The following is a 66,904-nucleotide window of genomic DNA, read 5'->3' as shown; positions in this document are numbered from 1 at the left end:
AGACTTTGTCTGGAATATCTTGTTCATTGGCCTACATTGGCTCATGTTTAGAAGTGTCATTTGTTTTTATTATACATATTTGTGGGGCCCTCTCTCCTAAACTTTCCCACGTTACAGTGAAGCAACAACATGTACAAAATACAATCAACTACAGTAAATGTTAGAATACAGATACAAAATATTCATATATTATATAATATGAACATACATCTATCTCTCTCTCTCTAAATAACACATAGTCATCATTCATACACATACATACAGACACATTGCTACTCCACCTTTTCTCTTGCCTCCTTCCCTCACAGCCTGTCAAGCCTTAATTATTAAATTCATGATTACAGTTTCAAGTTTGAGCTGGTTGCTTTGTTGTTTCTTAGTAAAGGGTTGAATGGTTCTCATCTGCCAGGAGATTTGCTGCTGTCTATGAGCTTTCTCAGGATTCTCCAGGTGGTGCACTGTTTTGGATTGATCCGTCCTTTGCCTCGAAAATGATTCAAGGAAAATCATGAAACAATTGGCCACTTGTAATATTAGTATTAGTCTTTATTTCTAAGGCTCACTCATGGGTATAAATGCTGGCATGAGGGAAGACGATGTTCAATGACTTTCATCACAGAAACCAGCAATTTTGGTACTACTTGTTACAGGTATTAGAGCTACAATCCACGTATGTTTTTCCACTTACTAGAATCAGCATCAAATCCTAGTGAAAACTTTTGTTTATGTGGTAACTCAAAACATATATATGGTGTTTGAGGGTGTTGCAGTTTTCTGACTTCTGCGATTCAATGCTTCTTAACTAAGTATTAAATTCATCACATTAAAAGCATCTTTTGTTGTTAGTTTTAATTGCCACGGATTTGGTATCACTTGTCCATCCATGGTGGTACATCAAAAGTTTCAAGAATAACAAAAAGAAAACAAGTTGACTTGCACATGTCCTTGACATGAAAACTCCGTGAGGCTATGTGATGCAGTGATATTTGAAATTTCTTGATTTCATTTTGAGTGCCGATTTATTTTAACTTCAAGGATATAAAGTTTGGTGGTTGTATTTAGAATAGCTCAAAAAAGCTTAGCTTTATAAGAAACAAGCATAAGTGGGAACTTTTCAGAGGCCAGTACCTAGTAGTAGGAGATGAAGATCACTGTTATAGGCCTTATGGCTAGTGCTGCTGCTGTCATCATACAATCAGAGACCCACATATTAGTTGGTTTCACTATTGCCTACATCTACTGTTCATGTTACACGCTTCTTAGGTGTCCCAGCAATGTTTAATTGCACGTTCGAAGATTTCAATGAATAGATTCTCTAGGTCCCGTCTCTTTCCACTTTTGGTCACTAAAGTGAAAGCCCCTATTTTGACAAATTATCTTACAGAACAAACTAGAATCTTTTCTATACATATTGCCTGCATCTATTCACCAAAAAGGGCAATGACAGAATCTTGCAGGATAATAATGTCAGCATATCATGACTGATTGATCATGTGGAATTTTCATTTCAATTCATTGCCATAGAACTGATTGATTATGGTGTGAGGTATGGTTACCTACCATTTTGGGTTTCAACTAGAACTAAATTCTGAGTTTCCAGTTTCTGTTGTTTATATATATAAAATCAAATTCTCCAATCCTTGGCCTAGCTGAATTTCCTGATCTTCAAATTTTAGCTCGAGAGATCATAATGATAACTTCATTGATTAACATAAAAACAGTCAAGGAACAACACAAGTTTTATTCATTACTTCTCTCAAGAATTTGCACAGTAAAAATAAATTTTCTAGTTTTTTACTCGATTCATTGACCTTGCACATACAAGGTGTTGAAAATATTTTTTTTTCAGGTATGGGAACCAAAATTGAATATTCCATAAATCTTCTAGCAACCTTAGTAGACAGCAACAACCTATCTGTTGGTGGAGTGCATGTCTGGGAGCATTATCAGAGCAACCATCAAAGGACTGGAATCTATAAATTACGAGATCCCATGGATAGGATGCTTGACAGAAACAATAAAGAATCCATCAAAAAGACAATGCAGAAGCATGAGGACATCTTCAAACACCAGGTATTCTAAAGTGTGGTATATGATTGAACTTTTCATCTTAACAAATATGGAATATGGAATTTAGGTTGCCATTCAATCAGTGCAACAAATGTTTGGCTACATGAAAACCAGAGTCATGGGGTCAATCAAGGGTCTTATTAAGTTTTTTGGGTGTAAATTCATGAGCATTCAAGATTAAAGGAGAGGCTGTCCATTTATGTAGCCTTTCTTTATCTTTGGAACCACTGTACTGCATATTACATGTAAAATGCAAATCAATCATAATACTTTCACTCTGTATAATGAAGTCCTTCATTCTGTGACATCGTATCCATGGCCCTATTTTTATCACTCAATCAACTTGATTAATCAACAATTCTAAGTAGCCATCATATGTGAAATATTAGTGACAACCCTGTTGAAAGGACATGATGATCAGCTATTATTTTAATCTTTTACTAGTTAGCAATCACAAAGATTGGGAATTTGCAGGTAAGAGAACTACACCGGGTATACAGTGTGCAAAAGATGCTGATGGATGAGCTCAAAAATGAAATTAGACCACATAAATTTTGGAACCCCATAAATGATATAGATGTAAGCTATCCACATTCCACTGAGCAGCAACATCAAACAACACAGATTTCATACGGCTCTGATTTCCATGTAAAAAATTTGAGAGAGGATCTAGGCTCCAGAGAAAGGAGTGGAAGCTTCTCTGGAGACATCATCAAAATGCAAAGAGGTTTTGATCTTGAAAGGCCTGCTGAGGGAGACACTTTCACTGTAGCGCGTGGCTTTTATGAAGGTGAGGCGGGGCCTAGTTCCCGCACAGCATTTCAGAGTTGTAAAATAAGCACTAGTGGTGGCTTTGATGAAGAAATGGAAGTGGATTTGACACTAAGTATAGGAGGTAGCCAAGTTAAGAACTCTCATATACCTCAATTATCATGTTCAAACTCAACCAATGAGAAATCAGATAGAGTAGTAGAATGCAATGACCCCACCACCCCAATGACCAGCTCCACTGTGACATTTACTCAGGAAAGAAAGGGGCCACATTGGCTTTCTCAAAGTCTAAAGCTTAAATAGCAGCATGACTTGTTTGTTTGTATCCTTTCAACTCTTACATGGACCACCGAATTTATATGGTTCATGCATTCAGATTCCTATATTAGTTTCTACTTTATTCCAATAAACAATTAACTTCTACACCCACTTCTGAGTTCCCTTTCTGTATATAGTAACTAATTCGCAATACTTCTAAAATTGTTTTCATTCCCTACATTTTTTTTCTAACTAAATAATGCTATTGTAAATTTTGAGTGTATTTCAGCATACAGGAATCTAAAAGACTAATGAACTCAACAAAAAAAATTTCAGTATTTTGTAAATGATACGCACCGTCACCAAGTAGGCTAAGAGATCACATGGCAAAGTCTCGTAATAAATGGCTATCATTGCTCTCCCGATTGTGTCTCTTGCAAACAAAACAGTCACAATATGCAGGTGGATTTTGTCTCCTCACAAGTTGTTTCTTTATGATATAGAGTGATTCTTAATGTCGATGTCATTTTCCCACTCTTAATAGCGGTTTCAGTTAATTTATTTATAAGCAAAACATATTGATACTGCGTATAAACGGTACCTGAAGATATGTGTGTATATATGCATAACAACTAGCTGGTGAATCTTTTCGTTAGAAATTCAAGAGTAAGTTATTTCGACTTGGAACTGCTCAAGATCCTGAGAAGAAAAATAAATAAAGAAGGGTCTCAAATCTTTTATTTTTGAAAAGAGATTTAGTACTTAAATATGGATAAATCTATTATAAAAGATTTTTTTTATATACAAAAATTTGAATTTAAGACTTTACTTTTTTTTATAATTATTAATTTAAAGAAGACATAAAATGTCTTCTCAAATTTATTGATACCATAATAAACGCTTTTTAAAAAATTATAATATTTTATAGTTAATAAATATTATATTTCACATTAGATAAATTTTTGGTTGGAGAGGCAACACAAATCTAGATTCTCTTCAGTTCACGCAGGAATTAAACGTTCAGTCATTTTTTTGCTTAAGCAAAAAAATTTGCTTAAGCAAAAATGAGTTATTTCCGCTTAAAATCATGACAAAATGGCTTAAGCCAATTTTTATAAAATAAATAGCTTAAGCGAAAATAATAGGTTTAAGCGAAAAATGGACAAAGAGTTTTAATTTTTACTCAATTTTTTCTTCTCTTTTTTTCTAAACATAATATTTCCTCCTCAACAATATTCTGGTATGTTACCGGTTATTACTTGCAACAGAACCGGTATACTTGCAGTGTTTGAAGGAAAATAAAAGTAATAAAAGTGTTGGTTTATTTTTCTTCAAACACGACAAGTATACCGACTCTGTTGCAAGTAATAAAAGTAATAACCGGTAGAGTACCGGAATATTGTTAAGGAGGAAATGTTATGTTTAGGAGAAAGGAGAAGAGAAAATTGAGTGAAAATTAAAACTCTCTATCTATTTTTCGCTTAAGCCATTTGTTTTATGCAAATTGGCTTCAGCCATTTTATCATAATTTTAAGCAAAAATAACCAATTTTCGCTTAAGCAAAAAAATAACTGGACGTTCAGTTCCCGCGTGAATTGGAGAGAACACATTTGCATTGGATCCAATTTGTTTATGTTTGGCCCACACAAAGCTACAAAAGTGGGATAAAAAAAACAGAAAAGCCTATGTTGAGGCTCAAAACTGCAATTGTTAGACCAAAAAAAGGCTTAAACAGGCCCAAGCATGCATCCTTCATTTGATAGCAAGAGAAATTTTTTATTATTAAAAATAAGACCGGTGATGCAGGTTAACATCTTCCTCTTCTTCTCCGGGAGTGACGTCATCTCCGCCGGAATGCCATGGTTGGAGAAACCAGTACCAAAGGACAAAATTTCCAAATTTCAGAAGATGGAATTGCATTGCACAAGACACAACACATACAAGTGAAAAAACAAAATCCTCTTTTTCGTTGGTAGCCAAACTGAGCTCAAACCTCACCTATGGCTTCTCTTGTGTGCAACGGGCGTCTCGCCCTTAGCACCCCAACCTTGTCGTGAACCCAAACAGAAACTCCTCCTTCCCCCGAACCCGGCAACGAAGAGACAAAAACTGTCACGGTCCGTAACGGTTCGCACCGACGTCACCGCAACCGATCAGAGACACCGCAGCACTCGTCGCCATCTCCTCCTCGAACCACACCTTCCTCCCAAGAGCTCTCACTTCGTTCTTCTCTCGCAACTACTGTCTCCCAAGATCAAAGACAGGAGCTTCGTTCCCTTTTGCTCTATCCACAAGCGACCTTTGGGGTTCCATCCTCTACCGTTCTTGGTAAGTTTTTCCTGAATTGTCTTCTGGAGATAACTCTATTCTCTCTTTTCCTGATTTCCTTCTTCTAACAATATTCTGAACTCTATAATGCATGCAAGATAACACTTATTCCCCTATCGATTTTCAAGACATTTGCTATTACTTTGCTCCCACGAAGAAACCTTCACTCGAAATTGGGAGGGGAAGAGAGACGAAGGAAGGGGAATGGAATTTATCCACTTTTTATTACCTCCAAATTTTATCTAAAAATTATTAAATATTAATTATTCATTTAAAATGAAATTAAATAAATGATTTTACACTTCACTTATTAAAATACATTATTTTACTAATTCCCTTATTTGTCAAAGTTTATAAGAGGATACAAGAATTATCACTCTTTAACGGGAGATTATTCCTGTTCATGAAGCGAACAAGTAAAGATTGTTTCTATGTTAAATTTTTTTTTTAATTCTGTAAATTGAAATTATACGTACAATATGCAAGAAATTTATTGGTTACTTCATTAATTAAAACCAAAACAAATCACATAGAAAGCATAAAACTGATGTGATTTTTTATTTTTTATTTTTTCATTTCTATTTCTAAATCATTAATGATAAAAGGGCTGCATATTAATTTATTATTTTATTTTATTTACGAGCGTTAGTGCCTCTTAAAATAACCATATAAATTATTCAATAATCATTGGTCACACAGGAAAAGCAAATTTTAATTTAAGATAGAATTTGCTTACAATGTTAAAAAGTTTACATTTTAATATTGTCATTTGAAATGACTCTTATAGAAGCATCTTAATTAAAGTATTTTATTTTGGTTTTAAAAGATCAGTCTCGCAGCTATATTTGAAAAGTACCAGATCAAATATAAAAGAAAAGATAATAATAGGGATCAAATCAGTATTACTTGAACCAACGAATTGAACTCAGAACTTCACCAATTATTAATACAATAATGAATTATCAAGTATACACAACTCACTTTAACCCCCCATAAAGAAATGATGATACTTTCCTAGTTTGGCCTGGTGCAATCAAATCTAATTTCACCTTGATTTCCAGTTTTAACACCAACCCTTCCTAACTTAGTAATAGCATCAACAAAAGCATTTTGAAAAGCTCCTTCATTTGATGCAAATAAGTTGACTACGGCTTTTGACCTTGCATCTGTGAATAACACCTGATCAGAAGTGAAGAGACCCATTCCTTTCTGCAAATTTTTGAAGTATTGGTTGTCAAACTTTTGAGGCGTGACAGGGTCCATGTTTATAGCAATTCTAGGATCAACTTTTATAGGGCACATTTGTCTAAGCTGGAAAGCATATTGTAAATTTAGTGTTGGGTCAATTCTACTTCTGGGGTTGAAGCTGTAAATTCGTTTTGAGAAGCGGTTGCAGTGGGAGAACCCAATTGTGTGTGCACCTAAAACATTATAAATAAATACATTGGATTATATTCTTTTATTCTAAAACAATAATATTATTGGGGAAAACAAAACGTCTTATTTTTATAGTGAAATTACCTGATAATGCAATCATATCTGTTTGGGAAAGGCCATTAGAGCTAAACATGGAATTGAGCTGATCCAAATTGAACTCAGGGTGAGGAAGATGGCGTTGAACACTAGCAATAGTAGATACTCTTCCATCACGCCTTCCCAATTCAACATTATAAAATGGTCCCCCTGCCTACAATATTATGCAGTTATAGGATTATTACTTGGTATGCTATACCAAACAATATAATATAATCAAAGTTTAGTATAGTGAAAGATGTTCACATGCATGTGTATATATGCAATAATTCTTGATGTGCATTTTTGGGATTGACTCAAACAAACAAATAAAATTCTTGGTCAATAATTTCAAAAAGAAAATAAGTCAAAGAAGTACATATAATAAATGAAATCATACCAAATTTATGACATCCCTAGTAGCGAGAGCTAGAATATCAGCACAAGAGACTTTGTTTCTGCACCCTGGATCCCCATCAACAGCTGCCTTGGCTTTAACCACAGTGTCAAAGCCATCCCCAGCAAGTGAAATGTCATCAGGATGATCCTTCTCTGCCTTATTATTTGGAGATGCAATCAAAATCGAAGCATCACAACCCTATGTGCACAAAAACGAAAAAAGAATTTTGTCATCATCGTACACACAAAATAATCAACAACCCAAAATAAAAATTAATAATCTTTTTAAAATCCTAGTATTTACATTATAGTCTAAATATGCACAAATTTCATTAGGATCTAGTAGGATAATGTAGACTAATTGCATACACCATTTCACCTATATATATATAGTTTCTGTTGGTTTCTAAATGCAAACATTTGTACACATAATTATATAATTTTTTTTAAAAAAGATTCAAAATATATAGATATGAAAACTCGAACTGTAGAAGAAAAGCATGAAAATGATGAAGAAGGCCTACACACCCGCACAAAGCAATCATGGAAGAAGAGTCGAAGAGTGGCAGGAGCAGTCACAAAGGTTTGTTGGAACTTGTGTGTGACGGCAGAGCGAACCAATTGCTCCACATTGGGGCATATATGTTGGTAAAAGCCACGAGTGAGTTGAGCATAGCTTGTAGTAGTAGAAGCCATGAGAAGAAGCAAGGAAAATAAGACAAATTTAGGAGCTTCCATCACTAAATGTTCTCTTTTGCTACTTCGAATTGGTTCCAACATCTATCTATCCACTTATATACATAGTTAACATGACCCCACTTGAGCTTTGAGCAACAAAAACTTATGTAATTGAAATCTAATTAATAAAAAAAAGGGGTAAATGGGATAATAATTGGAGAATGATTGATCATGAGTTATTATTGATGAGAGTAATAACAATGGTGTACGCGTTACCTGGACAGTCTGGCCATTGATATTAGACTAATAGACTATTAGTAAATGTCATGTTGCCATCAGATAGAGGATAAGGGAAGCCACATTGACTACAAGAAACCTTTAAAAATTGAAGATGTGGTAGATTAATTAATTATAAGCTGTGTTCACCAATTTAAGGGTTGATAGTGCCAGAGTTTGCGGTTATATATTAATAATAATAATAATAACGGGAATGGTCGGTTAAGCATGTTCTTGAGGACGAAAGAAATTTAGTTTATGAACTGACGAGAAAAAGGTTATATAATATATATATATATATATATATATATATATTATGTCAAATAATGCAATTTTAAATAAATTAGTAAAATATTTATGTTTAATACTACTGTTATTCTAAATTACTATATAAAAAATTTGTTAGGAAAATTATATATTTGTATAATATTTATGTGCAGTACTTTAAGTACTTTTAATATTATTTTTAATTAAAAATAGAATTTTATTATATCAATTGATACTCTATATATATAAACCCCTAAGTTTTGCAATGAAGTCATGCTCTGCATAAAGTGTTATATTTCAAATGTAAATGTTAAATATGAATATAGTACTTAAATGTCTAGCTTGGCAGTTCATTGATCTTTATGAGAGAGTCAAACAAATTGCATTGCATGTTACCTTTGCCAATGCACCAACTCACGTCTCCTAACTACTCCCCTGCGCTGTTACATTTGCCAATCCCTTCTCCTTTCAAAGTTATAATAGTAATATGATTTATTGGTTTAGAACTAGCTAGCCAAAATCTATTAAAGTTTCTTATTAAAAAAACGGAAAGAAAATATACACTCACAACATTGATATTAAAGTTAATTTTTAAAAAGAGAATATCTGCATCAACAGAAGAAACCAAACTTCTGGTAATAGTTAATAGTGTACATGTGTTTGTTGCATTCTGATGTCAGATCAAATATTCTTATACAGCATTGGTAGTTTGTTTTTCCATACAAATCATTTTTCTATAAATTTAATATCATAGCATAAACCATTTTTGTATATGTTTATATGAAATATTTATTATAGTTTTTTTTACCAAAAAAGTAAAATATAAGATACAGTGACTCTGATAATTGTTTTTTCCTTTTCATTCCTTTCATTGCATAATATGTATACGAAATCAAATGCTGTGGAACATGCCTCCTATGTTTGATAATTGATTGCAAGATTCAAATAATTAGTTGCAATTTGTTATTAGTTATTTTTATTAATTGCGCTGTACTTTTCTATTTCATGGGGATTTATTCTATATATAGTTTTTTTCTTCTTTCTTTCTTCCACGCTATCATCATACTGCTGTACATACGTGTTTCGTAAGAGTAAGAGAAACAACTAAATTTGAGTTGATTTTCTTGATCAACGCTTGAATCTCTCTTTAAAAAACCACCAGCAGGTATAATAAAAGAAGTAGCACACCATTTCTTGTTGTCTACGTCAAGTTTGCCAAGTTCTAAGAGGCACCTTAATTTTGACCAATTTCGAAATGACTTTAAGACCTTAATTTGTTTTCTCAAGGAGGATCTTAACTTATAGTTTCTATAAATTTTTAATATTCAGTTAGTAATATTACTAACAAGTACCTTAACCTTTAAAAATAAAATTATTGTGTTTAAAAGTAACAAATTTTTATTAAAAATAACATTTTATTATATTAAAATTATAATATTTTTAATACAATTTACTATTATTAATTATTTAAGCTTGATACTAAGTTGAAGTTAACATTCTTTATTATTAAATTATACTTTGAGTTTGATTATGATTAGAGAGTAGTACGGAAACTACTTTTTCAATCAAAGACATCTAGAAAATTAGGGAAAATCTATGTTTGATGTGTAGTTTAATATATATAACTAATGAAATTTTATTTTGTTTTAAAGAATTCTAAACAGTAAATTGATTGATTATAAATTTATAATTAATTAAATATAATATTTCAATCAATAATAATGTTACTAATCCACTTAATCTATCTTCCAAAACAGCTCATCTTGAATAGAATAAAAAAATTTCACCATAGTTACAGGCATTAGTTAATATTGCACATAGTAATATAATCATTTGAAAATAAAATAAAATATTGATATAATTTAATATTTTTAGTCGGATAATAATTTTTTCATGCTTCTTTCAACACCTTTAATATTGAAAATAAATTAAGACCATTAACATCAAAATACTTACCAAAACTTAAATTTTTTAAAAGAATAATATATTCACACACTCATTCAAAGTTTTAATTTTTTATAATGCCAATACAAAATTTTAGAAAGGAAGATAAAAGGGAATATAATTAGAATATTTGATAGTTAAGTACAAATTTAGTTTAATTTATTTTAGAAAAAAAATTATTTTCCTTCTTCTAAGGATAACTTTAAAAACAGTTATTTTCTATAAAGTAAACTGAAACAAACATGAATTAGAAAATATTTTTGTTAAATAGTTTATAAAAATATACTGAAAAATTATAACGATAAGATAATAATTTAAATGTAAAATTGAAAGTTAGATAGTAATTATTATGTTGATCTAATTTTTTTAAAAGTGACATAAAAATACAGTGAAAAAATATACCTTAAATATTTCAATTAAAAGTAAATCCACAAATTTGTCCTTGTACAAATTGATGCGTTAATTATTTAAATTATTATATTAAATTATTTGGCAGATTCGTAGGTTTAATTACACTTCAAGGCAACAAATATGCCAATGATATTGGCCGAAGAAGCGATTCGGTAACATATCGAAGTCGGTCACCACGACTCGCCCATAACTCTTACAACTATGATCTTCATATTTGACACTTGGTTGGTTTCATTTACATGAAATTCAGGGTGTGCTGCAACAATGCATATGGACAGAAAGACAAATCAACAATATATTCGACTTTGAGATTCAGCTGTTCTAAAACGAGTAACGAGCAAATTATAATTATTAATTCAGTTTTTAACGTATGAAGTTTTAATAAATGTATTAAATCTTATATTTTATACTTTTTAATAAAAACTATTATATATAATTTTTTTATAATATATCGTTTAGCACATTATAAAAAACAGATATTCATTAACAGAATAATTATTGAAATTGCCATAATAATTTTATAATTCTAATTATATTTATAATTTCATTTTTTTAATGAATATGCTCTTATTTTAAATGTGTTAAATCTTAAGCGTTGCTTGTAATCGATTCAACTGAGATTATTACATGATCACCATAAAAGGAAACTCATTAAGAAGAATAACATGAGTACATGACAATTAAATATAAAATGGGCTAGAACCACAGACTAACTTGAATATTTCGCTAAAATATATGGATTGGTTTAACAAATTCAAGCAAATATTCTTAACTTAATTTGGTGCAGCTTAACTCGAGTTAACTCGTGTTGGATCAACTCAATTTGGTCACACTTAATATGGGTCAAAAGTAATCCCACTGGTCTGGGCCATTCAACCCAAAATGAACTTCACAAAAACAAAACAAAACCCAAAATGAATTACCGTTACAATTGTAGGCTGAAATTTCGACTTCCCATAACAACTGTCGGCTATTCTACTTGTACGTTTGTTATGATCGAACTAATCACCCCGTTACAGGAAAATAATATTTAAAAAAACTACATACAGGAGTTCGTAAGATTTAAATGGAACATGAAGAGGAAAATATCCTCAGAGACCCTTTCCTTTCATCGTTCATCACTGGCAACAAGCTACCTGCGGATATATATTTCCTAAATGATTAGTGAAACATCTAACTGCATCAACACAGACAAGAACTAAAGATAGACTAATTTAAAGCTGATCAATCAGATTCAAGCACCCGAATCAAACTTGGTCTAATATAAAGGCCAAAATTTGATACACTATAAAGTCAGGAGTTATGACATCATGCTGGAACTAATTAATTCCAAACTTGAATGAAAATACACGAGATGTAGAATTCTGTTTCTTAATCCTTCTTTGTAGTTTCATGGTTTACACAGCACAGTGCTTTCCTTTCTATTTTCTGATATATTCAGAATCTCAAGGTGGAAGTAGAAAAAAGTAACACAACGATTATGTAATTCATTTTGTACGATAATGTTAAAAGAAATGTTGAAAGAAATATATCAATGGGCAGTATTACCTGTACAGGACATAGAACACAATCATGATCTTTCAGCTTCCTTGAAGAACTCTCTGGGGATCAAGCTGCCCACTACAATAACTAGAAGGTACAGTTGAAAGTTCTAGTCTTCCCTTCCATTCTTCGCCAGGTTTCAAAGTGATAGGCTTTTCAATAGCTGCAGCCTCTACACAAAGCATATGCTTATACTCATCGTCACCGAAATCAGACATAGCCTTTGCTTTCTTATCCCAAGGATTCCACACCACTGCATAGATAAATAATCAATGATAAAACAAAAAACGAAAAGGTTAGACAAATGGTTAGTGCAAATGATTCCTGATGTCCAATCCAGAAGCAATGCCGAAGTTAAATATACCAATTACTGAGGAAGATTTCCTAAATGAGGAATGGGAAGTTACAATTGGAAGAAAAAGGTTTCTGCAATACTATACTTAGATATCAGGAAGAATTCAGACATGAAAATAAAACAGATAAACACTTTAAGCTAGGCTCTACTGAGAAACTTGACTTTTAATTCTTTCATTCCATTTACAGAGAAAAAAATTATATTGCTTAAAGTAATAGAGTCCATAGGTACACTTTATCAATATCACAAAATGAGTACACAAGATGAGCCTGATAAAAGTCACCTGCATCAGGAAGACCATCTTTCCGCAATACAAATGTTCTCTTTTTCTCATGATCAAGAATTGCAATCTTTGTAGGAGTGCTGAGATATATCTTGTCAACCTATCATACAAAGAAAAAGTAAACTGTCGGTTTCAACTCATCAAAGCAAATGAAACACCAGTACTTCAGGACTGGTTACATACATGTGCCTAGATGTGTCAAGTATTACTAGAAGTTGGGCCCGACAATACAAACTAGGTAGATGCTTTTCTTTCTTTTTTTCTTGGATTTTTGGTGTAAATATGTTTTAGATATTGGTTAAGTGCAGCAGTCAAAACCCCCAGACCAATATGAAATGGATAGTAAGTGACAGTTGCCACCCGTTACATGAAAGGTCAGAAAGAGAAAAAGTGAGGCTTTTGTTGGGTGTGTGGGAAGCAACTTTTTAATTGTGTGTGTAAATAAAGAATAGTAAACAGCACCCCAGGCAGTCAGACACTGCCTCTCTTCAACCATACATGATAGAAAAGAGAAGCAGTCAAGTGGCAAAGGTTCTTTAGACATTGGTGCTTATGGTTCATTTCTCACTTGAATTAAAACCATCAACAAAAGGAAAAATATATATATTCAAGATCAATAAATTGGTCCAACTCTAATTAACCAAGCTTATTACTTTCTTTTTCTTTAATTAAAAGGTGCCTTGTTTTAACCTTCGGTTTAAAATTAAACTATTTATATGTACAACTGCACACAAGTATAGAAGCGTGTATTTGTTCATAGCAATTAATTCAATTTACCTTAAATAACCCAAAAGCTACATTTATCAGAAATTGGCATATTTCATTACTTATAGCATATCTATTGTAATACCCACATCTGTGGTTTTTAAAGCAGACTAGAAAAGGGTAAATCAATCTTACTTCTGTTTCGAATGTTAAAGCATCCCCCTGTTCAGTAAAGCGTTCCTTTTTTTGTCAAGATAATCCAGTGTCTCTAATCCCTCTACCCGCACTTCACTGAATACAAGCAAACAAACTAGTTGAATTCAATTCAAAACGGCAGCCTATAATTACACCCCTAAAAAATACATAAATCAGAACTGAGTGTGTCAAAATAAAGGCCAATTAAAAATAGAGTTAAATTAGTACATAAAATGAAGAACACAAAAGATATTGGGATCTATACAACAAAAAAGAGTTCATCAGTTTAAAAAAACTTGAATATTGCTCAACATTTATATCGATAAAGTGATGGGATTTGCATCCCGTTCAATTCAAGAAACTATGGTTGCAAATTATGTCTGTATCAACACGCAATTATTTTGTATAATCACTCTGCATCTTCACATAGCAAAGCCAATCCATGGCTGATTTTATAAGTCCAAAATCCAACACATCCAAAATAATTTGCGAAGCTTAACAAGAAATAGATTTCATATTTTAAGGAAAACAAGCTTTTAAGTTATACCCACATGATAGGACTGGACAATTCTATTCACTTGTTCAGTGTGTAGATCGTAAACATGTTCTCAACTAAATCCAGAAGTTACGAGCAAAATTTGTCAACAAAGTCAATTTATAAACAAAGGCATGCAGAATAATACAAAATTTCATATTGAAATGTGAGATAAACATGTTTGGACTTCCAAGCACTTACCTTATATCTGACACACAGAAATATGTATGATAAGCAAATGTGAATGAAAATGGCTTCCCATCAGTGTTTGTGTTCCTGATCCTAGATGTCAACATCAGATCTCCCCCAGGTCCAAGAGCTACCCTTAGACGAAATTCAAAACTATATGCAAAAAGATTGACATACGAAATGAGAAAGAAATATTCGCTGTGTTTGGCAGAGATAGCTTATTAACTTTGTCATACGTTTGTAGAGCTGTTTCTTAAATACAAAATAAAAGCTAATTTCTTAAAAGCTATTTAAAGTATTATTTAGCTTTCAAGAACTACTTATCAATATTCCTATTACATTTTTACTTTTTATTTTATTTTTAAAGGCAATTCACACTTTACACAATTAGAACTCTAGTACGTTTATTTTATAGCCATTTCTCTCTTCTATGTAAATTATTTTATATAAAAAATCACTCATTATATTAACATTTATTATTCTTGTTATTTTTTACTTAATTAATTTTTTATTCATTAGATAATAAATATTCGAGAAAAAACCTATTCACCACATCCTCATTATTACTCAAGAACTATTCATTTCAAGGTATGAACAAAAGTATGTATTTATTTTCATGTAGATATTTCATGATGTGATAATTTTTTTATTAATGATTAAGAGTATATTTTGTTAAATAAAATTAAATTAAGTAAAAAAATAATATTTTTAAAATTAAGAAATAAATTATTTAAATTGATTCATGTAATAATTATTGATATAACATGTTAAAATTAATAATTTAAAAAAATTAAATTATTGTTTGAATCAATAATATCATTCTTATTAATAAAATATGTCAAAATAAATTATATTTAATTTAATATAATATTATATAATTTTTTTAAGTTATTTAATATAAATAAGACAGTTCTTTTTTTAAATAATTTAATTTCATAAAGTACTCGTATAGTTATAAACATTCTAAGTTAGACGTTAGAAGTTTTCACTTTTCAACTGATTTTACCAAACACGGTCTTTATATTTACATTTCAACTTATGAAATAACAAGTAGTAATAAAAACACAAAGTAAAAAATATTAGTTATGAGAATGTTTTCTAAATATAGGCTAAAAATGCGGAATGTTACTAACTATACCTGTGAGGCCAAATCTTCATGTTGTCTTCTGAGGGTTTAAAAATCAAATCAACATAGGCTTTATTTAAAGTATTGGTTGGAAAAGGAGGAGGGTAATCGTCAATGGTCCATAGCTGGTTTCTTGCAAATCCATGCTGATCAAGAGTACCAAGGCTTCCAAACTGCAATGAGAAAGTTTCCTTGAACAAATAATCTGGGATCTGATTGTAGTAACAGTGCAAATTTTGGCGGGGGCTTACTAATTGCAATGATATTCCGAATACACTACGATTTTAAATTACATGATTTCGGGCCGTAAATCTCTTAAGGCACAAGGATACATAATCTCCTTGTTTTGGTATCACTTTTAATTATGGCACCGATTTCAGTAGTCCAAACCATATCTGATTTTGCTGTTGGGGGTTTTAAGCCGGTTGTGTGGTTGTGCTATCTATGTCTTGGCTTTTCTTTCATCTGTTTCAGTTATTAGGACTGTTAATGTTTCTTATTAGAGACCAGTTATTTAGCTTGTGACTTAATCGGGGACGTCCTGGCAAAGTACACAAATATCAAAAAAAGACAACTGGGATATTATGACTTATGGCTACAAATTGCTCTCTTCTTAGTAGTGCAATGTCATCAAATTAGGTTTCTCTCCTTTGCCATCTCCAATTCTATCATGTTTTGGTTAATTTTCCACTTCCACACTACCCTGACCTATTTTCCTTGGAAAACAGCATTTAAAAATCAATCCTATCACAAGCAAATCATTCAGAATCCCTGCTTGAATTTCTCGGAAAACATCAAACCCAAAAGCCCACCCTACTCTGCCGGGCCAAATTACCGTCATTAACCACTCCCTTACCCCCAGTTTTTCTATCCTTGATTTGACAACGTAACCCCAATCTATGAATTATAATTATTGAACGTACAGCTTAAGTTTATGAATCCACGAGCCATCAAATCTTTCCCATCATATGCTTTACCGGTATTCTTCTCCAATTTATACCTTTTTTTCTTTCCAAAGCAGTATTATTATGAAAGCTATTGTGGAAAACAAATAATATCGTGAGAAGTACATACTTGAGGAAAACATATTGGGATTCCTCCACGAATTGCCTTTGGAGGCTTAAATGTAGCCTGCACAAGTGCATAATATTAATAAAACAAGATGGATCAGAGTTAATAAACCTCATTGCTGGAGTTCAAATTTTCAAAATTATAATCACATTGATAGAGCATTCATATAATTTCAAAAACTCCAGTTACCCAAGAGAAAAAAGCTGTCCTTTGAGTGGAAAAAACTTACTGCTATTGAGCGAAGATTAATACAAGGGACTAACACATTTTATATTCGAAATTTTAAGCAAAATAGAAAGTAGAGACACTTGAACTTCCAAGTTAATATTGGGACACAAAACCTTTGGGTACATCCTCTAAAATACATAACCAAGAATGAATAGAACAGAAACAAGCATTAAATTAACAAATATTTGAAATCTCAAAATATATGACTCTTCAAAAATCATTTATAAGAATACTCGACATATTTAGATTAAGAAATAAACTCGAGTCAAACCATTTTCTTTCTAGAAATTTAATCATTTAGTGCCACTAGTTATTTGGCCTGAGTGATTATAAATTTATAATTATAATAAGAACCGGATAGTGTTCTCACAAGGAACAGAAAATCCCTACTGCAATGGAGAAAGGGGAGGGAGAGTAAATTGTAATGTCCTTTAGAAAACAAAACAAAGAATGTTGCTTAAGCTGGATAAGTTTAAGCCAATGATTATTGGTACAATTTACTTCCAGGAGAATACAACAAGACTTACATGTCCGTGTTCTATAAACCAGACAGAAGGGGTTGCAAATCCTTTCAGTTTGTAAAAACATTGACAACATTGATAAGATTATTTACCTATCTAGGATACCAGTTAAAGAAATATTTATCCTGATGTTGGCACTCACTTCATAAGAATCTAAAGGATCCGCATTCCACAATACAGGTCAATATATTTGGTTTTGACGACTATCAGAACATTAAATTTCTAGATAAACGTTGGTTCCTGTTGACTAAGCAACATTTCACAAAGCAATAATATTACAATCAACTTTTCTACATATATTTGGAAACAAATGAGACAAACATGCAGTTCACAAAGACAATAGAATGCCACCATCGAAGCCAAAGGATAACTTAAAAAGATACCGCTAGAAAATTTGTTTAGCCATCCAATTGATAAGCTTATCATGTTACCGCCTCTGTCATTCTCATTGAGCAGCTTAGATCAAACGAAGACCAGAAGTTCAGATCTTTGCAAAGATTAATCAAATTATGTGCGTCATATTTGCAGTAAAAAATAAAAGCATGTATTAAATAATATTGTAGTCATCAAATAATGCCTGGCAGTAGACCATTTCGGATTAATATTATACAAGCAAATTAAGATGCAGAACTTCAGAAGAATATTTAAGTTGTTCAGTTAAATCATGCACTTCACCTATGAAAATTTTCAGAGCGAACTAATATTTTGAACCTCATTGAGATCTAAAGTTTATCAGATATTTTTCCCGATCTTGACATGCAATGGAGGAAAATCAGTTTACTTAATTAACACGCCTGAGAACAAACTATGTTATATCCTGTACCTTACTACTGAGAAAAAGCAATTCCTCGGCATGCTCATTCTTCCAAGAAGTCACGTGACCGCCGTACAAGTACACCTGAAATGAAACGTAATCAGAGTCAACAATACCAGAACAAGCACAAGTCATTTGCAGTTTCAAAGCCGATGCAAAAGCAGCACGAACACCAAAAGCACATGCTCCTCTCGAAGATTTTATTTCACAGAAAAATAGCCTAAAAGCTAAATCAAATTGCTTCAGAACAGTCCTTACGATCAAAATTTTCTAGTTGATGACAAATCTCGATCCAAAACCAGCACTCTCCACCCGATAATGGCGACTAAACGCGACATGCCAAAACTAAAAATGACACAAATAATCCAAGCTAGACCGCAAAATAGAGAAACGGATCAAGCAGTATCTGCTCGAAATCAGAGGAAAACAAATAGATGCAGGTCAAGAATAAGGAAAAGGACCTCTGCGGAGCTACTACGAGCGTCGCGAAGAAGAACTTTGTCGAGACCATTGGTTCCCTTGCACAACTCGTAGCTACTTGAAGAAGAAGCTGATGAAAAAATCTTTTCGCTACTCATAGCTACTCGCTATTGCAAGCTCTTCCTCTGTTTCACCACCGCTACCACACATATATATATATATATATATAGTCACTCAGTCGCGATTTTCCAATTCTTTCTCAGACAACGGCGAGTGCGTCTCCTCAACTGCAATCTCTTCTCTCTCTTCCAAAATCCCTTCTTATTTTGATACTGTTATTGTTGAGTAAGGGAGCAATTCTAACAGTGACAGATTCATATCATATCATATTCAATATTTATTTGTATTAATCCAACAGTATATTCCGTAGTTTTCTTATTTGACAATTTGTAGACACTATTATAAGAAAGAGCAATGATAGAGGGAGGGAATATATAATACGGAGATATCCCAATGACGTAACAGGTGTTGAGGTGCATGTGTATCAAACATTTTTCTACGTCATTATCTTTGTAATGAGATACTATCGTAACCACTTACGGCACCCCCAATCTATAGTCAACCTGACTCTTTTCGGACTTGTAGGCGACTCTTTTCGGACTTGTAGGCTTGCGTATGCGCAAAAGGGTACACCTTTTGTAATTATGCGTTTCTATCCATTTTCACACCTGTATCTGGAGTTTGGCCATTAAATCTTTTACATTTATTTTTTATTTTTGTTATCTCTTTTTTGTTATATATATTATACTATTTTTCATATCTCATTTTCTTTTTATTTTTATCTTTTTTTTAGTCTTTAAAACCCGATTCGATGGATGTGAAAACACATGAAAGTTTTATTATTTAATTAGGTTTTTAGTTTTTCAAAAATTGTGATGTTTCTAATTTTTAATTTATTTTTTAAAAACCAAGTCATTTATAGGAAATTTTTTAATTAATCCTTTTTTTTTTAGTTTAATCTCTGTAAATATTGTAAATTTTTTATTTGATCCTCTTAAAATGAGAGATTAAATAAAAAAATCTGTAATATTAAAGGAACCAAATAAAATAAATAAATAAAAGACAACATTTTGTAAAAAATAATTTATGGGAAATTCGTCTTAAAAAACTAAATATAAGAGACTGTATAATAAGCCTATTTTTTTAGAAACTAAAAGCTTTATTAAGCCTTTTTTTTTTAATTTCTAGAGTAATTCAACTTCAAAAAATGGTTATATACATTTACAAAATACGTACATTTAATGAGAGCTAAAAAGCGGAGGGCAAGATGAGTAATATGATAAGACAAAAAAATTGAGGTATAAAATAGAAAAAGGATACAAGTATTACGTATGGAAATAAAATTTAATTAAAATGTGTTAACGGTATAAATACTTTTTACATTATTTTCTAATTATAACATTATGTCAATGAGAATAAAATTTTTTATAATAATTAATTTAAAAGTCATAATTATCATATATAATAGCTTCATCAAAACTCTTCTTTGTAGATCCTTACAACAAAGGTAGCAAAAAGAAGCAAGTGGACAAGAAAAAGATTTTTTCTTCGCTTCTACTGCCCATATGCTTGAACGTTCATATACGAGCAAGAAAAATGTTGACATAAACAAGAAGAATTTGCAAGAAAGTAAGAAAAAAAATAAATAAAAGAATCACACTTTTATTTCCAAAATAAATAACGAGCTGAGTGGCTTTTACACTGCTGTACAATACTCAATTATCAATACAAACTATTGCTTCCGCAAAACAATTTTGAATGAAAAAATGATAACTAGAAACACAAAACCCTATAAGATTATGACCAAGCAGCTCTCAACAAAGAACCTAAACACGAACCACTTCAAAGAAAAATCTTTACTTTCTTCATCATGAAAAGCTTATTGGGAGCAGAAGCAGCTATGTTAAAAAAAACACCGATGCTTGTCCCTTTCACTTTCATATGTTCAATTTCTACTGCAAAACAGATAGCAAGCTCCCTGAGCTATAAAACAAGATAATAATGTCAAGGAAAAAATGAGTAAGCCATATTCCTTCTACCTGCAACTTGAAATGCACGGAGCAGACAGAAGGCGTACTTTCAGACTTAGAACAACTGAACGGCCATTTTGAGTTTGTTCTGTTTCCATTTTGGCAACTTGTAAAATTCATTCTTATCCATCCCTAATTTCTCTTGGAACTCTGCAGAGGACAGATAAACCTGTATACATGAAGCTCAAAAGAGTTAGAACTAAAATGAAATAAAGGTTGATTATAGGATGCAATTTGCAATGAAGGACAGACAACAAAAAAATGAGAAGACAAGATGATCTATATAGACATTTTCATCATACCTCTCGTCTAGTCACGTCAATATCTGCTACAGGATCTGTAGAAGCTGTGTTAATGCGTTCATATGGGTAAATTGGGAGACCTTCATCATCTTCAGCTTCACCCTCTTTTACATCTTCATGTATAGTAAGAGATTCTATTCTGCTGCTCATAGAATCTTCCTTGACATTTGTCTCGGGGTTTGATTTCTGGGTAGCTGAACTCGCATCATAACAATGACAAAAGGCATTCTGCATTAGAGCATATTCTAATACTAACATCAAATCTCAGTGCACTCATCTACTGCATACCTCTTAGTGACCTAGGAATCAAATTTTCTCGTGCTGAATGTAGTTCAAAACTTGAACTAAGACGAGCTATGGCTGAAGATTTAGGTGCCAGTTTTGATGTATCTGGTGTCATTGATTTTGGGTACAGTTTTCTAATCATTGGAGGTGGAGTTGAAAGGTTCCTAACACCTGGGTTCTCAAAATTTGCTGCCAGTGCATTAAAGGCTGGAGATCTGCCCCTCACACGAACACGATCAGGACTGACGGACATGCTGCGGGAACGCTGGGATTTATCTGGCACACCACCAACCCTTCCCCCATAAGATACCGATGCTCTTCGTTTATGTTTCTGATGAAGTATCAGATATTCAATAACCAAGCAGATAATGCAAATACAAACAAAATATTAACGGCAAGACCCAGTACTTAAGGCGGAGAAAATTAATAGATGAAGTACATTAAATCTGAGGGAGTGAAACACTTGTCGTGAAGAGCACAGAAGAGTATAGTTTTTAATATCTATATCACGTCATTTGATCTTTTGCCAACTCTGACCCCTGTCCACCCCCTATGAAGAATCTCCACCAAGATCGCACCCTTGAATTCAATACTAAGATCATATTCTCTTCAGTCAACCCAGTCCAGTTCATTTTCTAACTTGCCTAATTTTATTAAATGGAAAACAAACAACGCATATTTACAAGTTTCTTGAAGCTATAATATGAGATTAGGCAGCAATTCATTGTGGAAAAGCTGCTGTTTCTTAGTATTATATCATTTATTTCCTACATTGCCTCTTGGCTGACGCATTTCAAATGCTTACGCCGTATCTGTTTATTTATTTATTATTAGTAGCAGTAGTTTTACCAAGGTATCCCAGCACACACTGTGGTAACATTTTGGCAAGTGGGGAGGTCCTTCCTACAATTGTCTTCTCCAAATTTGAACTTTGACTCTCTCCATGGGAGTAGGATAGGGACATGTCGAGAAATTTTGAGACTAGGCAAAATTTATGTCTTATGTATGCCTAGTCTAATATAATTCATTAATTTTTTATTTTGTTTTTCTATATTTCTAAGCCGAAGAGTAATTGATTAAAAATTTTATAATCAAATATATCTAACATTTCACTTAATAAATAACGTGACTAATTCATCCAATTTGTCTTCAAGCATAGTTGATCCTAAATAGGATTTAAGTAATTTAATTTTAGAAACTTCTTTTAGTAGTGATAACAGTTACAAGTATTATTAATAATACTTTATACAACAATGCATGCATTTGAAAAAGAATTTAATCTTTAGATATGGTTTAATATTTCTAATCTGGTATTAATTTCTTTTGTTAACACTTATTTCAAAATTTTTATTTCTAAAAATAAATCAAGACCGTTAATATCAAGTTCAATATAATTTTTTTAATTCATTCCCATCCAAAGTTTTTAGTATTTGTAATTCAAATAAAAAAAACAATAGAGGAAGGAGAAATAATTGGAATATTAGATAGTTAAGTGTGCATTTAATTTAACTTATTTTGGAGAAATAGCGTTTTTACCTTCTTCTTAGGAGATATATTGATTTTTTTTTTTCAAAATTAAGCTAAAAGAAATATGAGCTAAGAAGTTTTGTGATAAATAGTTAGAAAAGAATAACTAGACTACAAAAATTATAGTCATGAGGATAGTGATTTATAAATGAAATTGAAAGTTTGATAGTAATTACTAAGCTGATGTTAAATTTAGTTTAAATATACATACAAAACACACACACAAAAAATCAATAACAATTATAACTTAAAAATTAAAATAGAAAAGAAAATAAGTATATAAGTTTTTTCTACTAGGCCTTTAAGTGATTGTGAGCCTCAGACGGATGCCTAATTGACCTAATGTGCACGGTCCTCCCTGGCAGGGCAACTCACTTACGACCATGTTCAACCCGTTGATAATATATTTTTATATTTATAGATTTGGCACTAAGTAAGCTCCCAAAGTCTATTAATCATTTTCGCCAAAATTAGCTCTATCAATGAAAAAAAATATTAGGAACATATTTTTTAACATTAAAATTTATTTAAAACTACAATTATATAAATTCTATATTTTTTATTCTTAATTTAATTTTTTTATAATTTTTAATTTTCAATTAATTTTAACTAATAACTTAAAATACTTTAGAAAACGTGTTTCTAGTTCTCACTTTGCTGTGAATTGCTACTTCTAAATTTCATTCATTAGTGTACCTATAGTGACTGCGAATAAAATTGGGTTTGAAAAGTTCCTTTAGGTAGAAGCATTATTTCACTCCTTAAACTGTTAAAAAGGTACAATGGATAAATCAAAAGTGAAATTCGTTTGGAAGGGTGGTAGGGTGGGTGGAGACAGAATTCTCTGTAGGGTAAAATTATGTCACTCGTAACACTTATCAAAGACTAAAATAGTTCACTTCGATTACTCATCATTCTTCAAAAAGCAATCATTCAAGATTATAAAGGAAGAAAAGAAAAGATGACTTACAACCAAAAGTGGCGTACCCCCATTTTTCACAATTGCAAGCTTCCTTTGAAATGAGTTTCCTAGCATCTACCAAAAACAAGGAATTATTAGTAGTCAAAATTCTAAGACTATTTGAATTCATATATGTAGATATTCTATTGGATTGAAAAACTTACTGCAGATTTTGCAGAGTCCCATTTAAAGAAGCGAGTGAAGAAAGGTGGCTCACTACCTTCCATGACAATATATATTGGAGTTTCACGAGATAGTGTTTCTAGAAGAAAATCATGCTCAAGAAATTTCTGTATAATTCCGAGGAATAAGTTAAGAACTGCACACCTGATTTCAGAAATACTTACATGTAAAAGACATTGAAAACGCTTAATGGTAGAAGAGTTGTAAGAAGTTTGATTTATAACGAACTCTTCAAAACACTAAACTACTACTCGATAAATTAAATTATTATTTTATAGCTTCCAGGAAAAGCAAAGCCAGTTATACCTCACCAATTGTTAGAGCCTGCATTCTACTCTTTGAGTCAACCTGCTGGCCAACCCAGACAAAGATTTCAGAGTGACAATCCAAGATGAAAATATCTTCTGTCATCAAATCATCCTGTGAAAAGTTGTATATCTCTGTGACCTGCAACCATTGCTTCATATTAATGCATTGCAGCAGAATAAATCCAAATTCCAAATATTTGCATCTTCATAAGTAAAGCATAAGACATAGCAGTAACTTTTCTTTTTCTGGGATAAAATTACACCACAGTAAATTCACCCTCAAGACTTCATATCTTAAATTCATCTTTAGTTATTAGAAAAGTGATCGCTAACACATTGGCCAGTTTTTCTGCCAGCATTCTACACCCAGAGGAAGTCTTTAGAGGAAGCCAAGACAACCTTAACCGCTTTACAGAAAGATTATGTCCTAGGTCCTAACACGATGCATTCCCGCTGATCCTTATGCCATTTAGTTATTTTGAGTTTGACTTACACCTTTGCTGTCTGTGTCACCAACTTTTCCGTTAAGTGTTTAATTATATCCCATTGCATCTAATTAAGCGATAAGACGTATAATGTCATTATAATTACTTAATGAAACCCCAAGAATGCATCTTTCCAGCCTCAGTTGATTAAGAGTAAAGAAGACGTTGACAGAAGTGTATTCCAAAACTGTTTTGTAGCTTTTCATTGCTCATCATTTTTTATGTTTTTCCTATATTTATCAGTTTGATCAAACTAGTTTGTTTACAGTCCTATTGAACCACTGAGAACTTGTGCTGAAAATGGATTGTGTGATTGGGCCTTTTACATGAGGGGCAGCTTAACCGTTAACATGTTATAAATGAAATATTGACACAGCCAAGAACTTCTTTAACATGCCTTCACATCATGGAATTACCATAACTCAGAATATTCCAAAAGCATGCATATCAACAGATCAGTGGATGTACACACCTTTAAATTTCCTGCACGTTGGTCAATCAGGCATGGAAAAGAAGCCATCACAAACAAGTCAGCCATTTGCCTTCAAGAAGAGAGGGGACTGGGGAAGGAGATCAGATAAACCTTCCAGTTAACAAGAAAATAGTCCTTACCTTCTGAGAAGTAGCAAGAAAATAGGTGAGGGTCATTTTCATCATCCCTCACAATCTTTTGACTGGGATATTCTGATTTCCCTCCTAACAAATCCCAAAAATGTTCAGATTCTGCACCTTCCTTTTGCGGTCTGCATTGAAAATCTGGCTGCAGATAGTTGGCAAGCATATGAATTGATTAATAAACAGTGATATATATATATATATATATATATATATATATATATATATATATATATATATATGGCTTGGATGAAATGGCACCGGCTGGGATCAAACCCAGAACACAAAAGAGGCAATTCCACGTAGCCCAAAGGCACGTTTGGCAATAACCAGTATTAACCATTTTCAACAAGCTCACAAATATAATCTCCACTTTTAGCCGCTTGTGCAACATGAATATGTTGACCAAAACCTTTTGGTCTTTGTTTGGACGAATAAAAAATTTCAGATTTAGTATATTTTTTAACATAACAGACCTTTATCAAATCCAGCATTCTCTCAACAAGATCCTGGTCATCTGAAGTCGTTAAACTTCCGGACCAAATAAAAACAGTAGGCCCACTGTGAAGTATGTAGCAATAAGAGGAATTCAAGGAGGAAGTAACCTGGTTGACAAAAGGAATGCAAAAAGAAAATTTGTGATTATTTAAATGAAGTTATACTATTCATTAAAAAAAAAGTTTAAATTTCCCATACAAAATGAGTGGATAGAGATGGGCACTATAAGCAGACAAGATGACATACTGGTTCCACTTGTATAGCTTGCATATTGTCTGGTCCAGAGCCCTGAATGCGAAATAATGCAACACCATCCTCAGTGTATGTCTCATCTGGAATTTCCTTCTCCGCAACATAATTCTTGTATCCATCACTAAGTCCACCCTGACAGACAATTGAAATAAATGACCGGTATTAAAGAAAAAATAATTACATAAATAAAATGAAGATTTTCTTAGTTAACGAAACATCAAAATCCAACAAACCTTAAAAACAATAAAGCTCTGGAGGATCGCATGAAATTGAATTGGTTCACTGCCTTCATATATACAAGCCTTCAATCATACATGGACAACGTCACTAAGGATATAAGCAACGAGCGCAAATAAGCTCTCAACAAATTGAAAACAACAACATATTCGAAGAAAAATTACCTGGGAAGGAATAAACTTCATTGACTCAACCATTTTGCTTGCTAGTGAAAGACCAGAAGCTCTCTCCTCCTAATTTCAACAAAGAAAGCTTGTAAGGAATTTAGGCTAACACATTTATTCAACACTTTCTAGTCCCAAAAGAGTTACCAATGTTGTGTACAGTGTAATGAAATATATATATATATATATATGCGCTATGATTCACTAATATAATTTTTAGCTCCAGGTGAATATTTTGCCATAAGATTTTTCAGCTTTTTTACTTGAAATAAATCATTATAAGCACATGTGCAAGAAGAACGTGAATAAAACTACAAATTTTTCACCTCAACGCTAGTCTTTCCAATCCATGTTCCTACAAGATATTCTTCCTTATCATCTCCAGGATATGAATATTGAAAGATGTAGCAATCTCCACTATAAAATTTTGACTGATCAGCGGCTGGAAGAAGAATCTTTTCTTGACCATTCACACGCCAAACCTGTGGTTATGGTTAAGTTCTTGTTAACAACAGAAACAATTAAACAAAAGAAAAGTCTAGTACACTCAAATCACAATCAGTCTACTCAAACAGACATATTAAATTCTCATGTGATACTATCTATCAAATGTTTATGAAAAAATACAAAATGCTGGCCAACATATCAACTACAACCATTCATAAAACTCTGGAAACCACTTTCACTTGTTACCTCAAGTCTCAATCATAATTTCAATGTAAATTAAGGCGTGTAAAAGGGGTTGGTAGTGCAGCAGTTAGGCCATTGTCCTAAGATATGGAAGGTTTATTCCAGAAAGGGGGAAAAGGGACACGTGGAGCCATGGAGGACAGAAAGAGGGATAGATCATTATGCTAAATGGAAGCATGTGGGGGACCCACAAGGAGGTGTGCAGATTTAGAGGAGGTTATGATTAGGATTTAGGAGAGAAACAAGAGGGAGAATTTCTGGAAAAAGCTTGGATCTGTCAAGGGAAGTAGAATTCCATAGTCTGTTTTCTCCTTTCATCTTTGGATAAATTTAAAATTTGGTCCTTATATTTGATGCTATTTGTTTCTGTCCTTACATGAAAAAGTCTATATTTTGTTCCCACTTATATGAAAATATGTTTACAAAATTGTCCTTATCATTTGCCGAAATTATAACAAAATTAGATATTTATTGAGTTAACAAACATTTGTTTTAGTTAGTCCATGTGTAACAAACGTTTGTCAATGCAGCAAACATCTAATACCAATATGACTTAATCAAACAGTAGGACCTATTTGTAAACAATTTTTCATGTAAAAACCAAAATGTAGAGCTTTTCATGTAAGGATTAAAACAAAAAAGGATATCAAATATGGAGACCAAATCTTTAATTTAACCTATATCTTTTCTAGATTCTTTACTTTTATTTTTTATATACATGAAAGGTTACATATCAAACATTTTCCATCATCATTTTTAATAGTTAAATGCACATAGATCACTCAGTGTGATCTTGCTGATTTGCATTATTCTCCATTGAATAATTACACCCTACATACCGCAATGTGAGAAATCCTTGGAGTCTCTGGTGCAAAAGGATATTATGTGAGGAACTTCCTAGTCTTCAATAATGTTTTTAGGACAAATCAATTATTCTTTAGTCTCTTCCATCATCCAAATATTAGTTGCCTTAACAGACATGATGATTTAACATGTTAAAGTTATTTAGATATGAAACATGAAATTTAATGATGATAGGTGATGTGAAGTAGTTAGGAGTCTGTAATTTTTTTCAAAATTTTTTAGTTTGGTTCTAAAAAAATTTCAATTAATTAAATTGTCCCTCGATTCCTATATCTTTTTAATTTATTCTTCTTCTTTACAATGCACACGAATAATAGAAGGGTTTCGTAATCTCAAAAACTAAATTGCATAACTCTGCTAATTTCAAAGATTATTTTGTAGGTTCATGCATACCTTAATGAGTAGAAAACTATAAATTATAGGACAAAAATCTATGAGTGAAAAATATAGGACTTGAACCAAAGCCTAAATTAGTGAAAATATAAGCATCAAGATCCAATAGACTCTAGGAATCAAAGACAAATGGATATAAGTTATATGAACCAAAATATTATTTAAATCAACGGTTTTTCCAATTTGTAGCTTAGGGCATGCAATAAAAAACCTACACATATAAATTTTATTAAAAGTCATAGGATTCCAATGCATTGAGAATATTAAATGTTATAATTTTTAATAGAAAATTACTATTTATTGACATCTTATTGTATGCCCTTGAGTACACATCGAAGAAAATGTTAATAAAAAAAATGATAATAATCTGTAAACAACTAATAATTAGCTGATAAAATCAGAAAGTAAACTATGGATGACAGATTTCATATTTATGCATCCAATTTGTGTAGGAAGTGTGGTGATGGCTATTCTACATTAAATCACTTCCCTAAATCTATATTCATTTCTCACAGAAAATGTTAAGCATCTACTCAACTTGATCTAAAGCAATGTGGAGTAGTCTAAGAAACTAAGTTTCACATATTTCAATAACACGACCATCTTTGGAATGGGAGACTGATGGAGTAATAAGAATACAGCGATTGTGGTTCCAAAAGATTCTCTTATTATATGAAATCAACTAGATAGGGATGTAAGACCATTGAAAAGTTGAAGGTAATACAAATTAGTAGAGTACCTGCAAATGTCCTGTGCAATCTATGTAGGGCTGAGGTTCTTCTTTTACTGGCTCAGCTTTCAAGAGACCCTTGACATCCAATCCTTGACGTTTTAGAAGTGCTACACAGCCATAAACAAGACACAGAATTAGCAGAACATAAAGACAACCTGGCAAATGATGCTGACGAAACCAATGTAAAAAAGGTGGAGAAACACATTCAGGACAATGACAACTCTAAAATTTGTTTAAAACTACCTGCTACCTTGCCACGACCATCTTCAGACATTGTTACATGAGCTGCCTGGGGCCAAGAATCAAACTTGGACCTAAACATTACTGTTTCAAATCCTTCAATTACACGAATTATTTGGGACTTTGGTCGACTAGTGACACTGACTAACTCCTGTTTTCCGGTCAACAGAAATTCAAGAATCATTCAAACTCAGAGAAAAATGCTCAACAATACTAGGAAAGAAACGAGAGATGTTACATCTGCAGTTCCACTTGCACTTTTTCTTTCATCCAGAGATGTGCTTCTTCCCATCCAGGCAAACACTTCCAACCCACAATCGAGAATATAGCATTTGTTTGTGTCCAGTAAATCCTTTGTCAAAGAGTCGGTTTCAATAGGTTCTGCCTTCCCCTTTTCCACACTGGAAAAAGTGATATTTCATTATAAGTAGAGCATCGGAGAATCTTATGTTTCAATATAAGAAATATTTACCATCCGTATAGTTGTCACAATAATTAGCATATTTCAAATCCTCGGAATTATTAATTTATACAACTTTAGGCTAAAAGAATAGTAAATTTCTAACAGTCATTACATTGTTAAACAACATAAGTTTGTAGATGAAGGGGAATAAAAACAATTGGCGATGGAGGGAAATTAAAAATATATTCAAGCATCAGTGAATTGCATCGAAATATCATTTTGGTAAAAAAAAGAAAGGAATAAGCTGACTGTGCAAATACAAATGAAAATACCAGTGCGCAAACTGAAACAACATATTACCAAAGTAGCTTTGGAGGGTGAGAATCAGTAAGCTTATCATCATCACTGACTGTTTTCCGTGGAAGAGGAGCAAAGCCCCCAAAGCAACCCCAGAATTCTCCGGTTTCAGAATCAGCCATCAACTTTCCATCCTCTGAATGGAAATTCAAGTGCATATACACCCAATTAGTGATATAAAGCAATAATTGTTAAAACTGTAAAATATACTTGTCCACTTACCAATAGCAGCTATCTCACATTTTCCATCGTGGTAGGTATCCTTAATATACTGTACAACTTCCAAAGCTTTAGCCCTTTCTTGAATACTTGAATTGGAACCATTAAATTGGAAGATTTTGGACTCAGTATCCAGAATAAAAACATCATCATGGTTGAGTGATGATCGAACAAAAGGAACCTATAAACAACACAAATAGATAATCAACTAGAAGAAAGTAATGTTTATAAACATGTGTTGGGGTCTGTATACAGTATGCACAATAATAATATACAACTATACAAGACTCAAACCTCAATGAGTCAATTGGCAGAAGAATAGTGTCAAACTTGCCTCTTTGACATGTACAACATGTTTCCCTTTGCATACAAACAACCGTGTCTTATGTTGTTCAGCCTCAACGTGTTTAAAACCTGAGGCAACTCCACCTTCTTGAGGTATGATACATGGTTTAAAATAAGATAGGAATTTTTCAGTTTCATGACCCTGCACTTCACGATACTGAACAGCCCGTCCTCCTAAAGCTGCATCCAACTCAACTGTCTTGATGGCTGCAACACCAGCTTCATCCTTTTTTATAGTTATGATCATCAGTGAGCAAACAAACAGAAGGAAACTAAATGGAATATTAAACCAAAGGCAGTTGGAAGGAATAATGATTTATAATCAGCAAAAGTTACCTGACTGGTGTCTTTACCAAGCCAGTAATGGATATCATGACGCAGACCACTTTTTGAAGTAGTTGACTGCATGGAGAAAATAAGAAAAAAGAAAAGATTGATATTGATGAAAGACATTGCTGCATACATGATGCAGGAACAACAGAAATTTATGAAAAGTGAAAAATACTAGATTAACAATTATCCACAAAAATCAAATAACAAAAAATAACGTAAATCCAACAAAAAGATGTTATGCCAAGGAATATATTGAGATTGAAATGAGGATCTCATAAATTTAATTTTCAACAAGAGGAAAATAAATCTTACGGGAAAGAAGACAACAATCTCTTTTTAGAGAAACTCACGTCCAAATACATTTTACAGAAAATAATAAATTTCTTGAATGCATACAAATCATTTTTTCAACCATTCTGTACCAAAAGTTCAAAACTGGAAGCAAAAGTTCCTATTAAAGGTAAGGTACAGCTGGCTCAGACGGCCAGATTCCTACACAAACTCTCCGGTTAAAACATAGGGTCCCTTTCTTGTATTGTTTTATCTGTTAATACACATCAACTAATCAAAAGACTTGATTGGGTAAATATCTAGGCTTCAAGTTTTTCCATCTTATATATGTTACCAGTCCCTCTAGCTGAAATTGGAATAACGCTGAGTTGATAACTATCCCAAGAGGAACAAAACAATGACAAGCATAAGCATGCTCACATTTTAGTTCAGCAAATGGTTCCTGAATATCAACATCTGAGTGTTTATACTTAGTAAGGCTAGATAACCAGAATTTATCAACACGATAAAATTAGGTAGCATTATTATTGACCATTAGATGAATTAATGTTCTCCATCACTTTAATGTCTTATAGAACAAGGCAACGACCACCCTTGAATCTGACTAAATTCAGGATAGATTTTGTCAAAAAATAATAATAATTCTGACCGAGTAGCATTATTCTTATGCTAAAACCCAGAGCTGTTACAATGTGAAATGTTACAATATGAATCCGTAAAACAAGTTGATTAGGTTACCAAAAGCAAGATATATAAACACAGCTGTCGTATAAAACTTCACACACGACTCTCCCTAGAGACCATAAAAGTGGGAGCTTTATGCACTGGACCTAATTATTAACATGAACCGTGGCATTGTTTTCACATCTTCAGATCTTAAAAGCATAGAGTTTTCATGATGAATGTTTTCAAAGAAAAATGAACTAGACCAGAATCAACCTCATATGGTATTGCATACCAACACAATTGGTCATGATGGGAACAATAGGCAAAGTTTTAAGATTACAATCTCCATATAATTCAACAGCAATAAACATAAATACAAGCTTCTTCAACAAGGTTTATTTACGTGAGGCCAGCATTCTATGAGCGACTAATCATTTCGAAAATATTGCTTACCTTCAAGATTACATAGGAGTCCCCGGTGAAAAACTTTCCATAAGAAGACTGAGGGACGGGAACCGGATTAAAATTCTCAATACGCCATATTTCAAGAGCACTGTTTATGGTTAAGGAGAATAATGCAGAAGCACTAGAAAAAGTATATGCATAAAGTCGATCCAAACTTAGAGCCGAACCAAATGAAGCATCAACCTTGAATGAATTATGTCAGGAGGAAAATATGATAATTGTGAACAGCAGAATATAGCATATTATTGTCAGTTAATGCAGGATACGCCTTTTGTCCAGCTCCCTTGAAAGCTGGATCCAAATCTCTCATAGAAACGGCCATACTGCTCTTCAACTATTTGGTCTTCCACAACTTAGCTTGATTATAGGAAACAGTTACCCTGAAAAGAAGTCCCGTAGAAAGGTAAGCTCTAACTCCTCTTAGTGATCTATGGTAGATGAAAAAGTAAATATAAATGCTTCCCCTAACTCTTTTCAAGTAGGAAAATCTGGCTCAGAATAAATTGATTTACGGAAGGTTATATCATTAATTGATAAAACAGTAAGGCTGGCTAAATTATGAGTTTTATGCTGGTAAATGAACTATTTTTTACTAAGATACAATAAAAACCACCTGACTTCAATTATCCCCATCATAAAACACATTAAGTTCTACATTCGCACAAATAATTTTCAGATCCATCTTCAGCTAATGTTAATTGGCACATTACGGTCAAACACTCTGCGCGCTGCATCCTTCACCATCACTAATATAACCTCCTTACCTTCAAATATATCTACTTAAATGAAAATTTGGTTACCTTTTTTGCATTGAAATCCCAATTAGGAGTTTAAAAGAGGAAGGAACGAAAGAATAAGGAAAAACTTGCTGCTGCTGCTGCTTGTAGAACAACAGCCATGTCCTATATCCCGTAAGCATAAGGCTAAATGTCAAGGGTTCGAATCCAACCACCCCTTTTCTCTTTCGATTTTCTTACCTCAGTTTTTGAATGGAAATTGCATTTTCAATGATCATATATGACTTGGCGTTAAAGCTAAGTAGCTAACTGACTGCTTTCGTTCTAGAGCATAAGCACAAAACACACACCCACACAAATATATACTCACAGGTGCATCATGCATGCAGTAAAAAAAATGTACAGAATTTCCCTAAAACACGCAATCCCTAAAAAATGAAGAGAGAGAAGTTCACTTTAAACAAGGCCTAGTAATAGTAATTTTGGGAAACTTGTCAGCTAATATCAACTAAAGAAAGGGAAAATGCCTGCAAATATATAAACTCATATGCAATAAATCTCCGAATCAATCATTGCACGTCTAAATAAGTCACGACAAGCTAATATGCGCAAACATAAAAAATAATGCAGCGATTTTCAAACTTGATGTCGTCAATTTAAACATCAGACAAATCACAAAACGAATAAAAATTAAGCAAAATCCAGAAAAAGCTTATAAGCACATAAAACCAGTAAAACAAACAACAATGAATCGCATTCCAGATTCCAAGCCTCATTCCCGGAATTTCCAAAATTCAAGGATCCGAGAAGAAAACAAAACCGACGCCGGGGAAGCAAAACGAATAGAAAAGGAAAATTCAGGCATTAAATTAAAATCAATTAAACTTCATTGAGAGAAGTCTCTGTCCTCAGGTTCCATAATTTTCTGTTCTTCATTAATGTTCAACCGAAGATTATCATCAGTATCTAATTTCATTGAGAATTTCGAGTGGATTGAATAGTTGTAAATGAAACACAATTTCAAAATAATAAGAGCGTGAAATGAATTTCAAATTGTGAGGGAGAGGTGAAACAATGAACACAAGTACCTTCTCACCGATCACCTACGCGAGAAATTTCATTCTCCTCTTTGATTTTAGCGGGTAAAAAAAAATAAATGGCGAAGATGCATGTGTGAACGAGTGTGTTTATTTTGCAACTTCTATTTCTACAATTCGGTTCTGGGTTTTTTTTGTTTGTTTGTTTTTTTGGGCTGGTGAAATTGAATTTTGTTATTTTTATTTGATTTAGTTATTTTAATTTTGAGGAGAAGAGAGGTGCGAGAAAGACTTGTGAATGGCTGGTAAAGGAGGAAGCTGACCTCCGCATTGTGAGGAGTAGACGCGAAGAAGAGATAAACGGGGGAGAGTTGAGTTACCGGCCAATGCTGTTGTTTTGTTATTCATGCAATGCAATTCCCATCAAGTAGGGCTGCTTACTAGGAAACTTTGCTACACAATTATGCACTAAATTTTATCATTTATATATTATTTAGTTGTTTACATAGTATACGGGAAAAAAAAATCATTAATCATCACGTATATAACTACTTTAGTCTTTGAAATTTTGTCATTAAATTAACATTTTATTTATATTTTTAAACGTGTATTCAAAGATACATAATAAAAATTAATAATTAAAAATTTTAATATTTAATATTATTAATACATTAAATTTACTGATATTATTTATTTATAACTTAAATTATATATATATATATATATATATATATATATATATATATATACTTCCTATGTTTTTGTAGGCGTATTAAAAAATTATTACCGGATTAATCTTTTACAAGAACTATTATAATGATTAATTTAACAATAAATTAAATATTTAAGAAATTATTTTAATAATAAAATTTTAAAATATTAATATATAGCAATTTAATTATTAACGAAATAGTTAGGTGATAAAAAAATGTAATCATACATATAATTTTGAAAGAACACGTTCAGAATTCACTTATAATTTGATAATACATTATTGAATGAATATATTGTTTTAAACTTAAATATACATACAAATTAAATTTGTTAACCTATTTTTTAAATAATTTTGTTATTTCAACAGCTAAAAATTATACTATCTCCAATTATGTTTATAAAAAATAAATATTAATATTTTTTATTAATTATTAAAAATAAAGATCAATGTATTCAAATGCATTAATCATTAAAAAATATATCTTTATTTATTGTAAAAATTATATCAATAAACATTCATCTTTTATGAGTATAGTGAGCATTTATTTGTTTAATATATAAGTAATTAATTTCACAATTTAATATTATGCATTTTTTAAAATATTGTATAAATATATAATATATAAATAATTTTATCAATTTTAATAGATTATTTATTTATTTCTTGTAATAAGACCAAAAGCAACATCGTATATCATATAATTAATATTTTTATTTTTTTATTTTTTATTTTAAATTTTATATATATATATATATATATATATATATATATACGGATCTTAGAAATTCATTTTAAATAATAAAAATATTGTTTTTTTATAGGTAAAATTGTTAACGGAGTTTCTTACATAAGACAAGATCCATTTTTTCTTTTGGTTGAATTACATCCAAAAGCATAGTAACTTACTACTTCAATAAGAATTTATCGAATCATAAAAATCACGGTTAGAAGATAATTAAATTTTTTAAGTATGTTGACGGGTATTTGATTCTTAACCCTATTTTATATCAATTTAAGGAGGCAATCCAATTGATACATTTTATAATAAAAATAAAAAATTACAAGGCAACATAATTGTTAGAAATTAATATGGTTCCCATGCACACGTATAACGAACCTTCATATTCAAATAAACTTCTGTTATCTTATTTAGGTTGTCCAACTTAATTTTTCTCCCTTTCAATCTTCCCATGATTGTGATTACATTATGTCTTGGTAAAAATGCTTCTTAAACTCATCCATGTGTGCTACTTGTAGACATAAAGCAACAAGCAAAGATCCATCTCCATCAGGTCCAGGAAGAAGCAAAGAATCTCCATCAAAATCATGCGTCCCAGGACCCATATAAACCTCCTTCCCCCACCCAAAATCAAGCCCATATATAGGCAACGTTAACCAACTAACCACACCCAAATTGGGGTTCCCATAGAAAGGACCATTATCACTTCCTATTGCATGAACATCTTGAAACCTAGTCAAATCCTCTTGCTTCTTCAAGAACTCAATCCCTGACCTCACGTACTCATCCGTCACCTTCTCAATCGCTTCCCTTATTCTACTTGCGGCATAACCCAGTGGCTTTGACACCAAATCACCCGCAACACTAGTAGCGACCACATCCAACGTGGCATTCCCAAAATACCCTTTTGGCAAACGAGGTTGCATGCGACTCCTCGAGTCAACACAAACACCAAGCGTTGTTGGTTGCTCCATTTGGTGCCCCCTTGCCATGCATGCACTTCTCCATACGTGACCGGTTACCGTTTCATAACGGGTATAACCACGACCATTACTAGGCCTATGCCATCCCTCATTTGCTTCTTTTTTCAATGTCTCAACTTGGGTTTTGCTTAGTTTGAGCACAGCCACAGAGGTCTTTTTCTTCCTCTCCTCTATGTTATCGTTTTGGCCAAGCAGTAAGGGAGGGGGATTGAACTCCGTGTGAACATGAAACTTCGGTGGTGGCATCAAAGGTGGCTCCCCAGCACGGAACACTTTTCGATCAAGAAACGGCACCGTTTGCAGAGGCTCACCGCGTGCAAGCCTTGTCCACTCACAAGTGAAGTGCAATGCACTTGGTCCATCCGCAACCGCATGTGAAATTATTGAACTTATGCTAATGCCACCACACTTGAATCTGGTAAGCTGAATGAGAACCAAGGGCAACTCGTGAATTGGGAGAGTGTAGTCTAGGCTAGGGACAAGGTAATGGTACTCTGAAGAGGGTGAAAAGTCACCGAGATCATTTAGAGTTGATGAGGACTCGGCTTCAATGAATTGAACACCCATGGCGTTACAATGGAGCTCTAAACGACCGTTGCCTATCCAGTGTAAACGACCGGCTAGTGGATAAAACGGCACCAGGACTCGGCTTAACGAGTCTTTCAAAGTGGTGGGAATGGTGGTGTGTGGGGTGAGCCAGTTTTGTGGGGGACGGTAGAAGTAGATTGTGGGCACGTGAGTTATGGTGCCTATTTGATCCCATTCGGATAAAGGTATGCGACCACACCATGTTGGGTCCATCGGCCTCACGGTGTAACTGTCTTTGAAGGTTACTGGCATGTTTGGTTTCTCTTGCTCGAGTGTGAGATCAAAGGTACAAATTAAGTGAATGATTAATTGAAGAGGTTCATTAGAGATGTCTTATAGTCATAGGTCTCTCACAATTTGGAGAATAAAAAATGTAAAATGTTTTTCACTCTGCCGCAAATGTCGTGTTCGGTTACTTAAAATGAATTCCTCGTGATGGTTGGTTGTTGCATGAAATATTCTGAATTTTAGCTTCAAACCCGATGCAATGCTATGCATGCACGCTTTCATTTGTGGATAGGCTTGTTGCTCCGTTTGGGTTACGGACCATATATAGAGTTATTTTAACTTCTTTTTTTTTTTACTATTATTACATTTTCACACTTTTTTTGTTTGCCTCTATTTCTCACTCTATCACATTTCTTTCTTTTCTTTCTTCTTTTCTTCTGATTTCTCTTTTTATACTGTCCATTTCCACACATCTTTAATAAGTGTCAAGGGATATTTGTTTAACCCCAACATTAGATGTGGGTTTATCTAAGTTGCCAACGGCATAAATAATGCCATCTTAGGAAATTTTATTATATTTATTAACCTCGATTTTTATCGGAGTTAAACATCCAAATATAATAAGTTTGTATTGAAAATAAAACAAGTATTATATTAAAAATATAATAAATATTTTTATTTTTAATGATATTATAATTATTATTTATTTATTTATTTAAAGTCAAGTCTTAAAATTGAGGTTACCATTTTATAACTTCATTTATTTCATTTACTTATATTCAAAATTAAAATCAACTTGCATCTATATTAAACTTTATTTAAACCTAATAAATGTATAGTTTTTTAATTAATTAATTAATATATGAGAACACACAACAAAATTTATTTATAATATTTTTTATTAAAAATTATAAAAATTTAATATATTGATAACACTAAATATTATGTTTTGAATAAAAATATTATATATTTATTACTTTTTCATAATATGTTGTTAGAAACATATTAAAAAATTGATAAAAGTGATATTTTATTCAAATGACTCCTTGCATTTATTCATTTTAAAACAACAATTATTTTAAAAAACATTTAATTCTTTCTTCTTCTTTTTTGTCTCATCACATATTTATTAAAAGAAATAGAGATACTATCAATTGTTAAAGTAAAAAATGTTCAGTATTTTAATTAGTGAAACAGAATTAAATATCTCTCAGGACTATTTAATGATTTTCTAATTGTATCTTAAACTATATTTTGAAAAAATGTCACCCGTTCAAAATCAGCCAACTCAGTCTAGTCTGTTTGTGATTAACTAGTTGTAAATGATGCAAATCGGATTAATCCAATTTATTCACCTCTTGGTTTTAACAGTGATTCAACTGTCTATTGATTAATTATTTTAAATTATTTTCCATCATTTATTTTTTAATAATTATAAACTAACTTTAATAATAAATTTCATATGTATCACCAAATACGTAAATCAAGAGAATAATTTTTACGCTTGAGATATAGACAATTATATGATATAAAATAAAGAACAATTATAAATAAATGTGAAAATAAATACTCATTAATTATTTTTAAATGTATTAATTAAGGAATTATGAGATATAATAAATAATTTATAAAAATAACTTATAATTCTTGAAAAATAATTTTTTAAATTTTTTTTATATATTCATTAAAATAATTTATTTTCAATTCATTTTAACAAATTTTATAATCAAATTCATGTTGTAAGCTATAAAAAAATCTATCACCCAGCAAAAAAATAAATAAAATCTATCAAGTAAACGTTTATTCAAGATACTGAAAGGAAACCTTGACAATATTTTAAACAATGAGTTAAATATATTTTTATATTTATAGTATTAAAGTTATAAAAATGTAATAAATATTTTTATTTTAATAAAATATATTATTATTCACTGCTCCTTGACCCTATGAAAAAATAAAATCCAAGGAAGCTTTTTTTATTTTATTTTGAAACACTAACAAATCGCACGGCAAGGCCTCATCATTTTGATTAATGATGAATTAATAAAGAAGAAAGCTCACATTGCTTAGACACCAGAATAATCACACGTTTGCAAATGTGTCAGATTATTATTAGAAAAATATCAACCTCAATTTTTAAAGATTAAAAAAGTAATTAAAAATATATATTTATTATATTGTATGTATTAAAAAAAAACTATTAATAATTTTAGATACTTAAAATACTGGAAACATCAAATGCAGTTATTATTATTAGATACTAATTAATCTAACCCAGAGATGGATTAGCAGAAATAGCGACATCTACATTCAAAATTAGGCGGTGCTGAGGAAAAACAATATCCAACGGCCTGAAAAGAGAACAGTAACACACATTGAGTCCTGCATGCAGCTTCAATGCAGTTGCCTTGGTATATTGTTGATTCACACCACGCGTTACTCTTCCTATTGCTATTGCTATTGTAATTGCACCTACAGATCTTATTCTCCACACAAGAAGCCTTGCCACCTGGATAAGCCTTTGTGCACCTTGAAGAACACTCTGCATCACACCTTCCCATGTCTTCATGTAGTGAATCGCCCCTCACAACCATCACATTCCAAGTTCCTTAAAAAATAAATCATCAAATTTACTGTCTATGAAAATGTATAAATCATCTTAATAGTTCTCAAAATTTCATGAAATAAGTATTTTAATTCTTAATATTTTTTAGATGATGTTTATTTGATTTTTTTTGTAAAATCAAAAGAGGGTGTGAAATTTTAAGAACTAAAATGTTGGATCAATACAGATTTGAAAACTGATATATAAATTTAATTGCAGATTATTTCTATTCAGAATCAAAAGTAATGAGCAAATATTATACAAGGGCGTGTATGTACCTAATGGAAGTAAAAGGAGAACAGCAAACACAACGCAGACCTTTGACATGTTGGGTTGAGATTTTACTATTCACCTTGGAAGGATTTCTATTTTTTTTTTTTTTCCCCTTTTGGTGAATGCCTTAGAAGGATTTCTTGATGCTTGCCTTGACCACTGACTGAAGTTCCAGTATTAATAAGTTCTACCACCAATCGAAAGGCCAGGCTGGCGAAGGGGTGAAAATCTTAAACAATCAATGGTGTATAACTTTTTTTATTTCTTTTAACCCATTTAGCAGAAGCAATCATATTTAAGCTGAATTGGATTACTGTGGGTATCAAATTGTTTTTCTAAATATTTAAGGAGATTATAAATTAAGCTAAAATAATTTCTACTAGTTATCTTTATTAGTTAAAAATAAATAAATCTCTTTTACATTTTGTTTGCAAATATCTTGAACATAATGTGAATACTTACAGATATAAGTAAGAATCTTTGAATAAAAATATTAAAATAAATATAACTATTAGAATATTATTTTAATAATAATAAAAAATATAATTTAGATTAAAATTATACAATTTAAAAATTTTGAGTTTTAATGGGTTTAACAAAAACAATCATTATAATAATATTTTATTATATCTAATATTTAATGATTTTTTAGTATTAATTAAGTAAATTAATTAAGAAAATACAACTCGTGTCCTCTTCCACTAGTTAATTAATTAATTAAAAGTTTTTAATTCATTTTAGAAAACTCTAAACTAGAAATGACAACAAAGTGGATTAAGGGCAGGTTGAACTATCTCCATCTCCACCCCCTGCCGAAGACAAGGCAAGTTAATTGTGTATGTTCCATTTTTAGTGAAAACATGTAATTTTAGCTACATTTTTAGGCATTATTATAATTTAAAACATTTAATTATCATGATGATTAATTTATATTAATTGTAAAAAAGATATACGAGTGAGAATAAAATGATAAATCTAATATATGTGTGTGTTTGTACTTGTACTCAATTTAAAAAAGCTTTTCTTTCCATTTAAGTCAAGTTGATATTGGATAGGTGCCTACAAGTTCAGATTTTATCACGTCTACTCAAAACAGATAAATTATAGAATAAAAACAGCCACTATTTATGTAAGTATATAAATGAGACCACTATAAAAACAAAATGCTTAAATTTATCATATAAAAATAAAATATATCTAGTAATGCCATAATTTTAACCATGAACAAAATTTATACGTGGTATTTTAAGTTTTAAAATATTTTTTTAACTAAAATTATTCGATATGTTGATCTTAAATATTTTTGTTTGCTAAATTATGGAAATAAAATTTTAGTCTAAATTTAAAACAAAAAACTTAAAATTTTGTCATTTAACTATTTTTTTAGCATTATTCTCTCACGTACATGCTCGAAGGCAAAATTTATTAGCTGCTATGGTCAATGTAAGAGTAAATGCATCTGTCAGAATTAATTGAGTTTATTATAAACAATTATGTAAAAAAAATGGAAGAAACTTTTTTTATTATAATTATTAAAAGTATTTATTTTTTTCTACATGTTTATCTTTTATTATTTTACTTTTTTTTACCCTTTATTCCTTTTTTTATCTATCACTTTATATTGTTTCGCACAATTTAAGAAAATAAATGAATAAATATCCTAGCTTGCATAAAATTTATTATCTAATTTCCAATTCAACTACTACTTTTTCCTCTAGTTAATTAAATTTTTTTAATTTATTAATCTTACCATTCTTTATTTTCTTTCTAGATAATGTCACTCTCTCACACACATTTTCATCCATGGAATTATTTATTTATTTTTTTGTTAGTTTCCATCCATGGAATCTTGAACAATTTGTAGATGATCTTAAACATACTCTATTGTCTTTTAGTGAGCATGCATTAATGTTACCTGTGCTGTCGTACTAGATTTAAAGTATTTATATATTTTCTACAATGCAAGCACTATAATCTTTTGGTACAAGATTTATTGAGTTGTTGTGATTTTTTTTCGTGTGATTTTAATTTGCATAAATATTTATAATTTTAAACACGTTATTGGCATCCATTATATTAATTTTTAATATTGAAAATAAGACATTGTATGAATTATTATATAGGAGAGTTATGAAAAAGTTTAAGACTTTGCATGAATCATCAATTAATTTTTGAATTTTATGATAGTTAAACTCATCCTATAATAAATGTGTAAAATGAATAAATACTGTAAAGGGAAAGGGTATCATAAAGAAAAATAATAATAAATATTTCCATAAACTTCTAAAGTGAAGGATATATATAAAGAATATTTTTTTCTAAAATGGTGAGGGAAATAATCAACATAAAGTTTTTGTTAATCTTAACTTTTAAGATTTAAACTTAAATATTTTTGAAAAAATATTTTTTATTGAAAAATAACATATTATATTAAATATATACAAGTATAATATTTTTTATAAAATATTACATTAATAGTTGCTAAACGACTTTATTTTAGCAGGGCCTAAACATTTACTAATTGAGTTATGATTCCTTAGTATTTAATGTCCCATTCGAGAAAAATAAAATAATTGTTGTACCTTTCAATTAAGCATTTAGTGGATTAAAATTTTTAGTTATATATTGCGGTATTTTTTTAACATTCATATAAATTAATGATATATAATATTTTTATTAATTATTAATTTAAAATGAAGATTTTGATTTAAACAATTAAAAATTGTAGAAATTAAATGCAATTAATTAAGATTAAACAGACAATATATATATATATATATATATATATATATATATATATATGATTCATAATAAAAAATTACATATAATTTAAAATACGTAAAATAAAAATTATAATTAAATCAAATAAAAAATTTGAAAGTATTTCAGCAGAGAATAATAATAACAACTTGTGCCCGAAGTTTAGATTTCATAATTTAACCAATTATACTGTGAAAAAAAATTGAGATTTTGGTTGAATAAAAGATTTATTTATTTTTAACTTAAATAAAAATGCTAATTTTGTAGCAAAAATAAATATGATCCTATTTAAATAATTTAAAATATCAACAAGTGAAAAAAATATTTATTTATTTTAGTAATGTAAATTTATTAATTTAATTATTTACTTTTCACATATAAAAAATAAAAAAACAATTTATTTTATAAATAGAAGAAATTTATTATTGTAAATACAAAAAATACTCAAAACCCATTACACTATAAAAAATAGTTGATATATTATTTTTAAAACAATGACAAATAGGGGTTTTTTACAAAAATAAAATATTTTAAATAATAAATTACACATATGTCTTAAAAAAATTTGTACATAAATATCATGAATTAGAATATATAAAAGTCGATTATAATTGACTTCTGTATTGAATTGAACTCGATTATAATCAACTTCGACAACGCATATCCCCATTTAAAAAAATATAATTTTAATTAAATTTGTTAATATTTTCATATAACAATTAAATAATATCAATATAAAAATAATATTTTAAAAGACAAATAATTTAAATTATAAACTGCATAAAATTTAAATTTCAAAATACATGAAATTAAAATTCTAAAGTACAGGAAATTAAAATTCTAAAGTAGATCACTATCCAGCATATGTGACTATGAGCCACGCCTGTTACGTCTGGGCTAACACGGTGACTCCTGTTGCACAATGACGATATACAATCTGTCGTACAGGTCTGTGATGTGTATGTTCCTCCTCCTGCTGATGTATGTTTTGATCATCCGCTTCCTGCTGTTGGACAGGTGTGTGCTGCTCCTCCTCTGATGAACCATTAAAGGTGGGAGTTTGGATATATATTGGTGATGATCGATATAGATTATCTGGTGGTGGTAACATGAACGGTGGACTGAACGATATATGTCCTGCAATATCATCCTGAGTTAGACCTATGACAAAATATTGCATAGGACTAGGAGTAACCTCAGCATCTGACATGAATTGATGACTAGGGTCTGTCATAAAATGCTGGCCCGGAGTCATACATGGTTGGCTAGGGCCCGACATAAATTGGTGCTGAGAAGGACCAACCATGTACTGATGTTGGCTAGGTCTTGACGTGAAGTGGTGGCTGTGGTATGTAGGTATCGGGTGGTATGTGTAGTGTGAGGTATGTTGTACAGTTGGATTTGCATCAGGTTCTTCATTATGTGCTGGGATGTTAGCTGGTATATACGTCTCATCACGGTATTGACGTCTACTGGCACGTTACCTGCACGTAAACGCTGGGGGGTATGTAGTGGTACACCATCAGGTAAGTTCCTAAGCTCTGCATCTTGTGGGCCTCCATCAAACGAGGCAACAAGTTGAGTGGCACTAAATATTGATCGGTTGAGTGACACCCTATTATCGCGTAGTTCGACAATTTAGTGAAGTATAACACATACCGACCAGCCCGATAAATATTGATCGGTTGCACGCTAAGGATGGGAGAGGTGATCTAGATATATGGTGGCCTGATTATCATGTGACATGGCATGCTGTATGGGAAGCACGTAGGGACCGACGAGTTCCATTTTCTCTAGCTGATGATGATCTTCCCTCTGTCGAGTACTTTAAGTGGTACTTGCTGCATGTACATAGATTTTTGTCGTTTGATAGAGGCCCACAAGATGCAGAGCTTAGGGACTTACCTGATGGTGTACCACTACATGCCCTCCCAGCACCTGACATAACACACCCTGATGACGTTCCAGATAGATACTCTTTCATACGTCGTTTGCGTGTAGGTAACGTGCCAGTAGATGTCAATACCGTGATGAGACGCATATACCAACCGACATCCCAGCATATAATGAAGAACCTGATGCAAATCTAACTGTATAGCATACTACACACTACGCATACCACCCGATACCTACATACCACAGCCACCACTTCATGTCAGGACCTAGCCAAATATTCCTTTTTGGGTGGTCTACGAGCTGCTGCTCAATCGATTAGTTATGAAATACCATTAACTCTATGTGTGTTATCAATATCTCTACGTGTTTAGTTGACCCATATCCTGACATAAGAAGTCCAATAGGAGCAATACTTGAAATAGCAATCCATAAAAAAACACCGATATTAAGGTCAGATAAAACAAAGTTATAATTAAAAGGAATTACTAAATAACTTATTATAATTGATATGACTGATATGAATGGTCCGATACTGAAAAAATTAATATCTTCTCTAGATGGAATAAGATTCTCCTTGAAAAGTAGTTTTGTTCCGTCTGCTAGAGCTTGAAGAACTCCAAAAGGACCAGAATATTTAGGTCCAATACACTGTTGTATCCCTGCGAATATTTCTCTTTCTAACCATACAATTGCTAGTACAACAGTACATGGCTAGTCCTTCTCAGCACCAATTTATGCCGGGCGCTAGCCAACCATGTATGACCCTGGGCCAGCATTTTATGGCAGGCCCTAGTCATCAGTTCATGTCAGATGCTGAGGTTACTCTAAGTCCTATGCAACATTTTGTCACAGGTCTAGCTTAGGATGATATTGCACGACATATATTGTTTATGTCGCCACCACTAGATAATCTATATCGACCATCACTAATACATATCCGAACTCCCACCTTTAATGGTTCATCAAAGGAGGAGGAGGAGCACACACCTGTCCAACAGTAGGAAGTAGATGATCAAAACATACATCAGCATGAGGAGGAACGTGTATACCAAAAACCTGTACAACAGATTGTATATCATCGTTGTGCAACAGAGAATTACCTTGTTGGACTTAGACGCAATAAACGTAGCTCATAGTCACATATGGTGGATAGTGATCTACTTTACAATTTTAATTTCTTATACTTTAGAATTTTAATTTCATGTATTTTGAAATTTAAATTTTATGTAGTTTATAATTTAAATTATTTATCTTTTAAAATATTATTTTTACATTGATATTATTTAATTATTATATAAAAATATTAATAAATTTAATTAAAATTATATTTTTTTAAATAAAGATATGCATCGTAAAAGTCAATTATAATCGAATTCAATTTAATAGAGAAGTCAATTATAATAGAGTTCTATATATTTCAATTCAGGATATTTATGTATAATTTAAAAAAATATATATATATATGTAATTTATTATTTAAAATATTTTATTTTTATAAAAAATCCGACAAATAGAGACTTTACACGAGGATAGAATAAAATATCTATTAAAGTAGATATCGTGATAAATAATTAAATATATTAACGTGGGGGTGAACTGAAAATAATTTAGTGAGGTGACGGTAATGGTGATGTGTGTGTAGGGTTTAGGGTTTTTGGTGTTGTGAAACGATGGCGTCGAGACCAGAGGTGGTTGCGCCGCCTGAGATTTTCTACGACGATGCTGAAGCACGCAAATACACTTCTTCTTCTCGTATCGTTCAAATTCAGGTTCTTCTTCTTCTTAATTTAATTTTCTTTTCTTTCTCTTCGAAAACAATTAATTCGATTTGGTGTGCGAAAAAGGCCACGCTGTCAGAGAGAGCGTTGGAGCTACTTGCTTTGCCCGATGACGGCGTTCCTAAATTGCTCCTTGATATCGGTAATTTTAATTAAATTTAATTATTTGCTGTCGCTTTCGTCAAATTTCTAGGGTTGATGAATGATCGAATGCTTTGTGTAGGTTGTGGATCGGGACTTAGCGGTGAGACACTCTCGGAGAGTGGACACCATTGGATTGGTCTCGACATTTCACCATCGATGCTCAGTATGCTATGTTATCCAATTTTTTGAATATTGTTATTCTATCTGTTTAGCATTTTGTTTGCTAATTTTTATTTTATTTTTTTGTTTATTCTTAGATATTGCGTTGGAGCGAGAGGTTGAGGGTGACCTTTTACTTGATGACATGGGTCAGGTATGCTATTTAATTAATTTCTGCTTAATCATCATCATTGTTGTTGTTATTATTAATATTTCCAGTTTAATGTTATTATGTTCTAATTCCGTGTTATTGTTAATACTCTGTGTGGTTTTTTCCCCTCTTGTCATCTGGTTGATGTTTGTGTGCGGCGAAATATTTTGTTCTCTTAAAATAGAGAAGAACATGTCTGCTCTGCATCTTACCTTACCGAATTTCTAATGCTTTATGTTTGGTTTCAGGGTTTAGGGCTTCGTCCAGGAGTTATTGATGGGGCCATCAGTATCTCTGCTGTTCAGGTGTGCTTTCAATATAAATGAGAAAAATTAAACTGAAGCCTGAAAAAGATTTTTACAGAATGAGCTCTTTGTTAAATTAAAAATGTACAGTTTTTGGACTGTGTTTGAGTCAAGCTCTTAAAGACCGTGGAGTGAAAGAAATGATACTTAGTTATAACGTGTCACTGTCTACTGTAAAGTTACATATTTTGAATGCATAGCTCTTGTGTGTTCCATTTTGATTTGTTTTTTTCCCCATGTGAACAAGTCTTGCTTCTCTACCAAGTTTGATTGGGGGTATCTCATTTTCATTCTTAATTCTGTGGACTTCTATATGATAATGCAGTGGTTATGCAATGCTGATAAATCCTCACACAACCCGCGTTTACGATTAAAGTATGTTCATTTACTTTTTAATTGTGCTACTTCTTATATCTATACTTTTTACAATTAGGGTCTCTTTAAACTCTTAGGCATTTGGAAACTTGCACAGTTCTGCTTTTCCTTGGGTCTCACGGTCTATAGTGAGATTGGGTTATGCTGGAATCTATCACCTTTCTCTGTTGCTCTAAGAATATATGAACTCAACTTTTTGTGCAGGGCTTTTTTTACTTCTCTATACAAATGCTTAGCAAATGGAGCTAGAGCAGTATTTCAAGTGTATCCTGAAAATCTAGACCAGCGTGAATTGATTTTAAATGCTGCTATGCATGCTGGATTTGCTGGTGGTATAGTGGTGGATTTTCCACACAGGTAAGAATACATAAACCTTATAACAGTTTTTCTAACATGTTTATTGAAAATCACAAAATCCAATGCATTGATAACATTTAATGTTACAATTTCTGATAAAATCTTACTTTGTTGATTTCTTATTGTGTATCTTTAGGCAAATGTTAGAAAAACTGACCTTACACCACTATAGCTCAATTGTTTCATAAAAAATAATGTACTGGAAAAATATTATCTGCATTTTTGTGTTTATTCTATCATCAGCACAGTTGCTTTTGTCTTCCACTGATTGGTTGGTGATGTAATCATTAGTTTCTGGTCAGTGGAGTCACGTTAATGGACTGAGATAAAATGCGTAAAACCTTTTACTGAGATTAAGTGAAAATATATTATGAAACTCAAATTTTGTCTATAATCCCTTCCTTCCTCTATTCTCATGTCACTGCTTGTTTTTCTTAGCATTATTTGTGAGAACCAGCAGAAATTAATTAAATATCTTAAAATGAATCATCTTAAGATGTATATTTTCCAAGCATGAAAAGTGCAACACCCCTAGCTGAGGGTGGAGCCATCATTTTTTATTGAATTTGAGGCAGCTAAATATTAGATTAATTCAAGTCCAAAACAATTGAGACAAAACAATATTAAAGAAAAGTCTGATTTGTCAACATTTCACATTCACAATAAAAAATAACAAGTAAACACAATGATAGGCAAATACAAAAAAGAAAAATGTCTGAACATTTTATCAAACAAATTTTGGGTAGCCAGTGTATTTTTTGGGTGTAGCCAATCATATTTATCTTAGCTACTTTGGGAGGCTTAAATAAAATTTGCTACCCCTGGACTGCCCCCATCATACGCTATTGGTAAGGAATAGACAAGGATGATCACAAATGAGTTTATTATCTGGAAATACATGCATGCATTGTTGTTTCACTCCTTTCTTTATATTCTTATAGATTTATTACTGATGGCCAACACTCCTAATATTGCATCTGAATGTAAATGTGTAATGTTTTGTTTGATGGGGTATTTAGCTATGATTTCTTTTGGAAATCATCTGCATCACAGTTTAGCCTTTTTGAGCATGGTGTTTCACTAACTGGAGAACAATTGTTTTATGATAGCACCAAGAGAAGAAAAGAGTTTCTTGTTCTCTCATGTGGTCAACGATCAATAAATGCATCCGTATCCAAGGGTAAAAATGAAGGTGGGGAAATTTGCTCTGACGATGACAGTGAAGATGAAGAAAATCAGACAGTGAGTCTTGCCTCTTGTGAATTCAATTCATATAATGAACTCTTTAAAGAATAATCCTAAAAAAGTGACTTTCCTTACAAGGCACCTGATGTTGACTTATGTCTTATTTGATTATTAGTTGGCTTTCATTTCAAAGCATCTTTGCTTTGTTTGATTAGTTGGTTTCTCGGTTGTCTTCATAGAAATGCACCTAATCTTAAATTTATTTCAGACTTTGGAAATGCAAATGATGTTCACAAGTTATGTATGCCTTTTTGTACCCGTCCTTACTCACAAGCTGATGACTAGTTTATTAAACAAAAAAAAATGCTGCAGGTATGTATCTCAGACAGGCATAGACCACGGAAAAAGCAGAAAAAGAATAATAAGAGCGGCAAGGGAAAGGAGTGGATACTAAGGAAGAAGGAGCAGATGAGAAGAAGAGGAAATGCTGTTCCCCCAGATACCAAATACACAGGTCGAAAACGGAAGGATCGATTCTGACTTTGTTTGGCATTTGCTTCAGAGTGTTGCATATTCCTAGTCACATTTATTATTTGATTATGGGGATTACGAATTGTATATTGATTATGGGCTTCAGAATCCCGTCCTGAAGGATCTTTCACGCTCGTTCCTGGCAGTCAAATCTGTTCGATCATGAGCGGCCTTGGAGATTTTTGTAAACTAATTATGCGGTATGTTGGATATTATTTTTAGCCCGGGATCCTGACCCATTTTGCCAATGAATTTGTACGTCCTTTACTCCTTTTAAAATACAGATAAAAAAATGTCACTTTTGCTTTAGTTGGTATTTGGCAAACTTTATGCATTTATTATTATTTTTTTTGGAGTGTTATTGCATGCCATTGCGCGGCAGATACACACTGGAGATGTTATTTTCTTAATATAACATTTATGATTATATTAACACGGTCATTTGAATTGATTGGCAAATAAGAGAAACATTTTCCACTAAACATGACAAGATAATATGGTTTTTTAGCTAAATATTTTTTGGTCAACAATTTATCAAGTAAGCTTAACTGAAAAAATCGAAAACTTTGATCATATTGAGCTCAGAAAAAGTCTTCGGGTTCTTCTCGTTCGAAAACCATCGTTTTTCCCGGTCGTTTCCATACAAATAATTAGAGAAAACTAAATCCTAAGCAGTACTTGAGTTGATTGTTTGCAAAGACAATCAAAAGCTTTAACACCCTATTAAAACAACCTCACAACGAACTTTATCATAGGTTCTCCAATAATTTTAATTTTATTTACAGATACTGTACTGAAGAAGCACTACATCTATAAATAAAATTAAAACAATAATAAAATTTACCATGAAGTCATCCCCACCCAGTCATAACTTAGTTATTGTTATATGTCGTGCTCATGCATAACTTACAAAATTCCTTTTAATTTTGAACATAGCGCCATGCTTTTTGACCTTGAGCTCAAGCTTGCCAAAGATCAGCACCACACTCCAATATCTGGCTTCTTCCTCCGGACAAATAGAGTATTTTCAAAACGCCAATCATTTCACTTAATCATGCCCAATTAAATCAACATGTAACCACTCCACAAGGACGAGAAGCAGATATTGAGAAACAAGAATCCTTGACTGTACCTAGCCCTTTTCTAGAAAACCACAGTAAGCAGAGATCTTCCAGTAAATTTACATGTGGAAGGATTTCCTTCCAAATAATTGCACTCAAACCATAATACAAACCAATTACTTAAATGACATAATTACATCAAGTTTCACATGTATGCATACACCAATATTTATCGAAGCCACGAATGTTGAAACTACCAAGGCGCAGAAGATATGAAGCCTCGGGAGTAGTAGCGAAGGTTTATTAGGAGGCCCAAAGATCAGTTGTCTAATCTATCTCCCGTTATACAGAATCCATGTTAGTTGCGGTGCCACGGAAGCATCGTACATGATCCTCTCTCTATTGCCATCATGATCCAGGTGTTTGGTTCTCTGCATTCAAAATATATAGGATAAGCATAAAAGGTGGACTACCGGGGTTGCCCCTCTATATTTTCTATTCGCTTTATATATTTAATTTCTCATTTGGCAGTGGGTTGACAAGTGAAAAAAGCAAATCCAGCTTCCTAATTTCACAAATTTAAGCAAATGGCTTGTTTGATTTTGAAGCTTCTACAAAAAATCAACATAATATGTCGAAAGAAAAGAGGTAAGTCAGAAGAAGGAAACCTTGTTCTGTTAGGTGAATGATTATCTAGATTTTAGTTTGTTCATGTACCCCTAAAGGTTCTTGTTTTTTAGTTTACGTGCAATTTGTCAAATTGCTTGCATTTAGATTTCATAATTTCCCAATTGTCCAAATTAAGTTCCTCATCCAATGTTTTATCCAATAATTAACAGGAATATAATGATGATTGACAAAGGAAAATGAATAATTTTTAAAATGCACTCAAAAAGCTTCCATTACAATGAATACATTCTGTTTTTTCTTTTAAAAAAAAAAAAAAACTATTCACATTTTTTATGCATTTTTTATCTGTAAATCTTATACAAATCAATGCAATCACAATTCTGTTCCATTTCCATTAAGTATGTTATAAATAGAATAGGAAAGAACAAGTACTACTTTTAGTCAAACTCTCTTCAATATACCAAAAATGAGCCAATGCCACATGGACAGAGCTCAAGCATATTTATCATAATCACCGTACCTACCCCATTATATATTACTAGAAGAATGCAATTGTGCTTTATATGTAAAAGAACCAGGATTTCTGTATTGTTAACCAAAGTAAACCGAAGTACTAGGGTGTACATACCTTCTCCAAGTAGCTGTTCAAACCGAGCCACAATATGCTTTCCGTAAGTGTATTTCTTCAAAGCATGAGCATGAAGTCTTACGCGAGAAAGTAACATTGCTCGCTGATTTTCAGAACAGATCTCAAGAACTTTCTGGACCACATAATTTGCAAATTGGTCTTTCATCATTGTCTACAGTGAAATTAAGAGTGGTGTAGTAAGCAAGAGTAAAAACCACGAAGTCATGGGTTACACCAGTTATAAATGAACCAATTAGTTATAGCATAATCACATAATATGTAATGCTCAAGGACTTCCTGCCATTGTAATAATTTGGAAGACCTTAACAATACCAAGTAAGGTGTAATAATCATCATAAATTGAAGGAAAGAATCTTAGGGTAGTTTTAGAGTCTCAAAACCAACTACAAAAGGAACCTTTTAAGACTTTAGATCAGTCAAATAAAGCAGCAAATCAATAGCCATAAAAGCTCTCTGACGTAGTTATTCTGTCAGTCCTAGATACCACATAATAAACTAGTAATGGGAACCTATGTACCACTTTATACCCTAACTCTTGCTGACATGGAGACAGGCATTTTAAGCAGCAGCATATATGTGGACAAAAAAAAATGGAAGTGCACTGATTACTCATGAATGAGCTAAATTTGGATGATACTATGATTATACTTATTTTAAAATTTGAGAAATAAACAATAAGATGGTCCATTTACCTGAAAGAAAAAGGAATAATCACAGGACAAAAAAAGGATTACAAGGAGACTTACATTTATGGGTATAAGTGTTTCCAGGAAGACATTTGCAATGTTTAAGTTGAGATACATCTATTGACAATGCTAACTAGCAAAAGATTTGGGTAATTACAATTGAATATTCAATTCAAACTATCCAGGCATAGGGATGAATTAATCAAGTGGATCTTGAAAATAAAATGCTTGATAATTCAGTTCAACAATTTCCCTCACCTTTTGAGGATAATGTATTATTTCTGTACAATGGAACACCTTTGCTGGGTATAAGGTTAGAAAACAACAAATCACGTGCAGCCTCTACTTAAAAAGTTGTGCAATTTCTGTCCCTGCCTAATAGCTTTACGCAATTTATTTTTTAATTTGGTATAGCCTCTGAACAAACTCAAAACTAGATCCGAGTCACTTAATAAATATTTAAACTTGAAGATGATGTGTGCTGACCCTTGGGTATGAGCTATGCGGGGCTGTGCTATAGATCAACCAATGCTTTAGGTTATTACACCCCCCCCCCCCCTTCTCCTTTCTTTTGGGAGGATTTCTTGTCTTACAATATGCTATATATAATAGATATATGAACATTCTATTAACTAGTAAATGTGATTAGCCTCGAAAATTGAATGCTTACCAATAAATTATCATTTTGTTTGTCATGTCCAACAATCTCTGCAATTAACAACTGCCGTTCAGTTGCATCACCATACTCCAAACATTTCTCAACAACATTTGATGCAAACTTATGCTGGCTTAATTGTACAATATGTCCTGACAGCTTGCTAATAATTTGGCTCCTTTCCTGAGGCTTTCCTCTCTCCAACACATGCTGTAATGACATAAGCAGAGCATCATAACTAAAGAAATGAAACAAAAATTTACATATACAAACCATAAAAATATCTCACAAAAATTAGAAAATGTTATCCAGGACAACCCCAGAATTTATCTGTATCATTGCAAGCATAGTAATAATATTCTATAAAGCTATTTGGAAAGGCATTATTAATTAACACATATACACAATACAAGTATTCATTCAAAGGCCAAGGGATGGGGGATAACCTTAAACATCCCCTCAACCAAAAATTAAAATACATGCACACTTGTGCGCACACACATGCTCATCAATAACATCTGTAAAATTTAATTAGAAGATCATGTGTGGGAATGGTTTGGGTTGTCCCCTCCAAAACTTTCAAAACAATCTTTGCACATTTATACTAACTCTAGTCATCAGCACAGCCCCATCTCACATACTTGTATTCAGATTTAGAAACATTTTCTTATACCACAAAAACAAACAACAATCTAAGTCTTATTTCAATAAGCGAGATTGACTATATAAATTACACGATGCCATTGAACTTGGTCAAAAACTAAATTCTTAAAAATTCAAAAACTAAATTCTTAAAAATATTATTAATTAATAGATATCTTTTAATAACTCTACTAAAGTTCTTTGACAGTTTTCAATCATCGTTTTTCACTGTAAGTGTCATTCCAATATTCTCACAAATACAATCATTTACTATTGTTATTTCTCACATTACCACTCATCTAGCTTAATATTTTCATTTTTGTCACCCACTTTTTTCTCGTGTTATTCTATGGCAGTCTTGATTAAAAATAGAGAATAAGTCAAAGCAATACCCTCTACCTCACCTCACCCAAAGCAACCATTGCAAAACAAAATTTATAAATTATGCAGAATTTCTTTGAAATGGGGTAACTGCTTATATAAGATGAAATACAAGAGAAGATGATCAAGAAATTATAGAAGAAACACAAAAACCAACAGAAAAAACCATCCAAGCAGAAAAAGAATATGGAAACCAATGATTTAATTTGAACATCATGTCAAAAAGTGATCTGGCAAACTGAAAGTGAAAAGGAGCTTAGGAACAAAAGTAGGTTAAAATAGAAAAAATAAAATAAAAGGAAAAACTTTGAAGAGTGAAGCTACAAAGCCTTGACAGAACAGTAAGAATTGTTGTGTGTTGCTAGGTCATAGATTTGAGTTGTGGAATCAGCTTCTTGCAAATGCAAGGTAAGGCTGCTTACAAAAGACCCAAAAGAGCTTCTTTCTCAATTCATAGCATCAAATTTCCTTTTAAAAATCTTCTAAGAGTGAATTAGCAATGTAGCATATGCTAAGACTCATAAATCAAGCTATTCAAAGTCAGAGCAGGACTGTTATACAAGTAATCAGAGCTTGCTGCTTGAAGCCACAAACCTGGTTAATTCTGTAATGCAGACAGAGCATATGTAGCTTGTTATAATTGAATAAATGATAGAAAAGGCATGTCTATACCTCCAACTTAATTCAGTTTCTACTATGCATCATGATCACTACTTGCTTCTAATAATCAGTATTGCAATTAACAGAGAAAAAAATAGCAACTAACCTGAGTAACATAATTGCCATACTGGTCCTCAGCAAGAGTAAAAACTGACTCCAAGATTTCATCCACAATAAACTGACATTGAACTTCATTTGAACAATGCTCTAGGACTCTCTACAAGAAATATCGTCATGGAACTGAACACAATCAGAGAAATGTCAATTTCTTGTATGGAAAAGGTAAATTCAATAACCTTACCTGTATGACTCGGCAACCATAGGGATGCATAGATAGAATAGCAACTTGCCCACGGAATGCAGATATTATAAAGCCAATTTTTTTGGTTGGAATAGATTCAACGCATTTCTGTATTACATGATTCCCATTTTGGTCACGAACACATCTCATAACATGTCCATCCAGCTCATAAACAAGCTGAGCTTTCTGTTCAAGATCGATAACCTCAAGTGCCTGCACAGGCACAAAATTGAAATAAATATAATAGTATTAAGCTCTCAATTCAAGGCTTGATTTGTAGCCATAACTTTTCTCTACTATCAACATTCTTCACTAACAAACAAATCACACTTTGGAAGAAAACAAAGAAACGACAATTTTATGAGAAAGCAGTCTGTCACTCTGTCAACCTTCAATTGTGCCCTTACCCATTGGACATTCTTCAATGGAATAATCAAAGCCAAACACATTAGCAGATCACAAAGTCCAAACAATGTACGACTTGTGGGACAGAAAAAAATGAAAAAAGGCATTCCCTTTGCTTTCAATAGCCATATTTATTGAAAGGAGTGTTAGGAATACACTTTTAATTATTGGCTAAAATTCATTTAAAACTATTAAAGCAAGAGAGAGAAACACTAAATTAAGAGTGAGACCCACACGATTTTTGTAGTTTTAATAAACTTTAATCAATAACTACAAAAGTGTTGCTAGCATTTCGATAGCGGCGCTATCGCTATGACACAGACTCTAGTTGCCACAGATCTTCCCTACCAGATCATTTCTCCATCATAGGTGGTTTTGTGGGTGGAAACATGGATTTTTGCAGTGCAACAGTGCCGCTACAGAGAAATGGCAGATCTCTCTCTCCCCCCCCCCCCCCCCCAAAAAAAAAACAAGAGGGGGCAGGTGTTCAGGGTAAAACAAACTTTTTACCCCTTTTCAAAGCTCTTTGAAACCCATAAGTCCATAACCCCACATTTTTTCTTCGCCCTCCCTCTGTTCAACACTTCTTTCACTCTCTTGTATCTGTTCTGCTCCTTTCTCTGCTCTAGCAGAGGCACCCATCTCCAGCAACTTTTCCAGTGGCATCCTCTATACTGTTCTGCGTTTCTACACTGCTGTCTCTGTTTGTTTCCTTCACTTTACTTACTTGTATACTTTGATAAACTAACAACCAGACCTATGATTTTTTGTTGATAATCAAGAATATGCTACGAATTATGAATTTATGAGAATTTTTTAGCATTATCTATGCAATTTTATGCATACATACAGATTATATATATAGTTGAAATGAATGAAAAATATATTTGTTGTATTTCATGAATGAAGAGCACAGTATTTATATACAAATGTAACAGAATTGATACCTGGAGTTTTGGGATTAGGATCTATCTATCTAAGGAAAGTATACAACAAATCAGAAGAATATCAAGCTAATATCTCAACAAATCAGCCCCATTTTCAAATTGTATTTTGCAAAACACTGGAACTCTAGTAAATGCCGAAGTAGGATCCTCACATATCCAGATCAGATCACTAATAAATCTCAATCATAAATGCTATGATTCAAAATGGTAGGAACAAAGTCATAGTGACAAAAATCCATGAGCATTTCTTGTAACCAGATTGCAATAGCTTTCAAGACAAGCAGCTTAACTAAATACATAGCAACATCTTAACACTGCATGAATCAATATTAATTACATACCTTTTGGATTACACGACAGCCATACATCTGCAGACTTAAAGGCAGTATCTGACCGAGAAGTCTATTTGCAAGTTCCTTCCTCTGCTCAGGGCTTCCATACTCAAAAAACTATGTACAGGGAAAAATGCAAATTAAAGCATAACAGATTCAAGACAACCATTAAGTTAGTTAATAAAATGTACATTTCAAAACACACCTTCTGGATTACATAGTTGCCAAATACATCAGTCATTAGTTTAGAAGTATGTGGAAGAACCTCTTTGAACACTAGTTCCTTCTCTTCGACACCACAAATTTCCAACTTCTGCTGTATAAAACGGCTCCCATGCTGATCAGTGCTGGAGTTATAAACCATGGTGAACTTAATTTCCAAAGCCAAAAAATTGATAAAAGTGAAAGGGAGAACGATAATGAAAAGATTACTTGCCTAAATTCAACAATATGTCCAATAATATCAGACAGCTCAAATCTGCGACCCTTGCCAGATTTTAATTCTTCTAGAAAAATAACAACTTTGGGGTCATGAGCACTGTCAAAGCCTCTCTGACCTTGCCATCCAGACATTAAACCTCCATTTTTCCCAGAAGCTGGAGAGAGTTTCATTTCATTCCTTCCACCTAGAAGGCCAGGACTGCCTTCTGGGTATCCAGATAGAACAGGTCTCGAAAGTGGTGAACTTGGATACTGGGCTACAAAACCCATATTTGAAGGCTGTCCAAAATAACCTGGCATCATTAGCCCACCTCTATTAGAGTTCAAATTAGCACCACTTCTCTGATGATGTAATTTTTTGTCATCCAAGTACACACCACTATGGGGCCTTTTTTGGGAATCAAAGAGGCCAATTTGGCTACCAACACTTGCTCTAGGTGCCAGTGGATGACTAGAAACACCATATCCTTCCACAAAAGGTTGCTGATGATATTGCATGTAAAGTGGATCACTGAAAGAAGGATGAAGAGGAAATCCAAATTGTCCAAAAAACTTGTTTGAGTGTATCATCTCAGCTCCATGTGAAATGCTTCCTGCAGTAGAAACCCCTGCTGCTTGGGGAGTAAAACTAGAACCAGTAGCCCCATCAACAAGTGGTACAGCACCATGAGGAGGGTATGCAGCAATATATGGAGGAACAGCTGCGGCATTAAAAGGGTATCCACCTACGTATTGGGGAGAATATATCCCTGAAGCCTGCAAATTAGCATAAAATGGATTTGCTGAGGTCATATAAGCTGCTGCTGTAGCATATAGTGGTGGTGTAAACCCTGATGGCTGCAGTACTGGCTGGACATCAGACAAATTGTGATGGGGCTTGTGAAGAAACTGTTCCATACCAACATATGCACTTTTTTCATTTTGAGAATTGGTGCTAGGAACTTCACATGGATTGTTTTGTTGGTGATGTTGCGTCAAATTATTCTGGACGCAATTTTTCCATTTATCATCATAACTTTGGCTTTCTGAATTTGGTAGATTAGATACACTAAGAGCCCTTAATTGAGATTCCATGATTGTAACATCTAAATCACTAAAGCCCATGCTTCCAGTGAAGCTGAGAGGTGATGAACTTGTGACAGGGGCAGGGGAAACAACAGTTGATGTCAGCCTTAAATCATCTGCACCTATGGTAGGTTTTGCAGCATCTAGTGTGGCGATAGGAGAGTCATGAGAAGAACTGATCAGCTCATCCACAACTCCAAGAGATTTATTATATACAGGTGACATGGAAGGGGGAAGATCTTCCTGAAAGTTTGAATTTTAAAACAGAACAAAAAAATCATAAATTCACCATCAGTGAATTTGTCTGGAAGGGGAAACAAAATAAAAAAAGATAAAGTGATTGACTATTGTCAAATCATAAACTCAACCACTTACAAAAAAAGGAAAGTTATCACAAACTTGGGAATTAAGATCAGTACACACTACACAGTACCCATTACAGCAGCAGCAGGAAAGGGGCAAAAAAAAGGGAAATAAATGCAGCCGAAAGTAAAATCCTGACAAATAATTTTTTTTTAATTGATGTCACAGTAATCACCAGTACTAGATTTTTGAGCTGAGATGACGTTGAAGCTGCATCCTGTCTATGCCATTTTCCACTAGTCTTATCAAATTCATTATCATACAGCTGTTGAGTCGAATCATCCTCAGACTCCTCCTTGTGTGTTGCAAGAGTTCCTCGTGACAAATGAAAAGAACCTTTACTGCTATCATCTGCACAAGACAATCCCCATTTACTGTTAAAAGCCTAAAACTTCCAATCGATGCACCAGACAGGTCTTTTTACCATGATATAAGTGGAGGAGGAAGTTTAGTTTTTAAGTTGACATCAGAACATTAATATGCCTAATAAGCAACATCTAGTAATCTGCTTCAGACTCACATTTTTGCATAGCTCTGTTCTGCAATCCCAAACTCGCATTCCGGGTGGTGTTCTGGGATAGTAGATTTTCTATTGCCAGAAATGAGCCCTCCATGCTTGGAGGTGCACTGCCACTGCGATTGGGTACCACATCCTTTCCACTGCCTCGAAATCCATGGCCCTTCAAAAGTATCCCCAAATCCTCTGTTGCCATGTGATGGGAAGATGGTGAACCAAAAGTTGCAGCTTCCTTAAGAGACGGCCATTTCCCCCCAGCTTCAGAGATCCTGATTGGACTCTCGGTTGCCATAATACTGGAAAATTAGTTAACCCCTTCTTTTGTAATGAAAACACGAAATATCATATTGCCTCCTAAAGTGCACCAAAAAAGAGTTGCATCAGCGTAAACTTCTAGTGAGAGATAAATTTACAGCACAAGAAACAAAAACAGTAACGAAATAATATAGTGGCAAAAGGAGTAAAGCCATAATATAATACTTAACACAAATTTGCAGAGATATAATGCAAAATCTCGCATAACAATAAACAGAGTTAAATTATGATACTGTGTTGTTCCTTAAAGTCATAACAAGTTCACTGCTCAAAATTCCATTTCAAACTAAAAAGTTCTTCAACTTCATCAGCAACCAAACTAGAAACATGCCAGCCACGATCACGGAACGAGTATCATCACCAAGCACAACAAACAAATCAAAATACCTAGTATAATTTAACAATTTGTAATTTCATAATAAGAAAGGGAAAAAAAACAAACGAAATTCACAAAATACAAAAGAGAGAGAGAGAGAGAGAGAGAAAAAGTTAGTGCATGAAAATGGAGAAAGCACGAGAATAAAAAAGAAAGAGTAGTTGAAGCATGAAGAAAATGAACTAACGTTGGTTTTGGAGCATGTTCTTAAGGTGGTGAAGAATGAGAGAGTCTGAAACCCTAGATTCTTTTTGGAAGCAGGATTTGGAAAGAGAGAGGGAGATGAGGATGAGCGTGACTGAATTGATATGTAATGTTATGTTATAATTAATATTTGTTTATTTATAGTTGGTGTTATGGGTCAAATGCAGTGCAGTGCATGAGAAGAAGATTTTAAAAGTGCGTTTGTACTAAGTATGTACACGGAAAAAAAAGCGCTACTTCCAGCCTCCGTTTTGCTAAATTCTGTGTTGTGCTTTGCTTTGGGTGCTTGTGGACCGTCAGAATAGGACAAAGATGGAAATGAAGTGGCCAAATTAATCATTCCCGTAATAATACACATTACACTTACCATAGTCCATTATTTATATAATCTTTTAACTTTAAAAACATTAGTTAATAACATTATCTTTTTTATCAATGTTTTATTATTTTTCTTATCTCAATGCACAACTCCGTGCAACACGTGTAAATAGCATGCAACTTCCTCTCCTAGAGTTTCCACCTGCGGCTAGCACTGTTAAAGAGCTTCTGCATTTTTTTTCCCATGTGCCTTGCGAGTTTGAGTGCTTTACATTGTAAAAGATATTCTTTTTCGGCTTTCCACAAATTAAATTGAAATTTTCATGAGACTTGTTGTATTCTTCTGTTGTTTTCTATAATATTTGTATTTTATAAAAGAGTATTTCATAAAATAAGCAGTAAATAAAATAGTATATGTTCTAAAATATAAAAATTTATTTAACAATATTTTTATAAAAAAATATTAAATTTATAATATCTTTTTCTATATTTTAAAAGTGTTCTTCAATAATTGTTAATACTTTTTTTAATTAAAATTTATTTTTAAATAATATGAGAGATTAATACAAATAGTATATTTGCTATAGTCATCTAAAAAAGTAACTATTTGTTTAATTTAATTTATTAATAAGTTTATAAATAGATAATTTTTTACAAATTTAACCAAATGTATATTAAAATGTACAGATATTTTATTGAAACATAATATTAATGAAAAAAAACACAATGAATGTCTTTATTTTAGAGTCTTTTACATAAATAGAAGAAAATAAATTACATATTATGTAAATCTTCCACATTAAACATGTTTACATAAATATTTTTATTTTAATATAATAAAAGATGATTAAAATTTATTTTCGTGTAAAAGATAAGTTCCTTCGAACCATTAAAAAAAATCAATTATAATCAACTTTAATCTATGTAAAGAGATGTGTAAGAAATTGATTATAATAAACTTTAATTTACATATAAAAAATATATAAAAAGTCTAATACAACATATATAAAGTGTAATTTTTAGCTAACATTTTAGCTATTAAAGTTAAATTTTTTGGTTAAATAAATATGAACACCTTAGCAATAATAAGACACAGTCTAAAAGAATAAATACACTTAAATTTTTCATCACTTAGAGCCACAATTTCAACTTATCACACGAGTTCCCACAAAAAAGTAATGTTAAAGTGACTTAAGAATTAAAATTCATATAAGAAAGAGTGCAAGTTTTGTAAACTCTCCCTCGTACTTATTGAGACATCATATTGATTTTCACACAATTCTTAATGGTAAGACAATAGAGTTAGAGGAAATGTTGGAAGAAGTAACATGCATATAATTAAAGTCAATTACAACTATGTTTTCTCATCTACACTAAAGTCAATTATAATTATCGTTTTACTTATTATTCTTACATAAATCAAAATTAATTATAAGTAACTTCTCACACATATTCTTATGCAAACTAAAAAAAAAACTTATTTTTTGTATAAAAATTTGATTGTAATCAATTTCTATTATACTCAAATTAAAACATCTATGTTAACATAATTAACTTGAAAGATTTGTGTAATATGTAATTTAATTTATTTTATTTATGTAAAAGACCCTTATTTTATATTTTAGTTTCCATTTCAAAGAAGAGATTTTATGTTTATTTTAAGCTTTGAAATATTAATTTCTAGATAAAACAATATTACAAATGGGAGCCCTCTATCAAGAAAGTAAAATATTTAAAGGAGTTATTCCTTTCATAATTCAGTACTTGTATTTTTAAAATTAAATTTATATAAAAACGATATCTGAATTATGTTTTTTATATATAATAATTAACTTTTGTTAACTTTTTATTAAATTTGTTATAAATTATGTTAAATAATTTTTTTTTATTACTTTACACAAATTTTCAAATTCTTCATAAATTTTGTGTTCATGTTTATAAGATCCACTCATTACCTTATATAAATTTTTAAATTTCTATAAATATTATTATTCATATAAAAATTAACAATACTTAATTTTTTTAAATAAAATATGTTTTGAAATTACTGTATTTTATTAATTCTGTATTAATTTGGTAGATATTATTTAAAAAAAAATACTATATATATATATATATATATATATATTGTAAGACTATTAACTAGTTTATTTATAAATATATGTTTTTATTATTATTCTCACCATTTTATACTCATAAAATGAAGCAAATACAATTTATTTATGTAAAATAATTAAAGTTTAATACACAAACAATTTTAATAAATAATTAAAAATAATAAAATTAATAGTGAAAGTTGATGTAAGTGTCAAGTGATTTGATATTATATAAGCAAAATCTCGAATTCAGATTAAATTGTTTGGGATAAAAAAAAGAAGTAATGAAAATTTATCTATTTTTAACATGTTTTAATGTTAGTATCAAACATTCATAGTAAACTATACAAAAATATTAAGCATAAACTAAAATGTTTTTTAAACTATTTTTTTCTCCAAGACATACAACACTGCACATCATACAAGTTTATATCTAATATATTTTTATTTAAAATGAAATTTAACAATATTAATACATCAAAATTAATTTAAAATTTTTAAAATAAAACTACTATGTATGGATTTTTGTTATGTGCACTGTTCTGCCTAAAACGATAAAGATATTATTTCTGATAATTACATTTTTAAAATATTACATTTGAGAATGAAAAAACATTATTAAAAACAAACACAGCTATAGAAAAATAGTAGAAATGAACCATAAAATTGTAAGAACAACTTACACGACAACTCTAATACCAAGTTAGTAAGGTGTTTAATGAAAACTTGAAACTTAATTTTAGTGTGAATTAATTTTAAATTTAGAACTTATTTTTTAAATTAAGATTATTTTTCTTCACGTACTAAAAAATTCCTCATAAATTTATATATGTTTATGCCAAAGTTGGATAAAGTTTCATTTTGAGAAAAATTAAAAATCTGTAAGTTAATTTTAACTAACACAAATTTTAATATAATTTATCTCTTTAATACTCCTTTGGTTAGCATTCGAAATATGTAATTAGATAGAATTGATTTAAAGATAGTGGCCCATTTCCTGAAACAAGGCCCATTTTACTTAAAAAAAGAAAAAGAAGACGAAAGCAATGCAAGAAAGCCAACAAAATTCAAAGAACCCTAAACCTCTGCGGAGTTGTGGATGTTGATGCATGGCGGAAGTGAAGACTCTGGTAGTGAGGAAGCCCTGCTTTGGCCTTCCAACTGGTTGCCCTCAATGCCTTTCTGCTTACATATATCTCAACTTCGCTCAAATTCCCTTCCACTTGGATTTTCAGCTAAACAACCCTCATTCTGGTAATTAACACCCCATTTGCCCCTTTCTCAAATTCCCTTCTCATATCATAAAGTTTTATTTTTTTATCATTGTTTGCTTATTGCTATGCACTTCTTAATTGCCAATGTCTATCTTGTTTTTTTTCTGTCTTGTGGTGTTTTGTTTAGATAAAATTCCTTACTTTGAAGTTGGTGACTGTGTGGTGTATAATAATGAGAGAGAGGGGATCATTGACTGCTTGAAGAAAGATGCTGGTGTAGTTGATTTAGATAGTGAGGTTTCTTCACTCCCTGAATGGATATCAACCAAAGCAATTCTCACCACTTGGCTTGCTGATGCTCTTGCCTATGAACTCTGGGTGGGGTGTGAAGCTTCCTCTGCTAATAGCATCTATTATTCTGATCTTCCATGGCCATTAGGGAAGGTTCTCTTTTGGAATAAGGCTCGTTGGGTAAAGCTGAAACACGGGATAACGAATGACAATGTTGAAGTAAAGAAAGAAAAGGTCAGTTTCTCTTCATACATTATGTTTGATATTTTTTTACCTTGCATCGTAGTTTTATTGTTTTGTATGTCTTTCTCCTTGATTCGGTATTTATGTTTATCTATTAGTGATGGACAGATTTATGAGAAAGCAAACTCTGCATATGATGCCTTGTCAAATTGCTTAGGTGAACAAAATTACTTGTTTGAGAACAGGTGAGTCATCTGACTGAGTTGCATGTGAATTTGTCAACTTATCTTTTGTTTGAGCAGCAAATATGTGTATTCATGTGCTTTATTTGGTTCATGCAGACCATCAAGTTTGGATGCTATTTTTCTCGCGCATGGACTCGTTGTTATTCAAGCTTTACCTGTAAGTATTAGTTAACCATGATTATGATGTTTGTTTCAAGATATTTACATCTTATAAATACTCTAATGGCTGCTTTGGTTATACCAGTCAATTAAAATTGGACTTAGATAGTTATGGACTCATGGTTACATTTTACACTAGGGGAACAATCATGAAGTTGGTCAAATTCTCAGAATATGAATGTTTTCAGTGTCCTATTGAATGAAGCAATGTAGCGCATTAGCCAATAATTGGGTGAAATAGAGTGCACACAGAAACGGGATTATTTTAGCTGTTAGGGAACCCATTTAGGTAATAGCCGTACATGAAGCATTTCCAAATGGTTATCTGCCAAATTTTGGCTTGAGTGAAAGACCATTGACTAAGATTGTGCTGATGGAATTAGGGTTGATATTTAAAAGGTTTTATCCTAAAAAAAGAACAATGGTCTTGGATAACAGAAGTCCAAAACTGGGTAATAAACTGTCAGTCTGTCTGCCAACCTCAATTTCACCATTCTTTTTGAAACTGTTAAACCTAGATATTTTATGCTGTTGTCAGGTCCATTTGGAGGATCTTGTACTTTGCCTCTTTGGGGTGTGGAACATAAGAGAATGAATCAGTTACTAGAAATAAAAAATTAATTGTAATGAGGCATGCAAGATGGAAAATTTTCAACTTAGACTTGTTCTAACGAGATGACTGAGCAAATGAGATTGATTTAGGATTTCTAGTTTTCTTCCTATTGAGGAATATGTAATTTTTAAAACAATCAGATTTTGGGTAATACTTCCGAACAATGAGACTAATATTTGGTACTAAAGCGTTCTAAGCCGCTGTACTCAGTTGTTTTTGCATTCTTCTGTACATGAGATTCCTCACTTTTCTTCTTAATGAAGATCATAGATATATGGTTTTGTTTTATTTGCATGTAGTGTGCATACTTATTAGAATCACTTAGACATTCATTTTGAGAAAATTTTAACTTTAGATCCTTCATTGATGTACCATCAGGAATGCTCAATACTGCGGATAAAGTTTTTGGAACATGGTAATTTAGTTAGATATGTGCAACGGTGTAAGACAGAACTTATAGAAGCTGCTCCATCTCCTTCCTCTGGCCCACAATTTCATACTGATGCATCATCATCAGCTTCCAAAAGTCATTCAACCTGGAGTAAGATATTTTCTGGATTTTGTATATGCACACTTTTCTTTTAGTTTTGCTTGATGACTTTACCTGGACTAGCAAAGTGGTGCTTTTTTCCCCCTTTGAGGTTGGGGTGGGGTTGGGGGGGGCTGTGTGTGAGGGTATAGATAACTACAACAAAACCCTACTGTCCCCGATGATTCTGTTTGAAGGCAGTGGCTGGAATGTAGTATTGCTGGGATAGTACCATAAATCATTTATAGGACTTCTTAAACAACGAGTGAAGCCAAA

The 66,904-nt window shown here is 32.0% G+C and overlaps 7 protein-coding genes and 1 pseudogene across 13 annotated transcripts in view; 3 read left to right on the top strand and 5 right to left on the bottom strand.

The window, feature by feature from the left end:
- Positions 1–238: 238 nt before the first annotated feature.
- On the top strand, positions 239–3,263 carry LOC113847736. Its single transcript, XM_027476993.1, has 3 exons — positions 239–650; positions 1,850–2,073; positions 2,545–3,263. Exons 2-3 carry the CDS (start codon positions 1,852–1,854, stop codon positions 3,142–3,144), a joined length of 822 nt encoding a protein of 273 aa, XP_027332794.1. The 5' UTR covers positions 239–650; positions 1,850–1,851; the 3' UTR covers positions 3,145–3,263.
- Positions 3,264–6,441: 3,178 nt separating this feature from the next.
- LOC113847326 (peroxidase 16-like) lies at positions 6,442–8,076 on the bottom strand. Its single transcript, XM_027476344.1, has 4 exons — positions 7,867–8,076; positions 7,340–7,537; positions 6,949–7,114; positions 6,442–6,848 (listed from the first exon to the last, which is right to left on the bottom strand). The coding sequence occupies exons 1-4, from the start codon at positions 8,074–8,076 to the stop codon at positions 6,442–6,444; spliced, it is 981 nt and encodes a 326-aa protein (XP_027332145.1).
- Positions 8,077–12,494: 4,418 nt separating this feature from the next.
- Positions 12,495–19,056, bottom strand: LOC113847304 (annotated as a pseudogene).
- Positions 19,057–21,043: 1,987 nt separating this feature from the next.
- Positions 21,044–33,126, bottom strand: LOC113847324 (villin-4-like). 2 transcript variants are annotated; one of them, XM_027476340.1, is made up of 22 exons: positions 33,071–33,126; positions 32,793–32,892; positions 31,386–31,451; positions 31,039–31,275; positions 30,708–30,885; positions 30,489–30,621; positions 29,964–30,126; positions 29,729–29,876; positions 29,492–29,592; positions 27,132–27,287; positions 26,806–26,874; positions 26,638–26,706; positions 26,399–26,536; positions 26,131–26,259; positions 25,652–25,799; positions 25,512–25,522; positions 24,553–24,693; positions 24,228–24,353; positions 24,073–24,138; positions 21,572–21,906; positions 21,291–21,489; positions 21,044–21,157 (listed from the first exon to the last, which is right to left on the bottom strand). In XM_027476340.1, the coding sequence occupies exons 1-22, from the start codon at positions 33,124–33,126 to the stop codon at positions 21,044–21,046; spliced, it is 2,883 nt and encodes a 960-aa protein (XP_027332141.1). The 2 variants fall into 2 exon arrangements, with proteins under 2 accessions (XP_027332141.1, XP_027332142.1); XM_027476341.1 differs by lacking the exon at positions 25,512–25,522 and having other exon boundaries at positions 25,635–25,799.
- A 3,367-nt stretch (positions 33,127–36,493) lies between these two features.
- On the bottom strand, positions 36,494–37,855 carry LOC113848290 (spermidine hydroxycinnamoyl transferase). Its single transcript, XM_027477745.1, has one exon. The coding sequence runs from the start codon at positions 37,853–37,855 to the stop codon at positions 36,494–36,496; it is 1,362 nt and encodes a 453-aa protein (XP_027333546.1).
- A 9,098-nt stretch (positions 37,856–46,953) lies between these two features.
- On the top strand, positions 46,954–50,778 carry LOC113847467 (18S rRNA (guanine-N(7))-methyltransferase RID2-like). Of its 2 annotated transcripts, XM_027476603.1 has the most exons (9): positions 46,954–47,134; positions 47,210–47,285; positions 47,367–47,450; positions 47,545–47,600; positions 47,846–47,902; positions 48,228–48,277; positions 48,482–48,634; positions 49,744–49,876; positions 50,192–50,690. In XM_027476603.1, the coding sequence occupies exons 1-9, from the start codon at positions 47,036–47,038 to the stop codon at positions 50,357–50,359; spliced, it is 876 nt and encodes a 291-aa protein (XP_027332404.1). In that variant the 5' UTR covers positions 46,954–47,035; the 3' UTR covers positions 50,360–50,690. The 2 variants fall into 2 exon arrangements, with proteins under 2 accessions (XP_027332404.1, XP_027332402.1); XM_027476601.1 differs by having other exon boundaries at positions 46,961–47,285; positions 50,192–50,778.
- A 452-nt stretch (positions 50,779–51,230) lies between these two features.
- LOC113845987 (pumilio homolog 6, chloroplastic-like) lies at positions 51,231–61,236 on the bottom strand. Of its 4 annotated transcripts, none has more exons than XM_027473760.1 (11): positions 60,964–61,124; positions 60,089–60,439; positions 59,744–59,919; positions 58,136–59,448; positions 57,905–58,046; positions 57,709–57,816; positions 56,016–56,228; positions 55,821–55,931; positions 54,047–54,241; positions 52,670–52,841; positions 51,232–51,488 (listed from the first exon to the last, which is right to left on the bottom strand). In XM_027473760.1, exons 2-11 carry the CDS (start codon positions 60,375–60,377, stop codon positions 51,418–51,420), a joined length of 2,790 nt encoding a protein of 929 aa, XP_027329561.1. In that variant the 5' UTR covers positions 60,378–60,439; positions 60,964–61,124; the 3' UTR covers positions 51,232–51,417. The 4 variants fall into 4 exon arrangements, 3 of the variants coding, with proteins under 3 accessions (XP_027329563.1, XP_027329561.1, XP_027329562.1); XM_027473761.1 differs by having other exon boundaries at positions 51,456–51,842; positions 60,964–61,236; XM_027473762.1 differs by lacking the exons at positions 59,744–59,919; positions 60,089–60,439 and having other exon boundaries at positions 51,231–51,488.
- Positions 61,237–64,442: 3,206 nt separating this feature from the next.
- LOC113847900 (mitochondrial outer membrane import complex protein METAXIN-like) overlaps positions 64,443–66,904 on the top strand; it is a 3,612-nt gene continuing 1,150 nt past the window's right edge. Inside the window, exons 1-5 of one of the 2 annotated variants that reach the window (XM_027477228.1) lie at positions 64,443–64,648; positions 64,796–65,133; positions 65,251–65,327; positions 65,424–65,484; positions 66,478–66,640. In XM_027477228.1, coding sequence (XP_027333029.1) covers positions 64,504–64,648; positions 64,796–65,133; positions 65,251–65,327; positions 65,424–65,484; positions 66,478–66,640 — 784 coding nt within the window. In that variant the 5' untranslated portion in view covers positions 64,443–64,503. The remainder of the gene's footprint in view (positions 64,649–64,795; positions 65,134–65,250; positions 65,328–65,423; positions 65,485–66,477; positions 66,641–66,904) is intronic. The other variant, XM_027477229.1, reaches the window with a different exon arrangement.

This window comes from Abrus precatorius, unplaced genomic scaffold (genome assembly GCF_003935025.1).
Source record: "Abrus precatorius isolate BTA unplaced genomic scaffold, Abrus_2018 Scaffold8, whole genome shotgun sequence".
Lineage (NCBI taxonomy): Eukaryota > Viridiplantae > Streptophyta > Magnoliopsida > Fabales > Fabaceae > Abrus > Abrus precatorius.
Note: the sequence above shows the minus strand (reverse complement) of the source record. Positions and strands in the feature narration are given on the sequence as shown.

Coding starts and splice junctions, on each gene's coding strand:
- LOC113847736 (XM_027476993.1), top strand. CDS start 1,852: ATGGGAACCAAAATTGAATATTCCATAAATCTTCTAGCAACCTTAGTA. Junction 2,074..2,544: donor AGGACATCTTCAAACACCAG/GTATTCTAAAGT, acceptor GGGAATTTGCAG/GTAAGAGAACTACACCGGGT.
- LOC113848290 (XM_027477745.1), bottom strand. CDS start 37,855: ATGCCAGTAACCTTCAAAGACAGTTACACCGTGAGGCCGATGGACCCA.
- LOC113847467 (XM_027476601.1), top strand. CDS start 47,036: ATGGCGTCGAGACCAGAGGTGGTTGCGCCGCCTGAGATTTTCTACGAC. Junction 47,286..47,366: donor TAAATTGCTCCTTGATATCG/GTAATTTTAATT, acceptor TGCTTTGTGTAG/GTTGTGGATCGGGACTTAGC. Junction 49,877..50,191: donor AAGATGAAGAAAATCAGACA/GTGAGTCTTGCC, acceptor AAAATGCTGCAG/GTATGTATCTCAGACAGGCA.
- LOC113845987 (XM_027473760.1), bottom strand. CDS start 60,377: ATGGCAACCGAGAGTCCAATCAGGATCTCTGAAGCTGGGGGGAAATGG. Junction 59,920..60,088: donor GAACAGAGCTATGCAAAAAT/GTGAGTCTGAAG, acceptor TGTCTTGTGCAG/ATGATAGCAGTAAAGGTTCT. Junction 56,229..57,708: donor GCTGTCGTGTAATCCAAAAG/GTATGTAATTAA, acceptor GTGCCTGTGCAG/GCACTTGAGGTTATCGATCT.
- LOC113847324 (XM_027476341.1), bottom strand. CDS start 33,126: ATGGCCGTTTCTATGAGAGATTTGGATCCAGCTTTCAAGGGAGCTGGA. Junction 27,288..29,491: donor ATTGCACAGGACATTTGCAG/GTACTCTACTAA, acceptor CCATAACCACAG/GTTTGGCGTGTGAATGGTCA. Junction 26,537..26,637: donor AGAGCTTTATTGTTTTTAAG/GTTTGTTGGATT, acceptor ATTGTCTGTCAG/GGTGGACTTAGTGATGGATA.
- LOC113847326 (XM_027476344.1), bottom strand. CDS start 8,076: ATGGAAGCTCCTAAATTTGTCTTATTTTCCTTGCTTCTTCTCATGGCT. Junction 7,115..7,339: donor CTAGGGATGTCATAAATTTG/GTATGATTTCAT, acceptor ATAATATTGTAG/GCAGGGGGACCATTTTATAA. Junction 6,849..6,948: donor AGATATGATTGCATTATCAG/GTAATTTCACTA, acceptor ATAATGTTTTAG/GTGCACACACAATTGGGTTC.